This window comes from Carassius carassius, chromosome 37, assembly GCF_963082965.1.
Source record: "Carassius carassius chromosome 37, fCarCar2.1, whole genome shotgun sequence".
In the NCBI taxonomy this organism is placed as follows: domain Eukaryota; kingdom Metazoa; phylum Chordata; class Actinopteri; order Cypriniformes; family Cyprinidae; genus Carassius; species Carassius carassius.
This window is the reverse complement of record NC_081791.1, coordinates 18,419,999-18,472,530: the sequence shown is the minus strand read 5'-3', so window position 1 is coordinate 18,472,530 and position 52,532 is coordinate 18,419,999. Positions and strand designations below refer to the sequence as shown.

Genomic DNA, 52,532 nt, shown 5'->3' with positions numbered 1-52,532 from the left:
CTGCAAATGAGCATGGAGGCAATGAGACGGGAGATTCTGCTGCTCGATGACAAAATGCTACATAAGATGCATGACCAACTAAACCCAAGCTGGTCAGATCTTAAACATCTCAAACCAAGTGACTTTAAAATCTTCTTGCATACATTTTGGTTTCAGAAATCCTCAGCATAGTGCTACGGCATCTCTTGAGGTCATTTGAAAGCTTATTCATCATGCTGAATTCGATCCGATTGAGCCCTCGCAGAACTAGTGCAAGGATCCCTTTGCAAATTCATGGTTGCCTACACTAGGAAGCAGCAGGAGACGTTAAGATACAGAATAATCACTGTAATATGTACCCCAGTCACACCCATAGCTATTGCCTCTAAAAATAGAAGCGTGTATATATCATACAGTGTTCTAATAGAGGAAAGAAGGGAAAATTTACTTTGGTAGTATCATAAATTCTTTTTACAAATATTTTTGGCCCGTTTCCCTCTATTCCTCCATCTTGGCGTTCAAATATGGGCGGCTCCCTCTTTCACAATTTTAGTGCATACTGTAGGTATTTATTTTGAGACTTGCACTAGAGAGCCTGTATTTATACATCGAATAGCTTACATTGAACACGGAACCTTTTTTAAACTAATTTGAAGTTTTAATCTCTTGATAACAAGGAGTGAATAGATGAGGCTGATGATCGAATCTTGTTTAAAAGTAAACTGAAAATACATATGCACTGTTGAAGAGCTCAGGACAAGGAGGACAGCGAGGTGTCCACTTGTTCTGAAAGGTGTTTCTTTGGGGGGTGAGGAAGGATTCCACACGTCAGTGATGTGGCAATCAGAACCCACCCCCCTTCCCCAGACCAAATCACAGGGAATGGTGTAGCGTTCACATTACGGAGCAGCTCTTGGCCTTCTCCTTCTTGAAGGTGGAGGAGAGGAGCTCGGACTTGCTGGGCAGGTGAAGCAGGCGTTTGGACAGCCGGCGGGTCGGACTGGGTTTGGCGAGCAGCTGTAGCTTGTTTGTGCAAGCCAGCGCAGCTGTGCGGAACACGCTGTGGATGCTCTTCTCAGAGGTGAAGGCTGAACACTCCAGATAAGCCTCAGCTCCCAACTGTTTGGCCATGGCAGAGCCCTGTGATGGGAGATGCACAAACTCAGTTTGCCATAGTTTCTCAGTCTTAAAAAAACCTACAGTGTTTCAAAAGATACGGTTCATAAATTCAAAAGCTGTATTCATGTCTTCAATAGGCAGCTGAATATTAATTCAGTGCCTCAAGTAAAATAATTATCTGATTGAATGATTTAAAACAGCAATTTATGATGTACTTCCTTCATAAAATATAAAAAGACATCTATGTGTTTACAAGTAACCATTTATAACAAGAGATGCATAAACATTGAGCAGAACCACAACAACATTGTATTAAATTGTCACTGTACTGAAGCAATTGCAATTTTTTAAAAATATTATCCATCAATAAATGTGCATATTCTTTTAATAATAAACTATTTGTATGATAAGATTTCAAAATAAACACACAGTTCAAACATTTGGGTTGGTTAGATTTTTATTAAATATTTTTGAAAAATGCTAACCAAGACTGGATTTATTTGATCAAACATGCAGTAAAAACAGTAATATTGTCAAATATTACTACAATTTAAAATAACTGGTTCTATTTGAATATCTTTTAAAATGTAATTAATTCCTATGATGGCAAAAGCTGAATTGTTAGCATTCATGACTCCAGTGTCACAAGAGCCTTCAGAAATTATTCTAAGAAGTGGATTTGGTGCTGAAGAAACATTTCTTATTATCAATGTTGAAAATATTGCCTTAAAGCAAGCAAGATCAATGTGACCGTGCTAAAAAACAACTTGTGGCTGTACCTGCTCATGAGTAATGGGTGTTTGTTTCTGATTGGACAGCTCCATCAGTGTGCAGACATCTGTCCGAAGGTCCGTCTTGCAGCCAACAAGGAGAATACGAGTACTGGGGCAAAAGTCGAGGATCTCAGCCCTCCACTGCAAAGACAGAAATATGCAATTCTAAGATGAATCATTTCTGGCAAAACATATATTGTTCTGTATAACTAGGGGTTTGCGTAACAGCGATTACAGTGATCTTGGTTTTTGAGTGCCAAACACTTCTGGCAAGTATAATGTGATAAATATTGCAGCCCAAAAGTGAAGTACCATAAGAAAACAAAAGCAAATGAATCATTCATAATGTCTAAATTAAACAAACTTACTTTAAAGATACCCAACAAAACTAAATTACAGCAGTGCTGGGATTGAATATTAATAGGAATATCTAGTTACCTTCTTAAGTCCACTGTCAAAGATATCTGGGCGACTGATGTCAAAACAAAGGAGCACTGCATCAGAGTCACTGTAGCAGAGGGGTCTCACATTATCATAGTATGGAGATCCTGAAACAAGAGAGAGAGAGATGCTACTGAATAGGAAAGCACAATTCAGGGATGAGAGAAGAATGCTTTATTCCTTTTAAATATGCAATTCTTTAAAAGAAAACATGATCAAATGTTCTTTCTGTTGAGCCTCAAGTGCCATTTGTGTGTCCTTGACATATTGTTAAAATAACAAAATGCCCGAGACAGAGAAGAAAACAACAACCTGGTTTCACAAGACATATGACGCAATTCAGAATGAAGCTGTTGATTGGGTGGATTCGTCTGTGCCAGTGTCACCTTGTTTAAGTCAGCAGAAAACAAAATGTCATTTCAGCTGTGGAATATAAATGTTACAGTCTAATACAAAGTTATGAAGGTGTCATGATCCGGTCATTGAACTTCTGTTTATTCACCACCAGAGGTCATCATCCACAACACAGACTCTCACACTACACAGTACACCCTGGACTACATTTCCCATGCTCCATTGCACCAATCACATTCACCTTTTAACTATCACACACAGCTGGCATCAATTACACACACACACACAGCACAATCATCAGACACGCTTTATAAGCATTGGACTTCCTTTAACACACGGCCGAGTATTGTTCTGCATATATCCCTCTCCTTGCAATACCAAGCCATTCTGTGTTTGTTTTCATAGACTTGTGTCAGTTTATTGTTTATCATAGTCTAGTATTTTCCTTGCCCTGCTCTCCTTCTCGGATTTTGACCCGATTAGATCTGGCTTTTGTTCACACAACACTCGTCCCGGGATTGAACCCGGCAATGTTACTAGGTCCCCGACCCAGGTTCAATGACGCAATCAATCCCGGGACGTGTTTGCTTTCACACAGAAGGCGACCAGCCAATTTGCCGGGTCCGACGTGCAGTGTGAAAGGGGCTTTGTCTACCTTTCTGGATAATTGAGCTCTTCAACAGTGCATATGTATTTTCAGTTTACTTTGAAATCAAAAAAATAACAATAAATAAATGACTAATGCAACTAAATTTTACACAATTTAAACCAGTTACAACTGTACATTTTACATTATATCCAATAATCTAATATTGTTTGAATAGTGTAAAATATTAAAAAGTTGCCTACATTTTATTTATAAAAGAAAGTTAGTCTAAATATATTTATATTTTAAAGATCAGTCATAGCTTGGACTACGGAGTACTTGTATAGGAGTCTTTAAGCTAGAATTGAAAAGCAGATCTGATGGGTATTATAAATCTGCAGCAGAATCAGACAAAGGCCGGAGGTACAGCTCCCCTGGTCATCACTTAATTTCCAGTCAGCATACATCCTGTTAAAGCCCTCTTCCTCTCACTGCTTGCCATATTGGCATTTTAAAGGAGAAGAAAATGACAACTGAGCTCTAAATCCTCATTGATCCATGTGTTTCGCGCTCTCCCTCGGTTTCTTTTTTCCAGTAGCTTATGCAACTGGAGCGATGGGGCTGGGGTAGGCACTTCCTCTCACTCTTGCTCAGAATCCTTAAGTAAGCCACCCACCCCTACGTACCCAATACCTCCAGTCCCCCTGTTTCCACAGCAACAGACTTGGAGTCAACCATCTGCAGAGCGCCGTCTTCCAAAAGGCCTCCTTTAACTGCCTATCAATCTTTTGATACAGAGCAGTGCCCACCCACTTGGTACGGAGGAGATGCTGGGGTGGTTTAAACAGCCTTATATGTACACACACACCTCAATATTGCAGAGTCTCCTTTTCTGGAATAATTTGGTCTCAATCTCCCCCTGAACCTCACATGTAATGGTATTCAGGTCTATGCATGAGTCAATGTTACAACTGTTAGGCCATGCACTGTAGAAGCCTCAAAGTTAGTAATATTGATTTATTGAGATAACTCAATAAAAGAAATATTTCAGTGTAGCCCAAGTGAATCGAATCAGTTTTTTTCTTTTTAGTAAAATCAATCAAGCATGCCCACAGTAAGACCGGCTGATTCCTTAACAACTGACTTGATTCTTATTCCAGCAAACAGTATAGTCTAACCGATTCCCGAACAAATGACTCCCATGATGAGCTAGTTCTTTGTAGTGAATCAAATATTATGCACGTGGGTGTAGTTTAACTGATTCCAAAACAAAATGATTCTTATGAGCTGCCGGATCTTTTTAGTGAATCAAACACATTTGATCAGTTATGTGCCATCTTTCAAAACATCTGAAAGAGAGTCGAAACACTCATTTTGCAAGAAGTGTTTAAATTCATGCATTGATTAAATTCTCATCATTTGGCAATGACATTACATTTCTTTTTCCAAGTATTACCTTCTCACAAGCAGGAAGTAATTTACAATCCTTAAACATTAAGTACAATAATGAAGCAAGTAATTTAAAATTTTATATCATGTTGATTTTAAGCTAATTAAAACATGATGCTTGAACAATTCTTTCAGTTAATCACTCACAAAGACTCATGAGTTGTCTGATGAATCCTTCACCGACTTATATCATGTTGCTTGCAATAAAAAAAAAAAATCACATCAAACTCACACAAACTGGCAGCTTTAAACATTTGTTGAAAGATTTGCTCATAGGAGTTATTTTTTAATTTTTAAATAACCTAATATAAACATGAATTTAAATGTATAAAACCAATTTGATCAATCAGATTACTAGCTGAAAGGACCACTGCAGAGCATCTTCATTCTGAAGCATAGATCACTAACCATTTTCTCTCTCCTACCAAGACGTCACGAGCACATAAACCTGAGCGTGAGGCTGCATTCAACTGTTGCTGATCCTAATGCAGCGATCGATGTAGATGTACACCTAGGGACTGAGGAGCAATTTCAATTAAACTTGACAAAATGACATCCCAGCAGTCAGAGACAAAGACCTCCACATGATGAGCTTACCAAAACTCACTCAAACCTCTTTGAAATCTGAAACAGGACACATTGACACTTACATTTTTGGCATTGAGCATTATCTAACTTGAATCCTGTACCACCCGCAGTCTTGGATCACAGAACCGCTCTATTGAACAACCCTGCACACAGTTAACAAACCACAGCTCAGCTCTCAACCCTGGGCCACATGTTTCCCGGCTGAACAAGAAGAGGATGTTATGCTAAAAAAAGGGTGCAAAAAAGGGTGAAAAAAAAAAAGAGCAGTGCAGAGTTGATACAATCAGAATACATGCTTTTTGTTGTGACGCCATGCCTGGAGCAAAACTAGCTTAGCTGAAAAGTGGGCCAACGTGTGCATGTGATTGATATGAGACGGCCTTTTCCTTGGGCGCAGGAAGAGTCTTGTGAAGATAACAGATGGAGGTGGAGTGGTCTGCTTTTGTGCACCGCACTCCATCTGCTGAACCCTCTTACTCTTTCAACAAAAAATTTAGCTGTTTTACCAATGACTTTGAACTATGAGTGTAACTGGCAAGTTGCATCAGACATATTCTGAAACATAATAAAATTGTTAAATACATACATTTCAGTAGGCACATGAGTGTGCTTGATGTCACATGTTTTTTTTAGTGGAAACATTACTTATAATTTAAGAATGATTCATTCAGTACTTATTAAAGAAGTTATCATCTCTCATGACTAAGCCATCTCTAACAGTCTCAATAATACAGCAATCACAGATCCGCTCAATTATTATTGCTTAATGCCATATCTGCCATTAATAAAGCAAAACAAATATCAGTGTGAATAAGATGGTGTCATGTAACGAAAATAATATGCCACTGTTTCCTGCTTCTCTACTTTCAATCTGCAGTGACAGATCAAAAATCATTTTATAAAGTGAGTGAGGTTGTGGTCTCTAATGAAGATGATGTGATCCGAGACAGATCACGTGAGATGGGATATGAGACTTTGCGCAAAATGATGTCAAACAATTCTTCTTTTTACGGTGTTGGAGTTTGCTACATTTTACAAAAAATTAAACATCTAGTGTAGTAGTACTAGTAGTATAATTAAAGAACAAATATTGTAACAAATGTTTATTTTAATGAATCACAAAAAGACTAACAAGTTATCAGTTTGAATCATTTTAATTAATTCACTTGATGAACTATTTTGCAAATCATAATTCAAGTTTGACTCACAATAAAGTATTAATTATTTTGTGTACTTTAAATAGTTACTGATTACGTGTAGTTAAACAGAGCAATAAAATTAATGAAAAATTATTTTAATGAAAAGATTAGCTTTAATTTTAATGTAGGTTATAGTGTAATGTTTTAAAAATATAATTAATAAAACATTAAAACATTTTTTGTATGGAAGGTGGGTAGATTTACAGAAATCTATATGAACTACTAGGCTAGAAGATTGTATCAAATTGAAAACGGAAAATGCTTCAAAAATTAAATGAAAAACTTAAGTTGTAAAACGTTAACTTGGCAACTAACTGAAGAACAAGCTAAATATATATCAACACAAAATTACTAAAACTTATGCATAAAATTAAATTAAAAAGCCAATTATCAAAATAATAAATATTATAACAGTACATAAATATTGCATAGTAGTTGACACTTGAAATGTGGCACGGAATGAAAAAGCTGACTAGAGTAAACTTCAACGCAGAGGAATCCGTGGGAATTAATCCGCACTCTCAGACTCATGTAAATGCGAGCAGAGGGCTAAAGAGAGGTCAACATTCACAAAGGAGCTAGAAGCAAATGAAAGCCCCTGTCAGTCTTCCCAGTAGAGATGAGAACAAAACCTAGAGCGTTCTCCATATCCTCCCCCCCCCCCCCCCCCCCCCCCTTTCCTTAAGATCCCAGAGATTCCATCACAGAGCATGATGGGGGCCCAACAAAGAATCCCCCTCTCTCTCTCACTGCAAGGGGCTGGCCATGACCCTCAGGGAATACCATCTCAGAGCTACGGTGGAGTTTCCTCATTGGTGCCTGTCATCAACTGCCAATGGCCACTGGAGAGCCCATTAATCTACTGGCTGTTTTAATGTGCTAATGGACCACTATTTTTATGCACACAATCTTGTGTAGTCATCTCATACTGAAGCAGCAGAATTCATATTCGCAGAAATGTACATCCATCAGTATAACGGCAAATGCCACCTAATCCATTGAGAATACCTCAATGCAAATTAAACATAGCCTCCATGTTAGAAATACAGAAGGCCATCTTCTAAGAGCCTGCAGTAGGTCAAATTGGCTGTTGTGATTAAATGTGAGGATTGATTTGCACCTGTAAATCCTTTCTGGACCTTAAAACATGTCATTTGAAACTGAATGATGAGGTCAGCTCAGTCAATGAGGAAAAGATTAATAAGAAGCCTCATTCACATTGAGCAGCATCACAGAGCTGATATACACAGCACACATGGAAATTCTAGAACATTACCAACCAGCAGATACAGAGTACTATCTTACAGCCCATAAACATGCATATCAAAACTGCCACGCTGTAAAATTATTCATCATGTCATAACATCTTTGTTTCCATTCATTTAAATGTCGTAACAGTAAATACATTTATAATGTTACAGAAGATTTCCATTTCAAATAAATGCTGTTCTTTTGAACTTTATATTCAAAGAATATTGAAAGACCACAAACGTCAGCACAACCATTTTTAACATTGAAAAAAAGAGGGTTACTTGAGTACAAAATCAGCATATTATAATGATTTCTGTATGATCATGTGACACTGAAGACCGGAGTAATGATGCTGAAAAGTCAGCTTTGCCATCACAGGAATAAATGACATTTTAAACTATTAAAACCGAATTCAATTGTTTTAAACTGTCATAAATAATTCACAATATTACAGTTTTAATTTGTACTTTTGATCAAATAATTGCAGCCTTGGTGAGCATAAGAGGCTTAAAAAAAAAAGTTCCTAAGAATTCCAAGATCTTACCGATCTGAATAGAAATACCACAGAAATGTTTTTATCTTAAATGTATTAAAACACAAAGCTCTTTATTTTTTTAAAAAAACAGAACCACTATAGAAATAATTCTGCGTTCACGTAATGCTACAGTATATTTTTCACTTGGTGTGAGAATATCAGCAATGTTGTAAGGAATACAAATATTGCTTTAACTTTTCCTTGCCAAATTATCAATTTGTCACTATCACTGAACCCATTTATCACCCCATGGATACAGCAAATTCATTTTAGATTTGGGAGTACTTTGACTTGAATATCTGTTTGACTTGATGGTAATACAGTTCAAAATCTACAGCCTTAGCCATGATTACCGGCTAAAAAAATGGATAAAACTGGTTTGCCCTCTCATCTTTATACAAGCCGGGACTCATCCCCTTAAACTATACTCTGAGTTTCAGCTGGCTTGTCTCCAAGCAGACTAAATCAGATCAAAAAGCACGAGCAAAGGACATATATACAGAGGCATATATACAGCACATATTTCATTCAACAATCTGTACATGAAATCATAATCCTCTCTTGTTTTCTCACCCACTGTCTGTCAATCTCTACTGTATGCATACAAACAGACAAACAACACAGAAACCTAGTCCTATCACCCACACTTCACAGTCAGTGGATGGCCAGACGTTTCTGGGTGCTAATTATGATGCTTCTGTTGGCGTGTGTTAAGCACACATCCAAAGAGATATGAGATTATCATGTCTGTCATTTACTAGGGATTCAGAAATGAGCAGTGTGAAGCAGACAAATAGCACATTGTAATCAGGTCAATAGGCTACAATAGGAAGCCGTGGGCAGATGTGAACTGCATCAGTGACCACGTACTCCCTCGTTAGTCTGCTGACTGTGTATGGCAGCTGATAGAAAGACAGAAGTCTAGTCTCATGCCAGATGCATATTGCACAGAAAACTAGATAACACTTTGTTGATTTGGCAAGCACTAATTTGATTGGCCGACTTTACACAACTTCCGGTATTAAGGGCATAGAGAGTTTTTTTTATCATAAATTTACTTCCATCTGAAAATCATGTTAGGTAATTAGGTAAGTAATTTAGAAAATGACAGGATTTATTTTTATTTTTTCAATATTCAAGTTAACTAGATACCAGAGCAGTACAGTAAAATAATAATAATAAAATCATCTGTACTTATTACTTCTGATACAGACAGAAGTTCTGATCACACTGAATTATGTCCAGTGGACACTGTTTTGAATTGGTGACATTGATTTTAAACACCAAATCCATATAAAGTATGTAGAAGTTTGTTTTTATGGGTTGTTTCATTGCAAACATGTGTTGCAATTATTCAGCATTTGCATCTTCCTGTACTGCTTCAGCAGTTGCATAAATAATTATATTTGCATTCAAATTCAATATTCTAATCAGGTTGTTTAGTAATCAGCCTGACTGGATTAGCCCCAACACAGTTCAAAACGAGCCAGACTGTTGCCATGAACAGAATTTAAAACAGCTACAATTTGTAACAATAACAGAGCCGTGAAAACAAATTGTCAAGACAATGGCGTATTTTTAAAAGTCAATCACTGTGGTTTCCAATTTCTAATGCATTCTCCAAACAATTTCAAATGGACTATGAATGCACTGAAAAGCAAAACTGCATGAATATATATTTATTCTTAATATATTTTAATTTAATATTATATATATAATTATATTATATATATTATATTATATATTATATATATATAATACCAGAAATGATATACTGTTTTCTTCCCCTTTCACATGACATTTAATTTTGTTGATAATGCTTTATATATATATAAAGCATTATCAACAAAATTAAATGTCATGTGAAAGGGGAAGAAAACAGTATATCATTTCTGGTATTATATATATATATATTATATATATATAATACCAGAAATGATATACTGTCTTCTTCCCCTTTCACATGACATTTAATTTTGTTGATAATGCTTTATTACATTACATGTACCATCCCAGTTGCATAATATGCACAAATAAAAATGTTACTATCCATTTTGATCCATTTCAGTATTTTGTAGCCGAATCACCCGTTTAGTCTTACCTGATGTGTCCCATAAACTCAATTCAACACGCTGGTCATCGAGCTCCAGACAGGCTGTGTAGTTCTCAAATACTGTGGGAACATACGTCTGTGGAGGAAATGCAACATATTAACACCGATCAACGCATGTGATGCTGCATGTATCATGTGATGCTCGGGGGGCACTTTAAATGCGTACGTATCGTTCTTTATCACTACGAAAAACGGTTTAATGCATGCTTTATTGTTATGCCAGTAAAATAAATTATATGCACTAACTCGCTTGGTCACCAAAGCATGTTACAAATAAACTAACATGAGAGAAACAACAGTTTGTTATTCGGCAAAACCACTGGCTCTAATGCTATGCTTTTAGAATTAATTTAATAAATGGACGTCTTTCAGAGACGCTGTAAACTACTGACCTCTGGATAACAATCCTTTGCCAAAACCTGTAACATCGCAGTTTTCCCGCATTGAACATCCCCAACCAGCACCAGTTTACATCTGACCACCAGTGGCTGTGCGTTTCTTCTCTCTTTCATGATTTCGCGATATCCTATAAGCGAACAAAAGAAACCAAAATCCAAAAACACCTAAAACAGACCAACACGAGGATGCGCGAGTGCACAAGCGTTCCCGTACATATAAAACACGAATTGCCAGCAGCCCAAGTGATTGAACGAGTGTATGGACTGGCGGTTTATATATGACCCACAACAACCAATCAGCTTGCGCGATTCTCATGACGTTTCACATTCTTTTTTTTCTTGTTGCCTCCTCCTCTCCGTCAAGAAACGTAATTCCCCGACGACTCAGCCTTTTGGGAAACTTTTGTCTCATCCTTACCGAATAAAAAATTCCACTAAAACGCTAATTTTATACACGAGTTTTCCAAAATGTCCACACTAGGCTTGTTCTTTGATTACAAAAGACTTTATAGATTTATAGGTTATTATAAATCACATTTGTGCCTGTTAGAATAACAGTGGATATACGTAGTAGCCTAGAACACTGACTGTCTGACACATACAAAATAGCCAGCTTTTCCTGCATATTCTGGCATCTTCATTGTCTCCAGAGTAAGTAATCAGATTATATGCACTTCAATAGCCACAGACATGAGGTCAATAGGGCTGTTCAGTGTTCACACATCCTTGTCCCTCCGCCTAGTGACTTTACTTTCACCTTTAATGATCTGAGAATTACCTGCTTTCTTTAGGGGAAGATTTGTGTTTTACTTTCATTTCCCAAAGTCTTTATAAATCATACATGATAAATCCCCCCCACAGATGATGCATTCCCCAAAATTCAAATGACTAATTCTTAAACTATTACATTTTCTGCCCTAATCCCTATAGTGGTGATTAAATGTATCGGTTTTGACATGCATGTTTGGTTTATTTTCAGATTGAAGTCATTTTACAGTAAAGTCTCGCATGACGACTCATAAAAATCCCCTTGACAAAAACCATGAAAAGGTTTGTTTACAGTACTAACTGACTGGATTATTGGACAAATTACTCTTTGATCCCCATCTCTGTTTGTTTTGGACACAGGGTAGTTTGATTAATGGTGGGTGGGAGGTCAAAAGTTTATTGGCCTGATGGGGCAGTTCAAAATCTCAGCCCTCAGGGAGTCTCAGAAGGCTAAAGTGGTCTGATAGACAACAGGAACACAGAAACACTTTCAAGATCATATTTGTATGTTAAACACCTCAGAGACTGAGTGGAATAGACCTAATGTAAACACGTCTGTCTTCTCCCCTACTTGCAAATTAATTTATTCTCCAAACTGGAATTCTTCGTCTTCACATCATTGAATGTTTTCAGAGCAGTATGTTAAATGTGCAGTACATTAAGTTTTATAAAGTAGGCCTATTTTGTGTCCCAAACTTGCTTTTGTCCCTTCAGACACTTCAGATACCATTTAGGATAAAATTGTGTGCTGGACTTACAATATTTTCAAAACCCTTGATATCTTGTCATATGTGCAATTCAGTTTACTGAAGCAGTGGTATCATGGATGAGGCTCGTAGTAGATCAGCAAGAGTAGATCACATGAAGTATGTATGAGAGGAGAATTCCCCTGCTGTAACAGCAGGGCACAAAGCACAGGAAAGCAGGTGGAACTGAATAATCAACAGCCCCGTGTGTCACAACACAATCTGCTGTTGGAGACAGGAAAGAGGTGTCATAAGGTGGCAGTTAGGTTCCTATCACTGTTTAACCTCCGTGGTTCATGGTCACTTGACATCTTTTGCAGATAATTATGAAGGCAAAATAGTGTTGAATGTCAAAGTACTGTGATAATTAATACCTTTAATAAATTAACTTCTACTATATATATATATATATACAGTACAGACCAAAAGTTTGACACACCTTCTCATTCAAAGAGTTTTCTTTATTTTCATGACTATGAAAATTGTAGATTCACACTGAAGGCATCAAAACTATGAATTAACACATGTGGAATTATATATGGAATTATATACATAACAAAAAAGTGTGAAACATATATATATATTTATATATATATATATATAGACACACACACACACACAGTAGTTTGTTCTGGTTCTTTGTTGAGAACTGTGAGATATTGTACTGGTATCTACAGGAATGTCCGTTCAGCGTTTGTATCACTCCACTTCCCTTATTTCTCACAGCAAGTGTCATGGCAGACAGCCATATCCACTAAAATAAAAAAATAAAAAATGCTGTTTTTGTGTCACAGAATTAAGTCTCAAAAGGTTTTTAGGAGAGAATGTACTTCAAATATGTGGTTTGTTCATAAAGATAACGTCTATTTGAAAATTTTCTTAGATGTTTTCAGAGACATCTGAACCCGCAGAGAGCAGCCTCACCTCGGCCAGATCTTCTGGAATTTACTGCAGGCTCTGATGTCTCTGTAGTGATTAAACATGAGATATAATTCATTTTTGGTAATAGTAAAGGCCAGTCTTCGGTCTCATTAATCTACTATTTGTTCCAGAGCAAATAGTTTTAGTTGAGGGCAAAACCTTGTCACGTTATATACGTATTATGTAACTTTAATACTAGAGTGCTACCTTTGTACTTTTGACTGAATTGCCTAGCAACTTTTATGACGGCTGTTGTTGTTTTTATTTATTATTCAATAAATACTTTTTTATATTCATAGTAGTATTTAGTATTGAGATAGTGTGTGTCTGTTTGTGATGGTGATTCAAGTGACATTGTTCCACCATTAGATGGTGACAAAAGACTTTTATATTGTAAGAGACTGAAATGGAAGTTATTTTTACTTTTAATAACAGCTTAAAAAGATGCATTGAACAAATGCACTGAGCAGCGCTGTCATCAGAAATCACCCTTAAAAGATGAAAGATATAACGACAAAGATATCACTTTCCACAGCAGACATTCAAACTAATGTTTTATTGTGAATATGAATATTAACTGAAGAATGAATGCTGTGACAGATGCAGGTAATCACACTCACTCAGTCCATCTCTCTCTCATAATACTCTTCATAATACAGTGAGCTTTTAATACAGTAATACAATAAGCTTTTAATGAAGCAACTCAACATTCCTTCGTTACTAGTTCTAAAGTGATGTTTTCGAATTAGTAAGGGATACTATTCATAGATTTGAATCTGTGGCGGAAGAAAGTAGTTCTGCACAAAAGGGTTTTTAAATACAATCAGTTGTTGTTTTTCTTAAATATTTACACACTCATGCCATCAAACTGTTGTATAAACGCAATTTCACACTCGTAGAAGTTAGATATGGCTGTATATTGGCACTCTGTGATTACCTACTGCATTTTGTGGGACCTGAAGGATTTTTCTGAAGAACAGCAGGCAGTTTAAATGTTCAGGACAAACAAGTGACTCATTAACAACTATCACTAAAAAAATTAAACTATTATTTTCTTTTATGGACTACATGTACAACCCGAATTCCGGAAAAGTTGGGACGTTTTTTAAATTTTAATAAAATGAAAACTAAAAGACTTTCAAATCACATGAGCCAATATTTTATTCACAATAGAACATAGATAACATAGCAAATGTTTAAACTGAGAAAGTTTACAATTTTATGCACAAAATGAGCTCATTTCAATTTTGATTTCTGCTACAGGTCTCAAAATAGTTGGGACGGGGCATGTTTACCATGGTGTAGCATCTCCTTTTCTTTTCAAAACAGTTTGAAGACGTCTGGGCATTGAGGCTATGAGTTGCTGGAGTTTTGCTGTTGGAATTTGGTCCCATTCTTGCCTTATATAGATTTCCAGCTGCTGAAGAGTTTGTGGTCGTCTTTGATGTATTTTTCGTTTAATGATGCGCCAAATGTTCTCTATAGGTGAAAGATCTGGACTGCAGGCAGGCCAGGTTAGCACCTGGACTCTTCTACGACGAAGCCATGCTGTTGTTATAGCTGCAGTATGTGGTTTTGCATTGTCCTGCTGAAATAAACAAGGCCTTCCCTGAAATAGACGTTGTTTGGAGGGAAGCATATGTTGCTCTAAAACCTTTATATACCTTTCAGCATTCACAGAGCCTTCCAAAACATGCAAGCTGCCCATACCGTATGCACTTATGCACCCCCATACCATCAGAGATGCTGGCTTTTGAACTGAACGCTGATAACATGCTGGAAGGTCTCCCTCCTCTTTAGCCCGGAGGACACAGCGTCCGTGATTTCCAACAAGAATGTCAAATTTGGACTCGTCTGACCATAAAACACTATTCCACTTTGAAATAGTCCATTTTAAATGAGCCTTGGCCCACAGGACACGAAGGCGCTTCTGGACCATGTTCACATATGGCTTCCTTTTTGCATGATAGAGCTTTAGTTGGCATCTGCTGATGGCACGGCGGATTGTGTTTACCGACAGTGGTTTCTGAAAGTATTCCTGGGCCCATTTAGTAATGTCATTGACACAATCATGCCGATGAGTGATGCAGTGTCGTCTGAGAGCCAGAAGACCACGGGCATCCAATAAAGGTCTCCGGCCTTGTCCCTTACGCACAGAGATTTCTCCAGTTTCTCTGAATCTTTTGATGATGTTATGCACTGTAGATGATGAGATTTGCAAAGCCTTTGCAATTTGACGTTGAGGAACATTGTTTTTAAAGTTTTCCACAATTTTTTTACGCAGTCTTTCACAGATTGGAGAGCCTCTGCCCATCTTTACTTCTGAGAGACTCTGCTTCTCTAAGACAAAGCTTTTATAGCTAATCATGTTACAGACCTGATATCAATTAACTTAATTTATCACTAGATGTTCTCCCAGCTGAATCTTTTCAAAACTGCTTGCTTTTTTAGCCATTTGTTGCCCCCGTGCCAACTTTTTTGAGACCTGTAGCAGGCATTAAATTTTAAATGAGCTAATTAAGTGGATAAAAGTGTAGAATTTCTCAGTTTAAACATTTGCTACGTTATCTATGTTCTATTGTGAATAAAATATTGGCTCATGTGATTTGAAATTCCTTTAGTTTTCATTTTATTAAAATTTAAAAAATGTCCCAACTTTTCCGGAATTCGGGTTGTATCTTTTATGTAAAATATCTTTTTTCAGGTCAGTACTAAAACAATAACATGCATTTTGTATGATCCCTCTTATTTTGGTAAAATAATTAACATTTTGCAGATTCTGCAAGGTGTATGTAAGCTTCAACTGTATGTACTGTACTATAGTACTATATGTACTATTATGCACTACTGATAGACCCATACTTTGGAAATATTTTAACTCATCTTAAACTAATGAAAGATATATTATCACAATCCCATAAAATGTATTAGAAGTTTATTCAATTCAGCTCAATTCAATTCAAGTTTACATTTACGGTTAAACAAGATGCACTGTATAGATTCATGCAACAGAAAATTTTATTGCCGGGTCATAATAGCTTTTAATTTATTATACTCAGGGTCTCATTACTTCTAATTTATATGTGTAGTCATGTATTCTTAGGTCTATCACATGCAAACTAAATTAGGCCCTTTACCAGTTTTTTCCAGAGTTCCTGCATATTCTGACATGCTTGTGTGTGTGTTCAAAGTAATCAATTAAACTGTTTTCTTTCAGTATCAACAGCCTCAGAAATGAGGACAGTATAGGATTGTTCACACATTCTCATCCCTCCTCCTAACGACTATAACCTTTAATGATCTGTGAATCCCCTAATTTCCTTCTGAGAGGATCTCAAATATTTTGATTGCCTTCATTTTGGTGCATTGGGTCTATAACTGTTTAAACAACTGTCCTTTATTGTCTTATCCACAGTCTGATTCTTTGCAGTGAAAAATCTGTATTACCCATCTACCTCTTAAGGCAAGAAAGAAAGAAAGAATGACATTTGTTTCAGCTGTGTCATAAAAAAGTGTTGGGATGTTATACATCAGTTTAAACACATTTCTGTACTCATGTGTATTTGTGCCATTTCATGCATGTAACTTCCGTAGATGGACGTTTAGCATTTGTTCACAGCACTGGAGATAAAGATAAACCCTCATGTGTGACAGATGGCTGTGTCATTTGCAAATAAAAATGAAAGCATTTTCAGTGTCAGCCTCTCAGGAGGGAAATGGAGCATAGCGAAATGCAGAGGAGCAGCATATGGAAATGGCAAATCCTAATTTGTTCTAGGTTATGTGTGGATCTGATGAATAGTGCAACAAGGTCAAGAGGATCAGTGGAACTGCTCTCCGTTGAACTTTACGTCAGCCAATCCAGACTACCTCTGTCTGTTTTTCTTCAGCTTTCTCATTAGCCAAATCTCTCTTTGAGCTTTGCTACCGGCCCCATTATGCTCTGATGACAGGGAATGTGATACTGAGCATATCAGGCCACACCAGTAATCAGCTCTTACTACTAGAACACCAACTGAGAGAGAAAGAGAAAAACTCCAACAACACCCTCTGACCCACAACCGCCCACTTGCAGCAGACAGAGGCCCAGCAGGCAGCTAATTAGCATGTGTTAATGAGTTCCTATGCCAGGGTGACCCACTCAGTAGTGTTGGAAAAGTGTGGAGGTATGGTATGTTTGCTTCACGGTGCTTGTAAACACATTTACAAACAAGCCTGACATACTTTGGAACTGCAAATCTAGCAGATTCATACAGTATGCAAGGGTTTGGTAATGCGATTCACTGCCACTGGTTTGCTGGACCCATCGGGGGGGTATACTGGAAAATAGAATTTGATATATATCAAATAATAATTTCCATATATGGGAAAGTAGTGCTTATATTTTTCAGCATACTGCAATATACACATGGTCCACGAATGGTCCACACACACACACACACACACACACACACACACACACACACTCAAAATTGCTCAAAATTTGACTATATATGTATATATATATATATATATATATATATATATATATATATATATATAAATGATTTTCATCTTGCATGTCCTGGAATTCACATACAAATGTATGCGGATGGTACAGTCATTTATATATATGCTAATAGTCTAGCACAAGTTGCAAATTAACTAAAAAATTCTATGGTTAATGTGTCAGCATGGTTAAAAGAGAATTGCTTACAACTAAACGTGTCCAAAACAGTATGTATGTTTTTCTCTAAATCTAACAGTATTATTAAAGAGCTGGATGTTTACGTGTCAGGGGTGAGGCTGCAGGTAGTGCCTCAATGTTAATATCTGTGAATACTTATTGATTCTAAACTTACATTTAAAGCTCAAGTTAAGTCTCAGGCGAGTTCCAGTGACTCTAAAACAATTAGAGTCCTTATACAAATGTAGACTTAAAGTTCTTAATTGTTTAATACTGAAAATAAAAGCTAAACTTATTCATAAATGTATAAGAAAAACTTGCTGAACTGAAAATTTGACTGAAAAAAAATCAATATCAAAGCAGATATTTATTCTAAATGACGGGCACAGAAAACTGGTATTAAGTAAAACACTCACTCTTGCAGTGTTTACAGACAAATCACTTTCTCGCTAGCTATATTCTTGTTAAATTCATGGCAACATGGTGGAAATGAGATCTGACATATATCTTAATGGATTGAGTGCTATATAGCACACATCTGAGTTAGACCTGCAGTCACTATAAAGGTTTTTAGCAGGTAATCTAAAAGTAATTCTATTAAAGTCAAAAATATAATTTCATATCACTGAATCAACCTGACTAAATTGAATTACACTAAATAGGCACATAAATAGTTCCTTAAAGTAACAATTACTCCTTTCTTTTATACTTTTATAAATATGAAATAACTTGGGAAATAACAAAATGTTTTAGGAAAAGCATTTACACTAACAGATCAGAAGCAGTTAGCTTTTTTTATTGCTCCTGCACTGACATCTAGTGGAAATTTTGGAATTTATTTGTGTGATTGCTCATCATTCCACGTGTTTGGTTACTTCATACAGGTATTTTTGAAAAATTGACATCATCACTTTAGATTCTTTTTTAATTATTGTGCATGCAGCTTTTATGACTTCATGTTAACTTAGAGAATATATTTGATAATGTATTTGTTACACCGCAAGACCATTTAAAATGAATGTGAAATCATAAAACTTTAAAATAAATTCATAAAACTTGACAGAAAAAGTATTCTTTTAAAAACACATTATGCACCAATAGCACAAGCTAAAGTGACAGAAACCATGCAGAGACCATTCTTTTTCTGTTTTATTTTCTTTTACATTCTTTTTCTTCCCCAGAGCACACAATAGTTCTGCTCAGCATCAGTACACTTTTCATCATTCTTTTTTTCAGACTTAGTGCTGGGTCAGTGTTGTCACATTAGTACATTATGATAGGCTAACTACTGGAAGAGGGTTTACACAATTACATAGTTCATTTATTGCATTTTAAACCAAAAGAAAACCTCAAACACAAAACCAAAATAGTGCAATCGTATTGATTTCCCTTTATTCAGTGATAGACATTTACCAGTCCAAGCCATTGTCTTCCTCCTTCCACCAGTGTTGCATACAGTACAGTATATTGTGATAGAGAACAACATAAATATCTAATAAAATAAACAATTAGCCTTGAAAATATACTTTGGAGACCCAAAGACATAGTTCTGGACTATGTACAAATCACCTGGAAAGATATCAAGCATGTTTTCAATTGGGAAGAGCTCATTGTGCTTTGAAGCCTGTTTCTCTTGCTTGTTGCTTTTCATATGCAGTCATTTTAAAAATTGACAGAAGATTCAACATGGTCCCAAATAACATTTTTGTTCGATATATGTAAATAATATTATTTATGTACACCTTAAACGGACAGAAAGCCATTTGTTTGTGCATTTATATATAGATGAGGGCAATGAATTTTAATGTGCAAACTGTATATACTCAAGCAGATGTTTGTGATGGTTTCTGTCCATTGCATCTCCCTATTCAGTTTACAGTGCTGCTTATTTCTACAAATGCCTGATTGTGTCATGCATAGTCACGATTAGCTTGAATGTACAATGGGATCACATATGCATGTATGCAAAGAGTAAAATTAGTGATAATTTAGTGAAGAGATTGTCTTGCAAATAAGACATGTCATTCTGTTAAGTGTGATAATCTTTGTAAGTGGTTTTGTTATTGCATGGAAGAACAGCAGCAAGTAAAACTCAACAATTACAGCAGCAGATATGTCAGCAAAATCATCATTAATCATGCAAATAAGTATTGATGAAAAAAAAAACTCTCAGGATTTGTTATCAGTTTTTTGTGATTCTCAAAATGCAATACATCATCATACCGTTACACATCTTACAGTTGTTTTTGAATTAATGGTATGATTATGTATAGTTATACTTTTGTGAAAACAAAGATGCTTGCAAGGGTCTCACGTTTGTGTTTCAAACAAAACCACTAGATGTCACTGTAATTCAAACATTAGTATAGAACTTTGGCCAACACAGCAACACAAAAGATATTGCACAAAAGAAAAAAAAAAAAAATTCTTAAAATCAAATATTAAAATGCATTTACATTTAAAAATAAAATCCTAACAATATGAATTCAAATATAGTTATAAATAAATACTAAACTAAAATAATAGTTCATAAAACAGTGGGGCACAAACCATGTTTTGCTTAACTACAAATTAAGTTGAATATATTTGGAGTAATATTTTCTCAGCTTGTTCATGATTTTAAAGATGAGAGCATTTCATCGAATTTATATCTGCCTAATTTACTGTTATAGATTAATTTGCATTAAAAAGCCATATAATTTTTTCCTTTTAAAACTGAACAAGTCTTATCATCCTTACTATGCATAATTATAATACAAGTTGCATTTTATTCAACATTTAGCATAGCTTTATCACTTGTCCAATCAGAACAGAATTGTAAGATCTCAGTTGAGAACCACTGACAAAATAAATAATATGTTAGGCTGTTTAGTGAAATACTGAGATCTAGGCAAAAAGATGTACAAACATTCATGTGGTCTGCTTTTCATTAATCTGACAGGGTGATATTAATGCAGTGTGTTTGGACATACTGATGAGTTACTTGTTAATTTGCCCTGGTTGACATAAACCTAATGTTTCCAGTGAATAAAAAGACACAAGAAAAATGAAACAGGATATAACAGAAAATAAAAACATTTTCTGTTAAAAGTCCCAAGTGTGGATTCAGTATATGAATTAGTTATTTGAGGGCTGTGCTACATAAAGCCATTTGGGTTATTAATTATAAGTGAACTGCATTTGATGATTGATTGAAATAAAATGTATTGTGAAAAAGGTATGGCCTTGAAAACAAACCAAAAGCGATGCATGAGGTGGAGAGTGAGTGAGCGGGATGTTAGTGGCATGTGGTGCCCTTCTTTGTGAGGGCATGGTATGGATGCTCTGATCACAGTGCCAGAGTCAGGCTGGCAGAACCTGCAGACAGACGGCACCACCAAGGGGTTAGGGAGACCCCTGTTGATGTCAGCGGGGCTCAGCAGGGACTTTCAGACCAGTTGAATGTATGTATACCTATGTGTGTGTGTGTGTGTGTTGGCTGAAGGCCTGCAGCAGAGTGGTTCTAAGATGTAAAGGACGACACATGTGTTAGTGCAGGTTTAGAAGAGGGTGTGTGTTGTCACTGACAGTGAGGCTGGGATTGGTCCACTTCTCCGCTGGCCTTCATCTCCTCTGTCTCATCGGGGGGCAGGGGGGCCAGCTGCTCTGAGCCCCGTCTCATTCTGGGGCAGTGAGTGGCTGGCCTTTGAGGAATATTCTGGGGGTCTTTCTGGAATGTTCTATGTCACTCTATAACAACCAGAGAGCAGTAGAGGAAGTGATCATTATGGTTAAACACCCTGGAGAAAAGCTTTCTGTCAGTCAATATTTAAGGTCCACACACACACACATATATATTAGTGGTGTGCATAGATTAATTTTTAAAATCTAGATTAATCTCACTGTGATCTTGAAATTAATCTAGATTCATCTAGATTAATATAGATTAAAATGGCTCAATCGAATTCTGCCGAAGGCATTCAGAATATGTGTGTTACCCAAATAAAACTGACAAACAGTAAGTCTTTGAGAAGGGGTTTATCAAGCTAGGTGGTGCATTAGAAAAGGGGCTCATCTACTGTTTCCAAAATGCATCACAAAGTGCTTGAAAAAGCTGTAAACTAATTCCACATTGCACAAGGTGTAAACAACCTTACGCCTGTTTCACACATACTCCGTCTGCAGTGTGTATGCGTTGCATATTTTTTTACACACCCATGTTAACGGATTCCAGTTGTGTTCCAGAAGCGTTGCGTCTGCAGCAGTGCAGCGATCGTTTATGTACCGAGTAGCGAACTGCAAACGCGTCCTGTGTGAAAGCACATGGAGTCTGTGCTGCACCACATACGTAACGCACACGGACTGCATACGCACTGCCAGTGTTGTGGAGTAACTAGTTACATGTAACGGCGTTACGTAATTTAATTACAAAATTAATGTAACTGTAATTAGTTACAGTTACTAAGAAAAATGAGTAATTAAATTACAGTTACTTATGAAATTTTTAATGATTACAAAGAGGATTACATTTGAATGTTTACACACATCCACATACAGATTTAACTGATTTATTTCCCAAATTGCACTGACTATTCTGAGACATACCGCCCTAATAATTTCCGGGATGCGGAAATACAGTCTGGTTCGTAGAATCCAGTCATAAAAACGGAATGCCTAACGCTGACGGAATATTCCACATTTTGGATGACTAAATCAAAAGTAGGTCAGTACACTTGAATCAAAACATGACATCGACTAGTGTCTGTAAATATTAAGCACAAAAAATGCAATATATGACTTGCACATTCTGCGTGTTGGAAATCAGGCACGGACTGGACACCGGGAGAACCGGGACAATTCCCGGTGGCCTGGCAGATGATTTGGCCCTCTATTTTAATATTGTTATTGTATAATTGCACGCCGAATGTACTAAAGCGATCATTTGCGAATCCGCCATTGGATAATTAAATCTCTAATAAGTCATGAAGTGTTAGTCATGACTCGCGAGCTCTCCGCGCCTCCGCCAAACGGTTTGGATCAAACTCAGAGTAATCAATGCGAGAGAGAGAGAGACTGTGGAAGCGCACAGCTGGAGCAGAGAAGCAGAACTATACTGTTCAGGGTTTCAGGTCAGTTTCATCTGTAAAGATGCTTTTTTTTTTTTTTTTTTAATCAAGCAGCAGATCGTTGCTCATCAGTCATCACTCAAAATACTATATAAAGGCCATCATTAGTATCTGTTGTAATGTTACAGTAGTAATTTAGCTGAAAAAAAAATCAGATTTTTTTTTTTATATAGATTTAGGGGGAGCTACAATAGACAACAACACAACCCTAACGAAAATTAACATTTTAAAATTTAACTATAAATCCAGAGAAAATTGTTACTATTGTTTAACTGTGGTAAACCAAAAATGTTAAATTATTTTACAAATGTATTTATTTAAAAATAAATACAAATCCATCCAACTGTCCTGAGCATCTTTTTAGGCTGGCCTCAGCCAGTCGGTTATATAAAATATCAAGGTGAAAGTCATCATAGCTTGCTTAGTATAGACCCAGCTCCCAACCCAACTTTGAGAATAGATTAACGGCGATATTTTTTTATCGCCCGATAAGAGTCTCCCGTTAACGCAGCACGTTAACGCCAATACCAGCCCACCACTAATATATATAATAAAACTGACAAAAGCATATACAGTAACAAAATACGGTAACTAAAGCCAACTTAAACTAAACATAAAAAATAAATTCTAATTCAAAATATTAATATCATTATAGTTTGTAGATACTACCAAAACAACAGTGGTTACAAATGCAGAAATGAAATAAAGCACAAATTAAATTAAATTAAATTAAATTAATAAAAAACGGCCTTCATCATATTTACATTGTAAATGTAATAAAAGTCTGATTTTAGACATTATTTAAAACTTTTTTTTTAAAGTATTTGTCATTTAAAATAAGCAAATGCACATTTGATATTGATTGTTATTATTAATATTTATTATTAATATGCCGTGAGAGGAAAATACACATTCACAATAATAAGTTTAACTGGCAGATGAAAATCAATCCAACTCTCACCCTAATTTGTGGTTGTGCTCATTCAATTAGCTCATGCGTCTCTGAGAACTAGAGGAAGAAGATGAAGGAGTGTTTAAGATCATTTAAGCTTCATAACATCAAGGGAAGCACATGCAGGTAACATTTAAACACTCACCTGTTGGCTAGAGTTGGCTGAGGGTGGTGTAACTACATTTTGCTCCACTAGAGGGTTCAAGGGGGCGGAGCCTGGCAGGTGAGTGGCACGCCAGTATATATCTAAGTATTCAGCCAGGTGTTCACAGGCATCCTCTAACTGATTCTCATCCAGTATGACATCAAACATTTCCTAATGCAAGATAAATGCAGTGAAGACAAACAGTATTAGTGCCAGATATCGCATCGGTTCACTTGTTGCTTCAGTATAATGTAAGTTAACAGGAGCTGAAAGTGTGCAGTAATGGGACTCACTGGTGGGCACTGTGCTAGTTTATCTCCAGCCATCATTTGCACATTGAGATGTTTGCTTTGAGATTTCCCTCTGGACTTAATGAGTCTTTGAAGAACCTGGGGTAGAATGAGTAATGAGTGAACCTACCTATATTACTTAATCATTTAAATAAGCAAAACAACACTTTTAGCTCTGTGGCCCTTTAAATAGCACTGAAGATAGTCCAGCATGGACTGAAATTATTACTTTTTTGTGTGTGTGGACAGTCACTTTTTTTGTTAGTGCAATTTAGTTTTTGTCGTCACCTTCATGTAAAACTTCAGGACCTTTGCATTTCATTTGGTGTGCAGATTTTTTAACCCAAAAATTCTGTCATTAATTACTCACCATAATGTCATTCCAAACTCGTAAGACCTTTGTTTGTCTTCAGAACACAAATGAAGATATTTTTGGATAAAATCCGAGAGCTTTCTGACCCTGCATAGACAGCAACGCAACTACCACATTCAAGGCCCAGAAAGGTAGTAAGGACATTTTTTAAATAGTCCATGTGACAACTTGTAACGAATTAAAACTCCATGATCACGGGAAGAAGGAGGCGGGAACCGGAGGACAATCAAACAGAAACTTTAATAATCAAAATAAAAACAAAACAGCCCCTCACGGACGACTGACGCGCACAAATAAAAAGCAAACACAAACTAAAGCCCAGGCCTGGTCCTCTCTCATCCGTCACTGTCGTAGCTCCGGATTTATATCCCTCCATCTCCTCCGTGGGACTCGAGACAGGTGGGTCAGAAGGTGTCGCTCATTCCCAATCACTCCACCGGCCTCGCTCCTGTTCCCATGTCTCTTGGCTCCGCCCCACTCGTCATGGAAGCTACGAGAATACTTTTTGTGTGCAAAGAAAACAAAAATAACGACTTTATTCATCAATTTCTTCTCTTCCGTAAGTCTTCAGCATGCGTTAATAAAAGTACCACAGCCATGTGTCAAAGACACTGAAGAGAAGAATTGTTGAATAAAGTTATTTTTGTCTTCTTTGCACACAAAAAAGTATTTTTTTATCTTCATAAATGTCACATGGACTATTTTAAAAATGTCCTTACTACCTTTCTGGCCTTGAACGTGGTAGTTGCACTGCTTGTCTATGCAGGGTCAGAAAGCTCTCGGATTTCATCAAAACAAATTTAATTTGTGATGACGATCTTACAGGTTTGGAATGACATGAGGGTGAGTAATTTCATTTTTGGGTGAACTATCCTTTTAATTAGTCTATCATCGATATTCAAGAGTAGACATCTGTACTGTACATGCATCACAGAGAAAATCAGTTTTCTCTGATTTTAAACACTCATTGGTCATGCTAAAACACTTTAATAATATTTTTAGACTTATATTTGAAGAATATTTAAATAATAACTGTGGAAAGAATTCTGGTTGTGGTGGAAATGATAGAGGGACAAAATAGGTCTAAAAATGATATAAATAATTTTCTGATAACAATTTGTTTAATTTACTTTTCATAATTTTAGATAAATTGTATTTTTTTATTATGGATTTCTATATTAGATGAAAATTCATAGTCTGGGACAGGAGTTAAATAATAAAATACATAAAACAACATTAAAAATACATGTTAAAGGGTTTCCGAGGCCGGTTTACAATAATGTTACATTCATACAACAACAGAAAAGTGAAGCTAGTTTTACTATAAATTTGTAATTGGAGAAACACCCATTTATAGCTTTTTAAGAATAAGTGATTTATTGCCTGGTTAAATATTGATGTACCTTTGGAGAGGACACTTTGACGTAGACAATGATGGGGGCGAGGGAGGTCTTGAGAAGCTGTGCGGGGTGGTTGATAGTATCTGCATCCAAGACCACCAACTGCAGACTTTTAGCCAGTTCAAATATTCTCTCAATCTCACTCTGCACCTCGGCTGAGAGGGAGACAAGCATGATAGCACGAGCCACATTAATAATGAGACAACAAATGATGCCATATTAGGTCCTTCATAAAAAATACCTGATCATACTTTGTGTTAATGTACTATTTAGCTTAACCCTTGTATGCTGTCACTCACCCAGACTGGAACGTGTGTTTGACCTCTCCATGATAGCTTTCTTGTTCAGTACAGACCTCTTGGCCAGAGACAGATCTGCAGTCACCCGTGTGATAGAAATCCTGCCATGAAACCACAGAAAAAAACATAGCATACAAGTATGGACCACTTTTATGATACTTTACAGAAGAAAAAAAGTAGATAAATGATTTATTTTGGATCGAACTGTTCCTTTAAGAGTAACGCTTTCACATTAAAGCTCTAAACCAGTGAAACAAGCAGTTTCTACACTGACCTCCCATCAAACCTGTGTTTCAGGAAGTCAAACAAGGCTTTCTGCATCATATCAGTCACCTGCATCAGAAGATTGTGAGAAAACGATTATTCTACATTCAACCAGAAACGTTTCATATGTAATTAACCTGTCAATCTGAGGTAGTTTAGGTCCTGAGCTATTAATAATGTTAACATCCACCCAATGATTTTGTAATCTAAGGATCGTGGGGGAAAATAAGGAATCCTAAGCAGGGGATTCGGAAGAAGAGTCTTGTATAAGGCTCATATGGTTTGGATGAGGTGACGTGGTTTCATTTAGACACAGGGGTGAAAAATGAATGACTCCAGAAATAGAGGGTAGAGAGTCAGCAGGGGAAGCAGGTCTCTGGTGTCTCTGTTAAAGAGCTGACTGACAAATGTGTCCAGAGCACCGTGCCACAGCAGGATTTAAATATTTCACTTCCGTGAATCCTCTCGCACACCAAAACTGCCTGAGCAGTCACATACAACAGGATCCAAAATGAGCTTTTTGCCATGCCTGCCCATAGAGAGTGAATTATAAGAATTTACAGACTGTGATTACTTTTCTTGAAACTGTATTGTGCATTATTTTATTAAATATAATTATGATAAATATAATTATCTAAATATTGTTTAGTAAATATATATATCACATCATAGGGTCACAAATCTGGTCAATGAACTTCAGTTCACTTACCACCAGATGTCACCCGCTCGCTACATGGACTCTCACACTACACAGACTGTTACTCTATATGCCTGGACTGCACTTCCCATCATCCATTGCACTGATTGCACACAGCTGTAACAAGTCACACACTAACCTAAAAGCTATTACACAAACTATATAACATCCACTCAGCTCCTGCTGAAGATGCTGAGTATTGTTTGCATATATTGCTTCTTGTTTGTCCCGTAACACACACCAAACACACAAAAAAAATACAAATATTACACAAATTACTTAACGTAATGTATTCAAAAATTACTAAACTATAATATTATATAAATAATAATAAAATAAAATGCTTGTTAGTTTCATTTTGGTAGCTTAATATATATGTTGTCACATTGAGTTCTGGAGAAAAAAAGCCTTGAGACATTAATACTGTTGGTAACTTTTCCAATAGAGGTGCTAGTTAAAAGGCAGAAAAGTCACATGGGCGAGTGATGATGTTTTCTATAGTAAATGGTTTCCATGTCCTTGATTTGATTCAGTTTATTTACTCCTCAAACTCCACTTTTAAGTGCTTGATGGTTGTCAATTTTGGACCCTGCATACATAGAACAACTGGCCTGTCTTTTAACTGCCATGATGATCAAATTTAATATGATTTACCTCATAGCCTTTCAGCGAGGGGCCGACCAGAACAACAGGCCTCATGGATGGAACTACATCATAGGGTGGAACGTGCTCTGTCTACAACACACACACACACACACACACACACACACACACACACACACACACTGTTATGTCTCACAAACTATGAACCTTAACTAACATTTCCCAACATCTAATGAGTAGCCTCAAGGGATGCAGTTTCAATAACACAGCATTAAAATCTCTCACAGAGAATTGTCTGAGAGGCCAGACACAAACTGTGAATATTTAATACCACTTTTTGAGGGACTGTGTTGCATTATGGAAGCAAAGAAGCAACTTTAACCACCTACCTGCTTCTGCTTCTGTTTGGCTTGTTTAAAACAAGAGAAATGTGTTTGAGAAAATCTAAACGGGTTGTTTGTGTTCATAATGGTAAAAAATTTTTATACTGAAATATTGTGAATCTTGACATATAAAATCAGCATAAATCCTGAATGGTAGTGGCTCAACAGTACTAGTGTTACAGTAAGACAGTAATGTGTGAGAGTATTTAAATACCTCTCACCTGCAGAAGGAGGAGTAGACCTCCAGCCACCAGATGAAGCATTTCCACCCATTTTCCTGTTAACAACACAAAAAAATACCAACACAAAAAAATAATTTTGCTTGTCTTTGTGCATTCCAAACCAACTGTATTGCTGCGTATTAATAGTGGGGATTTTTATTGATTCTTTCTGGTGACAGCAAGTGACTCTTTAAAAGCCATTCAAATTATTTGTTCTAACACAGTTCAATTGAATATGCATAATTCCCTACTATATGGTAGGCAAAAAAAATAAAAAAACAGTATGTGAAAAAAATGCCTCTATCTATAATTTAAGGTACCTAATACCCAAGTCCTCTTTCTAAAATAATTTGTTCTCCAGTGACACACGAGTACACGTTTGTGTATTTTGATGTGAGAGGGCAACAGTTGACAGACTTTTTCACTGGAGCATTATTATGGATTATGGTATTTTATATGGAAGCAAGAGTTTGAAGTTAAAAACATCTTAATGACGGATTTGTTTCTTACAAACACACAATTTTTCACTTCACAATATGTTATTTGATGGACTGGAGTCATGAGGATTACTTGTGGAATATTGTGATGTTTTTATCAGCTGTTTGAACTCTCAATCTGACGGCACCCATTCACTGCAGAGGATCTGTTGGTGTGCCTGAAAGTAATGCTAATTTTCTCCAAATCTTTTCTAATTAAGAAACAAACTAATATACATCTGAGAGTGGGTACATTTTCTGCAAATTTTCTTCTTTGGGCGAACTGTTCCTTTAAATGCTAATTAATACAGTACTGAATAACAACTATATAGATATGATGAGATGCAACTGTGGACCTCTGAGCTGCTTTCTGTTCCTGCTTGATCCGCATGGCCTCCAGTTTAACAGGGCTGGGGATGAAGGCAATATCTGCCCCCTCCTTCACCAGCCTCCCGATCCACCAGTCATTATTATACTTCTGTAGGACAGGAGACAATGTGCTCAAAAATATCACACTGAAACACAAGCTAACTGTTAACTTCAGTTCATTAGTCGCTTCCCACCTCTTTTATGTGTAGAAAATCTTTGGTTTCAAAGTTGATGGCGGCACCCTGAACCGGACAGTCTTCATCGAGAGCCCCGCAGTAGCTGACATTGGTTCTCACTGCAAACGCCACAGGTTTGGTCTACCAGAAAACAAAGAAACCAGATCACATTATGTTTAGGGGTGAGGTAATTGACAGTGTATCCATTTGAGAAGATGAACCTTGGCTCTCTCGAGCTGGAGCACGGCCTGGCGCTCGGCCTCACGCCGAGACGCCTCCTTGTCCTCCTCCAGGGACAGGTCGGAATCCGATGGTCTACTCGTGCAGGAATCAGCAGAACTCTGCAAAAAGGATAAGAATCCAATGTGAGAGGTGCTCTTTCACTTTGTTTTATTATAATTACTTTTATCCATTGGTATGTTTAATGTCCTTTCTACTTCTTTGTCAATTACAGTGGGTCTTATTCACTAAGCAACAAATTTCTGCTTGAAATCTGCATACAATCATTTTCATGAACATATCATGATTCACAAAATCATATGGAGATATATTTGACCCTGGATCAAGATATTAAAGGGTTAGTTTACCCAAAAATAAAATTAGCCCATAAATTACTCACATTGAAGTCATCCTAGGTGTATATGACTTTCTTCTTTCAGACGAAAACAGTCAGAGTCATTAGAAAAAATTGTCTTTGATCTTTCAAGCTGTTGGTGTTGCACTCCATCGGTCCATGAGAAGTGGAATAGAAAGCACATCTATTAAAAAAAAAAGTGTCACTATTGTTTGTTCTCAAGGACCGATGCAGTGCAACATCCACTGAGTTGCATCCAACAGCTTGAAAGATCAAAGACATTTTTTTTAAATAACTCCAAATGAATTCATCTGAAAGAAGAAAGTTATATACACCTAGGAAGACTTCAGGGTCAGTAATTAATGGTTTCATTTTCATTTTTGGCTGAACAAACCCTTTAAGTAAACATCAAATTTCCTAACCTAATTATATTAAAACTTATTTTTTTTATTAACAATATGCATAGCTAAGAACTTTAAAAGTGATAATCTCATTATTTAATTTTTTATTTGCACCCTCAGATTCCAGATTTTCAAATTGTTGAATCTCTGCCAAATATTGTCTTTTGAAAAATTGACCTTATGACAGGTTTTGTGGTCCAGGGTCACATACACACATTTGAACAGCTGGCTAATGAGATGTCTGTTATCTGGGTCTGTATTAAAAGTATTTATTGTGTTTGAACTGGTTTTGAGGATGGCACACTTGGCATTTTTCGAGGTTGCTGAGCCAGAAGCAATGGTTTGAAAAAACTTTTAATGTTAAATTTTTTATTAGAAAAATGCAGCTTTCACTTTACAGTATGTTAATTGGTGGCCTGTGATTTTGTGGATCACTTGTGGATTATTGTGATGTTTTTATCAGCTGTTTGGACTTTCATTCTGACGGCACCCATTCACTGCAGAGGATTCATTGCTGAGCAAGTGATGTAGTGCTACATTTCTCCAAATCCATTCTGTTTAAGAAACAAACTCATCGACATCTTGGATGGCTTGAGGGTGAGCAAATGTTCAGCAAATATTAATGTTTTTCGTTTTTTTCTGTTGTTTTGCGATATTCTATTTTGCACTATTTCAACTGCACACAGCAATTGCAGGAAATGCTTTGGCAATATGAACACCAAAGAAAAATTAAAACTAAAAACTCAGCAATCAGCAAATGCACTGATAACAAAAGACGTAGTGACCGTAAGCAAGCATTGCAAAAAACTTTCCTCTACCGTCTCCTGCAGCTCTCTGATCTACCCTCCAGACTATCCTTTCCCTCTCTCTTTTTTCACTCCAAAATCCGGAACACACTGAGGATATGATTTGAATATCAAAGGCAGCCGCAGGGTGCAGGTGTCTGCGACACCTACCGTCGAAAGAGATGAAGCATAATTATGCAGACGCTGGCTAAGATAAGATTCTTATGTGTGATTAAAACATATTTCTCGTCTAAATGAACGTGTTAATTAAAAGCCAGCCCTGCTATGGGAGGCATCTCCATCACAGAGCTGTCCTGAACCAACTGTTGGATGATCTACACTGTGTTCATCTCTTTCATGTGTTCGGCTTTTAGAAAAAAATGAAAAGTAAGATAGAGTAGGGCATTGAAGTACAACAACACACTATATCAAAGGTTTTTTTTTTGTTTTTTTTGCCACTTTTATCAGTAGGAGGGAATAGTGATGCAGGGTCGCCCACATAAACATCACTGTGGCTGTGACAGGCTGTGACACACATTTTGTATTTCATACATGCAGTGTGCATTAACTTAGTGTCATTTTCAGATGATCCGACAGACTAAGCAATTTTTCGCTCAGTACCTGGATCGATAGAGTAATGTAATCCTTTAAAAGACACAATGCATCACAACCTCATCCGCTAAGAGTGTTTCCACAACACCTCACCCCATATTCCACTTACAACACACATTATAACCATCAGACATTCCCAGAAAAGGCTGGGTAGAATGTTTACAGTATGTAGCTTAAATAAAGCTTTAATAGGTTTTTTATAGAATTTCAGTCTTATTATTCTGTTTATCTTCCTTTTGCTTTAATGACAGCAGTGTTACAGCTGTATGAACTCCGCAAGTTTGCATAAAACTAATGTTCTCCAGAATGATTTAAGAATGATCCATCTTGAGCTTCAAACGGAAGCAAGAATTTGACCATCTGAATTAGAATTTTCTCACAATGAGAAAAATGTCAGAAACCTGAGATATAAACTCAGAATTGTGAGATTCACAATTTTGTTGTACAACAGCAGCAACAGCCAACAGGGGGCGAACCTCTCTACATCCACAAGGCTTGTTAGGTAACAGTCATTCTTTCTCCTATATTTCACACAGTGTTGTGCCCTATTTTCATTCAGATTGTCAGAATCTGATTCCCAGTCTCCTGTATAGAGCAGCATGGATTTGATGCTCGCCATGGCACAACTTGTCCTGACGAGGACAAGGATAAGAGTCCATAGGAATCAACAACATGCAACATGCCTATAAAATAAACACATGCACTGGTGAAAATTTTGCATTAGATTATATCAGTAATCAGCATCAGAAAGAAGGTTGAACTATTCTGGGTGCAATTATATATATTCAAAAGAAAGATTTTCAAAAGGATTTTTACCTTTATGGGGTAGTTTTTAATATATAATATAATATAATAATTTTGCCCTGTTTATGTCAACTGAATAGTGTCCAAAACCTATAAAGACCTATAAATATCCTGAAATACAATTATGAATTGATAAAATCAAGAACATATGACATAAAAATATAGGCCTGAATATATGTAAATATACTTAGCTCATTACACTCTTGAATATAAACATATACATTTATATAAATATCTGTGGATTGTTTGTGTGTGTGTGTGTGTGTGTGTGTGTGTGTGTGTGTCACTTCTCAGTGGTATTTTTCTCCTGAAACTGGTGAAATTCTGACCACGGTTGTTGGCTGGTTATAAAAAATTACTCCAGCCTTTTCTGGCTATTGCAACACAACCAATCCATATGCCTTTTCCCCCTAACACAGGTGACAAATCAACGACTTGCAATTCTATTTGAAACAATACTCACATACAGAAAGATATGAGAAAGTGAAAGAGATATTAACAATCTTAGTCGGGCAATAGGCCTACACATTGTCAATTAAACAATCAATGCAGCTGAATGCATTTGATGAGTCTGCTGGTCGAAAAGCTAAGACGTGCATCTCGACTGAGAATAATTTATTGATAAAAAAGGCTTACACGAGTATATTAATAGAGTATGACCCAGGCAGAATGCATGCAAAATTCATTCACTCCACCAAAGCAGCGCTGATTGATTGCAGAATCACACGGAGTGAAAATGTAATAGAGGGAGCGCGCGGGGGAAAAAATCAGTGCGAGAGAGAGAAGAGTGAGAGAGAGAGCGAGAGAGAGAGAGAGAGAGAGAGAGAGAGAGAGAGAGCAAACTATCCCTACCTTGCAGCTGAGCAGGGCTGCGCTAGAATCGGACGCGGACATGCCTATATAGACGGCTCGTATCGCCCCCCATCACTCTCTCTGTGGTCGAGCGAGACGCGAGCTGCTCTCCATGCTCAGCGGTAAAGAGAGGGGAACGCTCTGGTACTGCACTCAACGCCTATACAAAATTGATGCCCTGACTGCAGCAGCTGAGTTGTGCTGTTCACTGAGAGCAAACGCCCTCCCTCTGCCGCTGCTGCCTTTCTTCCGCCTGCTCTCACGTTCAATCAGGGTCCATTTTGTCCCGCTCCACAGACTGGAGATGCGGTTCTGCAGCCGGTGCAGCAGGGGAGGAGATGTTTACCTCTCACACGAGACACGCGCTCACATCTCATTCTCATGCAGCAGGAAGAACAGGTGCTATGCAAGTGTGATGTGTGGAGTCAAACTCCCGGTTCCGTGACTTTATTGTGGAAAGCAGGGCTGGATATATGTAAAACTAACTGAAAAACATTATGTTGCAAATTAAATTGCATTTATTTTACATGCTCTGGCATGGCCTCTCTCTCTTATTTCTTGTACATCTCAGTAAAAACTGCTAGATAATATTCATGTTAAATATGTTAACAAAGCATTGTAGCTTTCTGCCACATATTTGGTAAACTATTAAGGACAGGCAGAATATTTTGTTAGTATTGTTGACTATTGTCTTGCATGATAAAATTATGATATTCCTCAGTTGCAAGTTGGTTTGCATCAACCATATCTGAAATATTAAAAATATTGAGAAAACTGGCTTTAAAGTTGTCCAAATGAAGTTTTTATCAATTCATATTACTAATCAAAAATTTCGTTTTAATATTTACAGTGATAAGTTTACAAAATATCTTCACAGAACATTATCTTTTCTTAATATCCTATCTTGATTTTTGGCATAAAAGAAAAATCTATAAGTTTGACCCATACAATGTATTGTTGGCTATTGTTACAAATCTACCAGTGCTACTTATGACTGTTTTTGTGGTCCAGAGTCATAAATGTGAATTGTTAAAGACATTTTTATTGATTTATTTTTTTATATCTACCCATATATTGGTATCTATTATATCTTGATACAATAATCAATATAAAAAAGCTATATTTAAAAATATAAAATAAAATCTTTTACTAACCATTCTGTATGCCAAAGAAAGACCTCACATTTATAGCTACTAACCGTCTATCAACTAGCAACCGAAATTTATGCTGGTCAATTTTAAAAGACTCATAATTTTTCCAGAAAAATGTAGTCCAAGTGAATTAAAATATGCAAATTTGATCTTCAAACAAATGCATTCATGCATAAATGCTTTCAGTAGGCTATGTAACCTTCTTAACGTGCAAATATTATATATGATGTACATAAAAAAATTACTATAATTAATCTGTATGTTTGCTCTGTCATACTTACTGGATTCCATGCCAGTCCTTTTTTTCAAGAAGTTTTAATATGCCAAACAGTCTGTCAATGTGCACCAATCAGTGATCATAGTTTTTAAATGCAGTGACACTTTGCTTCACCATTGTTAAATAGCTTAATTAATTGCAAAACCTTTTGTGAATTAATCTGATTACTGCACTAATGTACCATGTAGAATTTCACTGAATGTTCTAATCATTTAATTTCCTGCTTATTTCAATGAGCAGAAGACTCTGACACCAGCAGAAGACTCCAAATGCTAATGCAAATAATCAGGACCAGGCACTGAAAGCTATCTTGTGCATGAATTAACAATGCAAACAAACACATCTGCCTGTTGAGAAACAGCTGGGAAACCAATTGCACTAATGCATTTGGTGCCCTAAAACAGGGAATTAAGTGTTTTCTAAATCCCATGTAAATGGATGATAATACTTAAAAAAGAACAATCAGTGTTTTGACCCCAGCATCAATAAATTATTGTAGAAACAGCAAAGACCACTCAAATGCAATGGTTCCAGTTTGATTTTTTAAAACTACCTTACAAAAATTAACAATGGTTTTACTGCAAAAAGGTTATTGTTGTTAAACCATGATAATCTAAAACTATACCCATGGTTTTGCAACACTAACCTAACAATAGATTTTATAGAGCAAGTAAGTGACAGTGAATCTTTGAATCATTCAGTCAACCGATTCGTTCAGAACATTGATTTTGTGTGTTAAATATAATCAGTAACAATCAAAATCTATGTTATTTAGTGTTCACTTCGTTTATTGTACTGTTCGTTTCTCATGGCATCATAACTAGGGTGACTATACGTCCTCTTTACCCTGGATATGTCCTCTTTTTGGACCTTAAATAATGCGTCCAGACAGGATTTCTTATTCACTCAAAATGTCCAGGATTCGGGTGTTTTCCGCTGAATTTCTGACCATTGACGCCTGCTCCCACAAGATGCACATTAGGGACCCACTCTCAATATGCAGAGCATTTACATTTTTTCTGAAAGAGCATTCATGCTGTTCACTTTCATATGTGTGTGTGTGCGTGTGTGTTTGCTCACTACTTACTGCTGTGTGTGTGCACTTGGATGGGTTAATTGCTGAGCACAAATTCCAAGTATGGGACACCATACTTGGCCACATATCACATCCTTTCATTTTCTACTTGTTTTCTTTTTATCTATTATAAAAACAAACCAAGCAAACGAACAAAAAAAGAACATGCTACGTTTACTGTGTTAGGCAACCCCCCCCCCAACCCCCACCCCCACACACACATCCCCGCCCCGCCCCGTCCCGCCCCTGAACCCCACACTCACTGTCCTCTTTTAGGAAAACTAAAGTATAGTCACCCTAATTATACAGTTGATTCTATTGGTTATTGAATTCACACTGTATTGCTTTTGTTATGGCACTAAAAGGATTTAGCGGTCCGTTATGATTACATTGTATTGTATCTCTCACAGCACTGTAAGATTTTCACACAAACTCCCTGGGAGTCTTGATCTCAAAAACCACTCTCAGTCTGCTAATCTCTCCAGGCCTGATCCAACTGAGAGTAAATCTGTTCCACCCAATGAGGTTGGGGATGGATGCCTTCACAGCTAGCATTACTGTCCTGACAATAGCATGATGCAGAACACCCCACGAACACAAGGTGAGTCAGCCTGCACACACACTCATAATGGGGCGGTACCACCGAAAATGAATCATGAATACGGACCCTTTTCCTCTTCAGGTTGTATTAAATCAGCAGGCTAACAGAGGCCTGAGGCTGCCCCAGGTTGTTTGGACCTCTTTCTGAAATCCGTTATAGCTACTGGAAGCTTGTGCTCTTTCTTAATTCAACTTTGTCCGCTGTGGCTTTTAGAGCTGTGTATCTTGAGGCTATGTTACTGCTGTGCTTTCTTTTATACACTTTATACACATGCTTGCAAGTAGGTGAGCTTGAAAACAAACAGAAGGCCACTCGCATACCTCAGTTCTTATAATTTTAAGGAAAGGAAAAAATGTGACGTGTGGTAAAGTATGGTGTCCCATACTCAGAATCTGTGTTCTGCATTTCACCCATCCAAGTGCACACACAGTGAGTAGTGAACAACACACACACCCGGAGCAAGGGGCAGCTATTATAAGACCGTATTGAGACTTTATTGAAAATATAGGGTTTAAAAAATTATTAGAGCAGATATTTACTGTTAGGAATTGTTTATGATTTGGAAAAATGCAAAAAATACAGGAGCATTATGGTATAACAAATAATAGTTGTGTTTATTGTTCACCCAGGTTCACGCAGGTCTGACACACAAAAAAAAAATATTAAGTTAAGAAATTGTATCATTTATTATGGGGGGAAACTGGATTAATTAGAATTTTTTTTAACAGAGCAATTTCGGGTTTCAGACTAATGGTGTCCTTTAGGGATATAAACTGTAAACTATAAAATCTAAACGTATTTTATTTCAGCAGTTGCGAGGGAAATATTTCTCAATTTAATTTATGTTAACCTACTAAAACAACTAAAACAAAAATAAAAACCATAACTTAACGAAAAAACAAAAAGACATCTATTTAAAAATTCAAAAACAAAACAAAAATAAAATGTAAGTTTTAAATAAAATTAAATATATAAACAAAAACTATAATAGTATAATCGAGCCTAATTAATTAATACTGGTTCATATCATTATTTTCATATATCTAAGTTCCATCTAAGTAAAAACAGCTTATAGATATCAGAAGTAAATCAGGTATCGCCTGAATAAGAGAACAGCTTAGAGGGAGAAAAAAGTGAGAGGAAAAAAGCGATAGAGCTTGAGGTGAAGAAAATCATGAGGGTCAGTGGAGGGACAGAAAGTGAGGATTTCACTCCATCTCTGCCTAAGCAATGGAGAAAGACGGTACATGTTTTTGTGTGTGTGCTGTTGATCTAAATATAGCTTTTCTTCCACTCTACTTGCTTTTCTTGTGCTGGGTGCATACAGAAAGCTGCCTGGATGTAGAGAGATGACCCATGAGGAACAGAAGGGTGGGCTGGGTAAAGTAGAAGCTCTCTCAGGGGCTAAACTCTGCTACTGTATCCAAATATCCTTGACAAAATTTAAATATTAAGTATTACATATTTTGACTAAACTTAGTTCATTTACACACCCTCAAGTTTTACCAAACCTTTTTGGGTTTTCTTTTTTCTGCTGAACACAAAAGCAGCTATTTTTGGTAATTAAGCAGCTGATGGTACCCATTTGTTCCATACTATGGAAGTGAATGGCCACTGTCAGCTATTAAGTTATGAACATTCTTCAAAATATCTTCATTACAGGTCAGGAACAACTTGGGGTGAACTATTCCTTTAAGCTCACTATATGTTTAGTTCACTATAGCAGCTGAAATGACTTCACGTGTGTTTGATCATACTTCATGAAAACCAGTTCCAGAGAGGACTTAAATTTGGTAACCTCTCGTTTCTAGATTACAACAGGATAAATCAATACCAGCATACCTCATCCTATCCAGGTGAGAACTTCCTGTCCTCGTGTTATCTTGCAAAGTTTCGTCTTTCTTTTTTAAAAAAAGAGCTCACAGCTTATCTTACTCTCTCTCTCTTAATTACACAGTATATCCTGAATTCCCACACGCCTTGTTATTGTACCAAGGACACAAATCCTATCGAAGATGAGTTCCTGCTGATATCTGCGCAAGGTGATAAAAATAGAAACAGCATCTTGTATTTCAACCACAAGCAGTGAAAGTGGAATATGGACACCAGAATGATGCAAGTCACCAAAATGAGATGACAGAAGCATATGAGAGTTATAGATGTACTTTGGCCACACAACACACAGAATAGCAGCACCATGGCATTTACCCCTACTGATCAAATGACATGACTGAGCAACTGTATCAAGATGGCAAGAAAGGTAATAAAAGAAAAACTGATCTACAGTACCCATGCTTACATTTGCATTTATTAATTTAGCAGATGCTGTAGTCTATATAGCCCACCCTTACCAAATTTCAAGGGAGTGTTAGCTGTAAAGCATACAGTACTGTATGTGCTGAAGAGTGGAGAAAGATTTGTAAAGAAGTGAGGCTAAATGAGTTCATTTATAAGTGCAAAAACAGAAAAGCAGGGTGCTAGCAATGACTTTGTTTCACTGAGGATCCATGAACTGATATAATGTGTGTGTGTGTGTGTGTGTGTGTGTGTGTGTATACTCTGTATGTATGTATGTTTGACCAAGAAGGAGAGTGATGGGGTGCTGCGCCAGATGACCTGGCCTCCACAGTCACCGGATCTGAACCCAATCGAGATGGTTTAGGGGTGAGCTGGACCGCAGACAGAAGGCAAAAGGGCCAACAAGTGCTAAGCATCTCTCTGGGAACTCCTTCAAGACTGTTGGAAGACCATTTCAGGTGACTACCTCTTGAAGCTCATCAAGAGAATGCCAAGAGTGTGCAAAGCAGTAATCAAAGCAAAAGGTGGCTACTTTGAAGAACCTACAATATGATATATTTTCAGTTGTTTCACACTTTTTTGTTATGTATATAATTCCATATATAATTCCACATGTGTTAATTCATAGTTTTGATGCCTTCAGTGTGAATCTACAATTTTCATAGTCATGAAAATAAAGAAATATCTTTGAATGAGAAGGTGTGTCCAAACTTTTGGTCTGTACTGTATATATATACAGGTATATAATTAGAACAACGATTAAGCGCTGGTCTAAAAAAAAATAATAAAAATACAGATCCCCCCCCCCCCAAATAAACACAAAATCACTTTTAGCATTCTTAACATTTTGTAGCTGATAATTACATTTTTGTTTAAAAAAAAGTATAAAACATGTTTACAATTACAAAGTAATTGTATTATTTTATTTTTTTACTTTTTTTTATTAACTATATTATTATTAAATACAATTTATTATTTATTTAAAGCCTTTCTGGAGGCCAGAGTTTCTCATAATCTCTGTGTTAAATGCTTTTAAATTAAAATTATGTTTTTGTATTGTCGCTATACAGATAAACTCCTAATAATAAAAACAGAAATGTCCAGTACATATAATTTGTCTGATAATAACAGACTTCAGAAAATATTCTACAAATTTAAACTGCTTATTGTACAGTATGGTACCAAACAACACTACTACGTTATTCCATGCCACTTCATTCTAACTTTGATTCCTGCTTCCTGTTAAATAATAATAATAATACAAAATAATATCTTCTCCTTTAAAAACTTTGCTGGTTTATCAAATTTAATCAAGGCTTTGCGCGTTGATGCTCCACTGCACACACACACACAGACACACACACACACACACACACACACACACACACACACACAAGCACTCCTCTCCTCACGGGACAGGCTTTTAGTGCTCTAGTCTCATGCAGTATTTAATTGACCCCACACAGGAAGCCCAGCGGTTCCAAATGCACTCCTTCCCCCAACACAAAAGAAACACCAGGAGTGCCTGCAAGTATGCCAACAGCTCCACAGACACCACGATAAAACTGAAACCTATGCATCCTCCACATGAATCTAAAATATGTTCTGCATAACAAACATATTTTCTTTGGATGGAGAGACTGAGAAAAAGAGTGACAACCTCAGCAGAGTCAAAATAACATTCTGGCCTCAATAAGTGACGTCAAGCTGCTTTATTTCTGCTAAAACAAGCTGTTCTTTTTCTGCCAGTTTTTATTGCATTGAATATTTCATATTTGAAGATTTTTTTCATACAAAACACTTCTACACCAAACTGAACATTCATCTCAAAGTCTGTGAAACATCCACTAAACACTCACTTTAAGCATTTTTGGTTGTGTTGAAGGTTAGAGAAGTGGCTGTACTCACTCAGTTGGAGGTGTGGAGAGAGTGCATACTCTCACAGCTAGCTGGTCATGATGCGCTCGGTGTGCACAAGTGAAGTCTACTGTAGCATCAAACTCCAGTTCCCTCTCTTATTCCCCCTCCCCCTGCACATTAGGCAGTATCTATCTCATATTTTCTCTGTCTTATTCCTTTCACAGCTCCCTCCCCTTCTCTATCTCTCTTTCACCCCACTTTATGCCTCTGTGTTCTCTCATGTTTCTCGCACCACACTGACTCAGAGTTCATTCATGTTATGAAGGTTATATATCAGATCTATGCTATTGTTTATTTTTGGATTCCCAGAGATATTAAAGTTTATAATTAAAAATCATATATATAATATCATATATATATATTTAATATATATATATATCAAATATATCCAAGAACACAGTAATTTTGTAGCTCTATAGCAAGTGTCTTCAACCTTTTTAAGGCCAAGAATCCCTTGGTGAATAGAGATCATAAAATAATCATATTGCGAAGCTATTAAAATTTCATTTTTGATATGTAAAGTCATATTCATGTACATTAAATTTACATATTAACATTCATCCCCCTACATATGTTGAAACATCTTAGATAAACCTTCTTATTTATTTAAATGTACAATATGTTTATTTAGCTGTGAAATAATAATTTTCTTAATATTTTTCTTTTTTTAGAAATAACTTTTTTTTGCAATACACATAATGTACATAGGAATAGAGTAAATTTTTCTAACTTCAACAAAACACACTGTATTAAAAAAATTACTGCTAATTTGGCATTTTACTGAAATTTCTGTAAACCCTTAAAGACCACACAGAGCAGTGTAAAATAAAAAATACAGGTAAAATACCTGTAAAAATCAATATGGAATATCCCTTCATATTAATACAGTACATTGATTTGTTTGTGTGTGTGTGTGTGTGTGTGTGTGTGTGTGTGTGTGTGTGTGTGGTTGCAGGAAAAATCAATGGTTTAGGAAAAATGTTTTCCTAAAAATATTACTGTCATAAACAATTCTGCTTTTAGTAAATTTATAAGATTTTTTACTGGAAAACAGGTTTGATCCAGTGACAGTGCTGTGGTTTGGGAGAGAATGCTGGGCTGTCAGGTGTCTCTTTTTCTCTGTGTTTATGTCAAAGATGTGAACATGTCCCATGTGTGGTCTATTGCAGTGAGACGGGGATGTCTTAAATGCTCTCTGCGCTGCTGAGCCAAGAAATGCATGGCAGAACAATTCTGATCAAACTGTGGCTCCAAAGCAGTACTCAGAAAGCAGAGGAATCACAAATACACAGCTCAGGAATACACTGAAACACAAACACACACACACACACACACACACACACACATGCACAGGTTTGGAAAAGATTTAGATAAGCACTGCAGTTACAAAAAGTCACATTATTGTCCTGGACAAAAAATACAAAAATGAATGAATTACATATAAAAATAACATACAGGACATTGTATTATTAAATCTGAAAATAAACAGAACATTTAGTTTTTTGAAAAATTTCAAACAATGTAATGATACAATTGATAAGTAATGATTCTCATAATACTGATATAATATTCAATCATGATTGTTAAAAATACTGTAATATTGTAAGCTAATTTTAAAGAAGGGATAATGAAGCATATGTTTATATAAAATTAACCCTATATAATATAAATGTATATATATATAATAAAAAAAAACATATCTATATAAACAAATATATCAGCTTATACAATGACAACAGTGACCTACAGTATAACGAGAAGCAGTAGATAGCAGATGGTGGTTCTCATATAACTTTTAATTTCCACTGTCCAGTAGATCTAAGATCCATAATAGATGAGGACATGTTGCTCTGAACAGTCAGGCATGGAGAGCCAAGGAGGGGGCCCATCAATTTGAGTTCCATATGAGTGGTGCATGTGAATAAAACATGAATAGAGGCTTGAAATCCACAATGTTATCAGAGCAGAGACGGAAAGAGAGAGAAGGCTAAATTTCTGGCAGGATGTTGGCAGCCCTATAAGCTCTGCCCTAAAGTCTGTCCCATGGACTTGCTCACTGGGTTGAACCCTCTGGCATGCATTATGTATGAAATCTCTTAAGAGCTTGAGTTTGGAGTTTAAAACTTTTTCGAAATTGCGGACTGTGGTAACTGTTCTCCTTAGTCATTGTAAAAGCCATAAGACCACAAAGATTCCAGGGAGGAAAACCTTCATATTTCCATTTAAAATGATGAGAATGAATGAATGAATGAACAAATCAACAAAAAAATGGCAAATCAGAAAAAGGGTTTGAGCAATAGAAAACGAACATGCTATTCATCTGTTCATACTGCTGTCTCAAACTGTAGAAAATAAACAGGAAAAATGTATATTATACTCTTTATAGTAATATCAAGAGAAACGCTGCTGTCTAAACTAAACTAAAATAAACTCTACAAAGAAGCAGAAGACATAATGTGGACTGAGTCAGGTGTTGCATAACGTGTTTGTGTTGTTCTACTCTCAAGGGAGCAAACACATGGTAAACAGTTGGGAATTAACAGAGAACACTACACAAAAAAGCAACGACTGGACTGTTCTTTCTCAGTGGAAGGTAGACTGATCTTAATTGCATAAAGCCTCTACAACTTAACACTGTTCAGGTTCTAAACACTCACTTCTTATGGATGAGGCACTAACAGTGTCTGGACAAAACTAGAAGTGTGATGATGGGGATGCTGACAAAAAGATCGATAAACAGACAAGGATTTTTAGTGATAAAAATCATCAAACTTCACTACTAAACAGCTCGGCTGTTTGCAAGCATCATGGCCATGCATCCATTCTTTCTGAATAAACGCCCATAGGTAACCTGCATTTTTAATGTTACAGGTTTGAATCAGACTCGTGTGAATTCATCATTGACAGCAAACACAATGCACTGGTGAAAGGAAGGATTAGATTACCCTATTCCTCATAAATAATGGAACAGCACTTTTCACTTTGTCCTTTAGGACTCATAGAGATAAAGATGGTTCGATCTAATATGAGCTGATCCAGTTCAACCATCTATCTATCTATCTATCTATCTATCTATCTATCTATCTATCTATCTATCTATCTATCTATCTATCTATCTATCTATCTATCTATCTATCTATCTATGGGATGAAATTAGACTCAAAATGATTAATAGATGCACTCAAAAATATCATTGTACTACATCAATTTTATACATGTATCTTACGAACCACAAACAAATGCCTTTCAATTTAATGCGGGATTAAATTATTGTGCAGCAATTTGTACATATACATACATGTTTGCGAATAAAAATTTTCTGTTCTGCATTAACATATCATAAATTGCACATGCAAAAAGGAATCCATGCATATGTGGATCGGGTGACGCCTGTTTGAAAAATTTGGAAAATTTGCGAATGTGCTTCACTACACTGAAACAGGAGTTAAGAATTAAATTAATGTGCAGCATTTGTTCAAATAGAGACATATACAAATGTTATAGTTTGTATTAAAATATCACAATTTGTGCATTTAGGGATTAAATTTGTGCATTTGTGAATCAGGCAACGCACGTGCATTCTTTCATGTCTCTTCCGAGTCGATTCTATTTGATTCATTTGAATTTTGAGACTTTTGTTCCGCACTTTAAGCCTTGCCCAAACCACACACACACAGCTCGAGATCCACGCGCAGCTGAGCCAAAGAGAAACAGCGACCACTAGATGGCACTACAGCCCCACTCACATGCGCATTCCATTGTGTACAGTTTATGAATGTTATATTGTGTTTTCTTTGTTTTTTTTGGTTTGGCTATTCTACTCTGATCGTAGAAATACAATAAAGATGTTTTACCTTGTCTTAAGACACAGAAAAGCGTATATTAATTTGGCCAAAAAAGAACTTTGTGACAATAGCTAACCATGTGTTTTTTTTCTGTAATTCAACTGCACGTTGTCAGTTTATGCCTTCCTTGTATTATTTTTATTATTATTTTTATAATTATTATTAAAAGGGGAATTATAGTCGCTCATTTAAGCCATCAGTGATCGCACATTTATAGTTAAATTATTAACTTAAACTAAACTATACTAAACGAGTGCTTTATAGGCTAAAGCCTATTCCGCGTTCAAGCGGATCGCATAAATAGCTAGAACATTTTATAATAGGCTACTTATTACTGAACTATTTTCTGAGTCAGTGTCGGCTGCAAAGATGAAGTTGACCAATGAACAACTTTATTCTTGATATTTAAATATTTTTATTCTCAATATTTTATTTCTACATTTTTCTGGATAATATTTAATGAGTTTAATCTCACATTATAGGCTAATGACTTTATTCTGGAAAAGGTTTTTTTCACATATGCATGGATTGCTTTTTGCATGTGCAATTTATGATATATTAATGCAGAACATAACATTTTTATTCACAAACATGTCTGCATATGTACGAATCGCTGCACAATTATTTAATCCCGAATCAAATGGAAATGCATTTGTTTGTGGTTTGTAAGATACATGTATTAAATTGACGTAGTACATTGATATTTTTGCATGGATCTATTAATCATTTTGAGTCTAATTTCATCCCGTATCTATCTATCTATCTATCTATCTATCTATCTATCTATCTATCTATCTATCTATCTATCTATCTATCTATCTATCTATCTATCTATCTGTCTATCTGTCTATCTGTCTATCTGTCTGTCTGTCTGTCTGTCTGTCTATCTATTTATCTATCTGTTTTTCTGTCTGTCAATCTAGAAAATATTCATCAAGTGTGTAGTAGGCCTAGAAGCAAAATAATAGTTAACAAATAACATAGACATGCACATTTTTCAAGGTACACATTTATTACAGGAAAAGTTAACCCAAAAGTAAAATTTCTTCAGGCCATCCAACATGTAGACAAGTTTGTTTCTTCATCAGAACAGTCCATTACCCACAGTCATATTGGTTAAGAATGATTTTGGGCTGTTTTTGCTTGTAAATGATGCTTGGTCAGTGCATTAAGACAATTATTATTATTTTTATTTATCTTTTACTAGAGAAAGCAATATTTTGGATAGGACTATATAATGGATATAGTGGATATTATCTGAAAGCAGCAGTTTGAAGTCAAAAATATCTTATGGATGGAACTGTTCCTTACAAACATGCATCTTTTTTTGCTTAAGAAAATGATGGACTGTAGTTGTGTGGATTAATTGTGGATTATTGTGATGTTTTTATCAACTGTTTGGACCCTCATTTTGACGGCACCCATTCACTGCAGAGGATCCATTGATAAACATGCGATGTAACATTAAGTTTGTCTAAATGTAACATTACAAGCAAATTATTAAGTTTTAGATATTGTTCAAATAAGTACAAGCTAGAAATAGATAAATAAAAATAGTTTTTTTATTTTATTTTTTATGATAAAGTCATGTAGCTTCGAAAGAGATGAGTATTCAGCTGGTGCTTGAAAATGGTCAGGGATTCAGCATTCCGGATAGGGGTGGGAAGATTATTCCACTAGCCAGGAATAGTGAATGAGAATGTTCTGGAAAGTGATTTTGAGCCTCTCTCTGATGGTGCCATGAGGCGTCAAAAACCTCACATTTTGTGCTACAAAAGAACAAAGAGCAATAATGTACAACCTCTTGCAGTCTGTTTCCCATGATGCTTCAGTGACAGATAGAGTACTGTAAGTATCTTTGGTTGTGCGGGCACAAGGATCCTGTAGCTCCTCTCCTTTTTCACTGATCTGGCACTTTGGATAGGATCACGACTTGTGCAGTGCTGTCTATTTTAGATTGAACTATTGACTTCTGAAGGAGGTTATATCAATGTCAAAAAGGCAAAGGAGTTTTGTAAGCTGTCTCTCTCACACACATACACACTCTATTCCTCTTACCAATTTTCAGATGGATTTGTATGACAAAAATAAAAAAATAAAAAATCCTGCAGCCTACAAGTATTTTACATATTTACATATTTTGTAATATGTACTGAATGTCATGTTCCTAAAACATCATAGATGATAATTGTTCACATTTGGAACATACTGTATTATGTGAGGAAAACTCTCTTTTAATGAAATCAGGGTAAGCGAGAACGGATTTTTCATGACGCCATGAACACCAGGGAAGATTTAGTTATTGCTGCCCTCTGGCGAACATTTTAAAACACTGCAAATGTGCAATTAATACGACATAAAATCGATATAGATTAATTATTAGAATTAAATGGAAATCCATTTCATTTATTTATTTATTTGCACAAGTAATAACCTCAAACTCTGTACTATTATTTGTTTGTGCTTGTCGAATAAAGGCTTCATGAAACTTGTGGGAAAACTCAAATCAAATTCGGAAGCACTCAATCAAATTATGAAGAAAATGAATCGGTTAAATGAATCCAATCCTACTTATGTGTAAAACACACTACGTTTAACCTGAGAGGAGCAAACTATAACTAATAATTATATAGTGAATTTCGACAAATCTGAAGTTTTAGTAATCTAAATGGGGAAGCTGTAGCATTTTTATTAACCCCTAGATGGCAGTATACTGCCAAAAAAAAAGTTGAAAATGAAATAAAGATTATTGAAGTTCTACAATAAATACTACTTCATATTTTCTACCTTAAAAATACCATGTATTATTCAATATGGTATAAGTCTATAACTTTATTTTAAAAGTTTTGTTTCCTGTTAAATTTAATAATGATGTATTATCAAATCTGCTAAATTAAACTGCATTCCCTTTGCTGCATTTTCCCCATGGAATGCCGATTTATCATCTTTATAGATGTCAAATATTGTTGGATGAACATAGTGTGCCTTAACAGTGTGGCATTAATTATTGGAAAAATCACCAGTACGAGACAACCATTGACTATTTAATAGCAGCACAACTGGGTGAGAGGAGGCATGTGATAAGATGTGTGCTTATTATAGGACAAATCCATTAAATGTCAACTAGACTACTGAAGCAAAACAGAGACAAACTACACATAAAACACTGGAATAAGACTATTTTAAAGCTGATGTTTTGTCATCGATAGAATCTGTAGAAAGACAAGTGTAGTTTTTCCTCTGACCTCCAATTCCATGCTTTGCTTGGGGTTGGTGAAGATTTAAGACAGGAAATTAAAACCAGACAGAATCGAGTCAGATTCTTCGGCTTGCAGAAGGTAAATGTGCTTGAAGAAGGAGTCGGAGGGAAATAAAGCGCAATGAAACTAGTGTGGGAGCTGGTGTGGAAGGCCAAAGCCCAGCTCCTATAACTCAAAGTTCATATTTGAAAATATTTTCATTCTTGTTGTAAAAGTGGGCTAAAGGTTTATTTGAAAGGTAAAGTGTGTGTTTGTGTGAGCAGTTATTGATCTGGGTGGTTGCTACTTTACTGTTATGGGAGGAAGTGTTTATTTAAAGTGACATTTTGGAGTATTTGCACACTTAAACATGCAGAATGGGATAGTTTTATCATATGTTTGCTTATATTGCGGAGTATTAGAATGATATTACACATTTTGGACTTTGTCTCTAATTATTGTTATCTGTCTTATCATTTTGTACTTGTAATGTCATAGGACACTGAGGAACAGTTTCCCTCATGTTTTGACCAAGGAATTCTTATCCTATATAGATTTCGCTCACAAAATTATATTATATTATTCAATAGCATTATTATACACTAGTCAACACTTTAAGTGAATCAAAACCTTTTATCAATGTTGTCCTTAAACCTAAAACCAAAATACGTTCTTGTCTTAGGACAACTCTGATGAACTTTTTTGATCCACTTCAAATGTTGCCTACTGTAATTTAATATTTTCATTGAAATCATGAAAATCTGTGTTGTAAATGAAAACTTGGGTAGTAAATAGATTTTTCAACATCTGGTTGTTGTCAGTGCAAAAGGTTTCCCCCAACGAGGGGGGAAAAATAAATCTGTTTAGATTTGACTATTGTCTGTTTATGAGTCCGATTGTAAATGAATCAGGTTAACATGAGAGTGGTATTTGATGTGTGAAATCTGCCTCAGTAAAAACAGATAAAACCCTAAAGCATCAGCTCTGACAAGGAGACCAAACTGCACTCAAAGGTTATGTGTTCTGTAAGCAGAACAAATAAAGCTTTATTTGCATAGTGGGGCCACTAACCAGTCACACACATATAAGCATGGACAAGCACATATTGTTTTAATCAGCGTTGAATCCTCAGGCAAGCCTCACAAAGGAGCTTCAAAAAGCAAAACAGAAAGAAAACACTGTCCAGAACAACCACTTTAAAAGGTAGTCTGTTTGTCATGTACTGTCATGTAATTATTCTGATGAAACACATACACTACCAGTCAACCGTTGGGACACACCTACTCATTCTTTATTTGTACTATTTTTAACCTTACAGTATAAAAACACAAATTCAAACTACTTCGATTTTAGCTTCATAAACATAGCCACCCTTTACCTAGATTGTAGCTCTACATACACTTGGGTTCTCAAGTCAACTTTTAAACAGTATTAAATGAATATCATGCTGAACACCTGTTGTCTGCTTTTCTTTCATAAGAAAGAATATTTATTATTACATATTTTATTTAAAATTATACATTTGTGAAGGAATTCATATACAAACAAAATGATATCCTACAGTATTTTTTAATTTATTTATTTATGAGAACCATGAAGTCAGTCAAGTGTGTCCAAACCTGTGGCTGGTAGTGTGTGTTTACACAACATGAAGCAATTAAACATCTTTAGTGTCAGCAGGGGGAATGTGTGAAACATCCCATATGTATGATATTCCCTCACCTGTTTTAGCACAAACACATACAGTAGAAAACTTAGAAGCTACATTAGTGATGACCTCTTATAGACGCAATGTTTATTTATTTATATAGCTGGTTTACGGTTTACCTTTACCTCTAAACCTATAACCTGAACCAGAAACCTGTTGACCTTAGATTTGAGGTGGAACATTTTTGCCTATATTTTCCAACTAGTGCACATTTCCCTTATGAGCACTTCTTTTTATATATTTATATATATATATTCTAGATTCATTATATGTATTGGTTTGTTTTAATTTTGACTATTAGAGTTTTCTCTTTATGAAAGACAAAAATCCAGTATATCAAAATATTAGAATATTTCCTGAGATCAGTCAAAAAAAATAAAAAATGTTCATTTATGCACTCAATACTTGGCCGGGGCTCCTTTAGCACAAACTCCAGCATCAGTGATGTGTGGCATGGAAGCGATCAGCCTGTGGCAACGCTAAGGCACTACTGAGCCTTCAGCTCATCTGAATTGTTGGATCGACTGTTTCTCATCTTTCTCTTGAAAAAATCCCATAGATTCCATATGGGGTTCAGGTCAGGCATGTTGGCTGGCCAGTCAATCACAGTAATATCATGGTCAGCAAACCACTTGGAAGTAGTTTTGGCACTGTGGGTAGGTACTAAAGTCCTGCTGGAAAAGGAAATCAGCATCTCCATAAAGCCTGTCGATGGAAGCAAAAAGTGTTACAAAATCTCCTGGTAGATGGCTGCATTGACTTTGGACTTGATCAAACACAATGGAGCAACACCAGAAGACGCCACGGCACCCAAATCATCACTGACTTCGGGAACTTCACACCGGACTTCAAGCAGCTTGGATTCTCTGCATCTCCAGTCATCCTCCAGACTACAGAACTTGATTTACAAATGAAATACAAAATTTAATTTTTATCTCAAAAGAGGACTTTGGACCACTGAGCAACAGTCCAGTTTTTTTTCTCCTTAGCCCAGGTAAGATGCTTCTTATGTTGTTTCTGTTTCAGAAGTGGGTGGTAGCCTTTTCCTGAAAATGTAAGAATGTGGAGACTCTTGATGCACTGCCTCCAGCTTCAGTTCACTCCAAGTGTTTGAATCGGCTTTGCTTGACTGTGCTCTGAAGCTTGCGGTCATCATTGTTGCTTGTGCAACTTTTCCTTCCCAGTTTCTTCCTTCCAGTCAACTTTGCATTTAATATGCTTAGTTACAGCACTCTGAGAACAGCCACCTCTTTCAGAAATGACCTTCTGTGACTTATGCTCTTTGTGGAGGGTGTCAATTATTGTCTTCTGGACTATTGGCAAGTCATCAGGAATTTATACTGTAGGGATGGTCATTTAACGAAACTCAAATGTAAATATTCTAATATTTTGAGATAGTGGATTTTTGACTTTCATGAGCTGTAAGCTCTAATAAAAATAAATAAATAAATAATAATAATAATAAAAAACTTTTGAAATGTTTTACTTGTCATGATTCTAAAAATATATTAAGTTTCACTTTCACTTACAACAACAAAAACTTTTTCACAATATTATTATTTTTTAAATGCACCTGTATGTCTATACAGTAAATGTACAATTTGTACAAACACCAAAACTGGACAAACATTATGAACTATGAACACATTTCTATTGCTAATAGCAACAGAAATAGTTTGCACCTCACAGGACTTAGAAATGCAACACAGTAATGGCATTATGTAAAGTATAAGTATTTTTATGCTGTTTCATAAAATATGTATACTGTATAACATACATTATATATAACATATACATACATGCATATAAACATTTTTCTTTTTAATTTTTTGGACATTTAAAAAAACAAGTTTTTATGTTTTATTTATTCTTGTAAAAATCACACTTATTTGAGTCATACAAATATAACTTATATATATATTATCTAAAATTCTCAATTCAATCTTGCAGTCTTAGACTTTTTACTCTGAAGTCTGAACGAACACCTATGTCTAACAATATCCCTACCCCTACATCGAAACCTTTCCTGTAATTTCTACGTTTTCATTTCTATTTAGAATGCTTATTAATCCTACCCTCGTGGTATTTGAGCCGGTCACCACAACGTCAAAAATTTACCTGGTTTTACTGTCTATGTGGAGATATTTGCTCCCCACAATGTAGGCAACACCAAAGCCACACACACACACACACACGCACACGCGAACGGAGAGGCTGTACCTCTAGGGGGACTCCAGACTTCAGTGGATAGTAGCAGCGCGTGAAGAAGCATGAGGACGAACGTGACTGTATCAGCAGCGTGCGCGAGCGAGAATGTAACCATCGCCCAGTCAATCACTCGCAGTTAAACACTCTCTCGGTCAAGCGACAGTTCCACTCCGTGATTTCGCGATTGAAGGACGTTGCGCTGCTGATTCATGGGGGCTTTCGGTGAGTGCTTCTTGTCCTACGGATGTGTTTTCGCTTACTCTTGAAATGTGTCCTTGTTTTGCAGTGTGTTGTGTGGCTTGTTAGCAGCGGCAGCGGCGTAAGAACCTCGGGCAACATTTTCTAGTTGCAGCAGTCGATGATGAAAGCGAATTTACAGTAGAGTAAGGATATGTAGCTGCGTTTGTCTTTTAAGAGCAGTCTCTTCACGATCAGTTATGTTGCGCTTTCACTAACCTTACTGTGAAGGTGCTCTATAATGCTCTGCACTAGAAACCAGACACATTCTCTATGTTTCGGAGTTTGTTTATGGTGATTACTTGT

At 36.2% G+C, this 52,532-nt stretch overlaps 3 protein-coding genes across 4 annotated transcripts in view; 1 reads left to right on the top strand and 2 right to left on the bottom strand.

Moving 5' to 3' along the window:
* Positions 1-645: 645 nt before the first annotated feature.
* Positions 646-11,036, bottom strand: rnd1b (Rho family GTPase 1b). The gene is made up of 5 exons (XM_059527957.1): positions 10,780-11,036; positions 10,376-10,463; positions 2,310-2,419; positions 1,878-2,012; positions 646-1,119 (listed from the first exon to the last, which is right to left on the bottom strand). The coding sequence occupies exons 1-5, from the start codon at positions 10,897-10,899 to the stop codon at positions 874-876; spliced, it is 699 nt and encodes a 232-aa protein (XP_059383940.1). The 5' UTR covers positions 10,900-11,036; the 3' UTR covers positions 646-873.
* An 8,234-nt stretch (positions 11,037-19,270) lies between these two features.
* Positions 19,271-34,085, bottom strand: cacnb3b (calcium channel, voltage-dependent, beta 3b). Its single transcript, XM_059527955.1, has 14 exons — positions 33,668-34,085; positions 29,861-29,980; positions 29,658-29,780; positions 29,451-29,572; positions 28,619-28,674; positions 28,404-28,423; positions 28,066-28,146; positions 26,725-26,783; positions 26,451-26,551; positions 26,155-26,306; positions 24,382-24,477; positions 24,089-24,259; positions 23,953-24,000; positions 19,271-21,615 (listed from the first exon to the last, which is right to left on the bottom strand). The coding sequence occupies exons 1-13, from the start codon at positions 33,707-33,709 to the stop codon at positions 23,971-23,973; spliced, it is 1,173 nt and encodes a 390-aa protein (XP_059383938.1). The 5' UTR covers positions 33,710-34,085; the 3' UTR covers positions 19,271-21,615; positions 23,953-23,970.
* A 17,921-nt stretch (positions 34,086-52,006) lies between these two features.
* Positions 52,007-52,532, top strand: part of adcy6b (adenylate cyclase 6b) — a 40,645-nt gene continuing 40,119 nt past the window's right edge. For both annotated transcript variants that reach the window (XM_059527953.1, XM_059527954.1), the window contains exon 1: positions 52,007-52,211. The gene's annotated coding sequence lies outside the window, so the exon portion shown is untranslated. The remainder of the gene's footprint in view (positions 52,212-52,532) is intronic.

What these genes read in the sequence shown, in the direction of transcription:
- rnd1b (XM_059527957.1), bottom strand. Translation starts at nt 10,899, where the DNA reads ATGAAAGAGAGAAGAAACGCACAGCCACTGGTGGTCAGATGTAAACTG. An exon ending in CAAAGGATTGTTATCCAGAG is followed by an intron (nt 10,464 to 10,779) that starts GTCAGTAGTTTA and finishes TTTCCTCCACAG; the next exon opens with ACGTATGTTCCCACAGTATT. An exon ending in CACCCATTACTCATGAGCAG is followed by an intron (nt 1,120 to 1,877) that starts GTACAGCCACAA and finishes CTCCCATCACAG; the next exon opens with GGCTCTGCCATGGCCAAACA.
- cacnb3b (XM_059527955.1), bottom strand. Translation starts at nt 33,709, where the DNA reads ATGTCCGCGTCCGATTCTAGCGCAGCCCTGCTCAGCTGCAAG. An exon ending in CCAAACAGAAGCAGAAGCAG is followed by an intron (nt 28,147 to 28,403) that starts GTAGGTGGTTAA and finishes TGTGTGTTGTAG; the next exon opens with ACAGAGCACGTTCCACCCTA. An exon ending in AAACACAGGTTTGATGGGAG is followed by an intron (nt 26,552 to 26,724) that starts GTCAGTGTAGAA and finishes GTTTCATGGCAG; the next exon opens with GATTTCTATCACACGGGTGA.